General features: G+C 42.0%; 1 protein-coding gene and 2 long non-coding RNA genes across 3 annotated transcripts in view; 1 reads left to right on the top strand and 2 right to left on the bottom strand.

Moving 5' to 3' along the window:
* Positions 1-16,107: 16,107 nt before the first annotated feature.
* SMIM2 (small integral membrane protein 2) lies at positions 16,108-52,727 on the top strand. Its single transcript, XM_032294747.1, is given in 4 exon segments — positions 16,108-16,490; positions 16,577-16,731; positions 34,769-34,870; positions 52,248-52,727. A coding segment is annotated over 1 exon segment (309 nt). The 5' UTR covers positions 16,108-16,490; positions 16,577-16,731; positions 34,769-34,870; positions 52,248-52,323; the 3' UTR covers positions 52,633-52,727.
* An 11,318-nt stretch (positions 52,728-64,045) lies between these two features.
* Positions 64,046-69,158, bottom strand: LOC116562474. Its single transcript, XR_004273964.1, has 2 exons — positions 65,096-69,158; positions 64,046-64,141 (listed from the first exon to the last, which is right to left on the bottom strand). It is a non-coding gene; the product is annotated as an uncharacterized LOC116562474 (long non-coding RNA).
* Positions 69,159-69,219: 61 nt separating this feature from the next.
* LOC116562473 overlaps positions 69,220-72,089 on the bottom strand; it is a 17,986-nt gene continuing 15,116 nt past the window's right edge. The window contains exon 4 of the long non-coding RNA XR_004273963.1: positions 69,220-70,345. This is a non-coding gene — a long non-coding RNA (uncharacterized LOC116562473). The remainder of the gene's footprint in view (positions 70,346-72,089) is intronic.

The raw sequence follows: 72,089 nt of genomic DNA on the forward strand, positions 1-72,089 counted from the left end.
TTTGCTAGAGCCAAATGGAACATGACGTTCAGAAGTTTCCAATTGAGTTCTAAAATTAGACTAAATCTTGGCAAAATGCATACTCATGTCCCATTAGGAATCTTATCATTTGAACTTAATTCTGACTACTCCACTCCTTACTCATTCCAGTAGCTTCTCGGAGGCCTGATGACCTGCCTCCATGTGTTTCAGACCTGCACCAGGACTGCTGATTTCTTTTTTGCTACTGGCAAGACTATGTCTCAGTTGGGATGGAAATAGGGCAACAGAAACCTAATCAGTGAGCTAAGATTTGAAGACCAACCTCCAGCTCCTTTGCTTCTAGGAAGTCCAGTTGTTGTTGATAAGACATTGAGTAGTTATCACTACTAGGTTTTTACACCTGTAGCCCTCTCAGAAGCACTTGGTGGTAGGTGCTGGATCTAAGTCTTTGGGCTGGTCCTTGAGCGCTGACTTACTATAAAAGGCTCTCTGGATTATACAATCTATAAGACATAGTTTATTTCCAGATTAGAGGCCTTCTTGGGTAGGTACTCTGGTTCAAGTGTGAGTGTAACCCTTATCAGTTCCTATCTGGAAGTTGTTAAAGGTAGCCATATGGTTGTCAATTAGTGTCAAACAATGATAGGTAAATACTTGCTGAGTTAATTCCCAGGGGACAGGATACCAAATTTTACCACCAAGGTGGACCTGAAACTCTTCCTTCTTTTGTTTATGTGCCTCTAAGCACAAGATGTTATCTTATCTCCCCCAACTCATGAATCAGAGTATTCATTTTAGTCAACCAGTGTCTTCTTAATCCCTTAACATATTGATTTCATTCTAATCTTACAGTTTAGTTACTTCCAGTTTCCCCTCTTGGAATGCTTCCCTCCCTTCTACTCTCTAACTTCTATTCCTCCCTCAAGCTCATCTCAAGTCTTCAAGATCCTTTGCAAGGCAACCCTGTCAGCAATTTCAACTCACTTCAATTGCTTGCTTCTTTCTTTTCTCATTGTCTACCATCACACAATGATGGCTTCATTAATATCAGGCTTTTACTTTTTCTGCAGTTGAGTTCCACTATTGTACCAAAGCATTCTGAAGTCAGGGCACATATTTCAAAATTTCTTTTTTGTATCTCTTGCCATTTTGAAAGATGGGTACTTGGTGTTTCCTCAAAGTTTCATGTACATCCAACAAAAGATGTGCAAAAATACTAAAAGCTAGAGAACATCACTGGGATAAATTAAAGAAGGCCTAAGTAGATCTTAAGTATTTTCATTACACACACACACAAAGAACTACATGAGGCACTGGATATGTTAATTAGCCGGATTGTGGCAATTATTTACAATGTATACATATGTCAAAACATCACATTGAACATCTTGAATATATACAACTTTTATTTGTCAATTATACCTCCTAAAGTAAAAAAGAAGGCTTAAATAAGTAGAAGTATAAATCATGCTCTTGGATTGGACTCAGTGTTATGATGCAGAAGAACATCTTTGAGATAGTGGAAAAGACAAAGCTTTCATAAATAGCACATAAAATATACTAAACATAAAGCTGATTAGGCACAAAGTAAATTAGGATGAATTAAAAATAAGAATCTCTGTTTATCAGAAGACACCATTAAGAGAGTGAAAAATAAAACCATGGATTGGGAGAAGATATTTACTAATCATATATCTGAAAAAGAATATTGTATTCAAATATATGAAGCTCTCCTACAAAAAAGATAGACATCCCATGAGAAAAATTTGCAAAACACTTGTAGGGTTTACAAAAGATAAACTCTAAATGGTCAATAATTACATAAAAAGATGCTACTGACCTCATTACTCATCAGAAAAATGTCAATTAAAATAATGACCTTCAAAAACACAGTCACCAGAATGGCTAAAATAAAAGACATTCAATACCAAGTGTTGGCAAGGATTTGTAGTATGTAGAACTCTTATACACAGTTAGTATTCAGTGTTAGTATGCAGTTGTTACAACCACTTATCAGATCTATGCAGCAAGATCTCCTAAAGCTAAACACATGTGCCACACGACCTAGCACTTTCACTCCTAGATACACATGAGTACATATGCTTATCAAAAGACACGTAGGAAGAACATTCATAGCAGCACTATGCATATTAATAAGCAGAAACAACCCAAATTTCAACAGTAGAAAGGACAAATAAGAGTGGTATATCCATACAATGAAATTCTTTCAGCAACAAAAAAGAACAAAATATGACTACATGCAAGTCTTGATGAATCTCACAGACATTTACTGAGCAATATAGATCAGACACAGAGTATCTAGTTCCATTTCTTTAAAGTTAGAAATGAAGCACAACTAATCTTTGGTAACCCGTGAGGGTTTGAGATTGAGATTTGAAGGAGTGACTAGGAGAGCTTTGGGGATGCTCTGCTATTCTATTTCTGCATCTGGGTGGTGGTTAGAGGGTTTGTTATCTTAGTGAAAATTCATTGAATTGGCCACTTATGATTAGTGCGCTTTTTCTTTGTATGAAGTGTTTATGCTTAAAAGCAAAAGGCTGTGTCCTAGGATGATGAACTTCTGCTCAGCAGAGATTCTTCTCCCTGCTTCACCTCTGCTCATAAGCTCAGGAATGGGAAATAAGGAAAGTCTGATTAAACAAATAGACTCATGTATCAGCTTTTAAACCTCATCTTGACCCTGGAAAGGAGATAACACTGGTTTGAGCTACTCAATTCCTCCTCCTCCAAGAAATTTTACAGATGTCACTTTGCTTGGCTTTCAACAGAGAGAGTACATTTATTAGGAACATTCCCACCCTCATTATCTCCCGACTGTGTCTCATCTCCTGGCTTAGAATTTCATGTCTCATGACTGTGATCTTGTTGAATCCTGCATTATAATTGTATATTCTTTTCTTAGTCTACCACCTCCACCTCCTGAGGGCAAAGTGGCTCTCTGCTGCTCAATTGTATACATAGAAGAGGCTCAAGGCTGAATTTTTATAAAATTTAATTTAGTTGGATTAACTGCAAGGCTCAGTTATAAGCTAAGTGGGTGGCTACAGCTCTACCTCATTAGGCCACCATTCCCACCAAAACTCATTGTGGTGCTGAGGCATTTTTGCTAGTGTCTATATGACCATAGGCATGACCTAAGGTTCTTCTTGGATATGCAGATTGGCTTAGGATAGTCCAAACAGAACATTTTTGAAGGTTAAAGACAAATTGGTAAATATATTATCCTATTTTTGTGTAAATTCTATCGATATACCAAAGTTAGGTGTGAAAGTATTGGACTTAGAGTCTAGGAGTTCTGAATTTAAAATATTTTTACTGTAGCACTTACTAACTCTGGGACTTTGATGGTGTTGGAGGGGGCATTCAGCATCTGTTCTCTTATCTTTCCCAATGGGGCAGCAACGCCACCCCTTGGGAGTACTGGGAGGATTCATTCATGCATGCATGCATACATTCAGCTTTCAACAGCCAACATTTCTTCAAAAGCACTCCATGTGTCAGGCACTCCACTGGCTCTGGGGATTCACAGAGGACTCATGGTCCAGTTGGTGAGGAAGATGTACAAACAAACCGGTTCAGTATTTCTCAAATTTTTTTTCATTATTGGCCTCTAGGGAGCCTTGGTAGACATTTTCTCATAATCTTTCTTTCTCCAACCTATGAAATTTTAATACCACAGATATACTGTATTTGTGTACTATATGCATATCTGTGATTTATAATTAAAAGAACAAAAATGTTCCAGCCTCCCTCAATCAAGAACCACTTCTGGCTCCCTTGAGGATATCACCTCCTTTGAGAATGAAATAAATGAATGATTACAGAGGAGTATAGTGAGTGCAACTGGATGAAGGACACGCTGCCAAGTTTGCCTAATGGCTACGGGAGACTCACTACAATGGGTGAAGTCAGGAAAGGTCTCAGGGAGAAATGCAGGATGCCAGTGATCCCAAAGGAGGAATCTGAACTTCCTGGTGGCCACAAGCAAGAGAGTTTCCCTTGGAAAGAGACAGGGGTGCACCTACTCAGGGTCGGCACAAAAGGAGAGGCCGAGGGGCAGGAGGTGGGCAGCAGCAGCAACAGAGTGCCTCGAATGCTGAGCCCAGGAGAGCAGACGTGACCCAAAGGAAACTGGCAATGCATAGAGCCTTAAGAAGGGGAATGACTTCCTCATATTTATACACTTCCAAGTTCATTCAGGCCTTGCATAGTTGAGTTGGGGAAATCCAGTCAGAGATAAAGGCAGAACTCACGACCAATGATAGCGGTTGCCTGTGAGAATGAGAGAGGAGAGAGATTTTGAAATAGGATCAAGCAAACCAGTTTATATACAAGCACTCGGCGTGCAGTAGGTCACTGACAATAGTGCATATGACTAACATTTGGGCATTTGGTGCCATTTAACAGGCTGGCATTGCAGAAGCTTCCTATAGGCCACAGAACCTGATTGCTTCAACGTCTCAGGGGTCCTATTTGTTAAATTGAAGTTTTTCTTTGAGGTGAAACTAGGCAGAGTAAACCTGGTCAGCAGGCTCCTGGGAGAACTGCACAGGGGTCTGGTTGGGCCCCAACCACTCAGCTACCAACTCTTATGAATTATATATAAATGTGACAACAGCATAGGCCAGGACACGGCATTCTCAGAGCTGTGCACAGTTTTATTCATTCACTTCAGACCCTCCCTTGCCTCAGCTCCAACCAAATCGGAGCCTACTGACTATATCAGTTGTTACATTTGCCATCTCTTCTGCCTGGCTTTGATCTCTTCTGGTAATCACCTGACCGGCCACCAACACTCTTGAGAGATGACCACACTGTCCTGTTTGTGGCTCTTGTTCACAGGAAATGAGATTGCTATGGATTACCCAACATAAATTTATTCATTTCCTATCTGTTAGTAGTTTTAGGCTTTTGAAAAAACTAAAAGAAGGCAGCAGTGATGTAACATGCAGGGAAGAGTGAGGAGTGTTAACGTGTGATGGCTTTTCTATGAAGTGGAGAGATGGTGGTTGGGGGCCTTTTGTTGATGGAAGGACTGTTTGCCCTTTCTAGTAGCTGAGAAGGAATTCAGGGAGGCAGAACAGGGAGGGCAGTGTGCTGGTGGTACCAATTTTCCTTTCCAGGTAGGGAAATGCTCAGTTAAGGCCTGGGGTTTGCGGAGAGTAGTCTGCCTGTCCTCTCTGGGACCCTGGGATATATGCTAGAGCCCATTGTCTTTAGCCTTATACAGAACACACTTGCTATGTTTGATAAATGGCTTTGAAGTAAGGATGATGCCTCTTTTGTCTATTCCAAATCAAATCCATCCTTTGGTGGCCACCTACTCAGCTCTCGTCTTTACGGTCCCTTTCAAGGCTTCCAGAGCCCACTGCAATGGCAGCAGAAGTCTAGAACTGCCCAAGCCTCCTTCTCTTGGCTTCCCACACCGGCTCTTTGCATTGCCTCACCCCAGTTGGACTGGCAGCTGTGTCTTGGGCTGTTTACCTTGGCTCTGACACTGAGTGCCTTTAGAGTGCTGCTTTCTGAAATTGCACTTCATGAATTTGCAAGAAAACTTGGGCAAAGGGCCCTGGTCTTCTCCTTGTCCAGGGTGTGGGAGTTGGATTCAGCCAGGCCCACAGGGCCCTCCAATTTCCATTTATCTGTTAGGAGAAGAAGAAAGCAACACTGCTAAGGAGCTGGAGCAGAAGAGAGTTAAGGAGCTTGCTAGTGAGCTCCCGGGTGCTCCATGAGGCCAGAGCGTCTTGAACCTGACTCAGGTTCCATTTCAGGCAGGGGTTACTTAATGAGTGAAAGGACGTATCCAAAGTATGCTGCTGATTCGCGCATTTTGGTATCTATATGGAGGCCTTCCTTCGGTGCTGTGCTATATACAGGTTCTGACATAGCCAATGTTTACCATTAACAGGATTAACAGCTCTGGAAATATGTTAAATAAATACTAACACAATGCAAAGCTGGGAGTGGAGATAAGTACACTGATAAACTCAGGATTTAGAGCATCTTCAAGAGACTGAGCAATGATATAACATTCAGGGAAGAATGAGAAATGTTAATGAGAAGGGTGAATGGTTTTTCTCTTAGCTACATAGTGCAAGAGAGAGCAGATGTGAGATGTTATCATGAATTAGAAGAGCCTTTGGGATTTTAGTTGACAATAAGGTAAAGGGCCTAATGCAGTTAATCTGGCATTTCAAATTTCACATACCCAAAACTGAACATGTCAAATACATACCTTCCCTGTCAGTCCCAATTTCTGTTGATTAGAGCTGTTAGCCTCCCAGAATTATTTGATTGCAATCTGTGGCCAACTATTTAATAAACATATATTTGATATATAATCCTATAAAATATTTTAATGAATCACTTGATCATTAATTAATTAATTAATTCTTCTTTTTTTTTTTTGAGATGAAGTCTCACTCTGTTGCACAGGCTAGAGTGCAGTGGTACAATCTCAGCTCACTGCAACCTCTGCCTCCTAGGTTCAAGTGATTCTCCTGCCTCTACCTCCTGAGTAGCTGGGACTACAGGCATGTGCCGCCATGCCGGGGTAATTTCTGTAAGTTTAGTTGAGACGCGGTTTCGCCATGTTTTCAAGGCTGGTCTCGAACTTCTCAGCTCAGGCAGTCTGCTCGTCTCGGCCTCCCAAAGTGCTGGAATTAGAGGCGTGAATCACCATGTCCGGCCTCGCCTCATTCATTCTTTCAATAAATATTTATTGAGCACTGAGTATCACACATAGTAGTAACTGAGATAAATATCATCTCTACCCTCCTTGAGCTTGTTCTATCAGGGGAAATGGACATTAAACTTGTGAATACACAGGAACTTATTCAAAATTATAATCCTCATTAACTTTATGAAAGTACAATGTTCTAGATAGCACAGAGTGGGTAGATGAGGCCTAATTTTGGAAGGGGCATTAAGGGAATGTTCCTTGAGGAAGTGAATTTTGAGTTCATGGAACGTTAAATATCTACGTTGTCCAATATGGTAGCCACTAGCCCCATGTTGGCATTTAAATTTAAATATAATGAAAAGTTCAGTTTCTCAATTGCACTAGCCATATTCGAGTGCTGATTAGCGACCTGCAGAAAGCGGTCACTATATTACATCACACAGATAATGAACGTTTCCATCATTGCAGAAAATTCTATTCCATGATGTCGTTATATAGGATTTAACTAGATGAAAAGGCCATGCCTGGTGGCTCACACCTATAATCCCAGCACTTTGGGAGGCTGAGGCAGGCAGATCACTTGAGGTCAGGAGTTTAAGACCAGCCTGGCCAACATGAAGAAACCCTGTCTCTACTAAAAATACAAAAATTAGCCAGGCATGGTGGCAGGCGCCTGTAATCTGAGCTACTCGGGAGGCTGAAATGGGAGAATCACTTGAACCTGGGAGGCAGAGGTTGCAGTAAGCCGAGATCACACCACTGCACTCCAGCCTGGGCTACAGAATGAGACTCTGTCTTAAAAACAAATAAACAAAAAACTAGCTGAAAAGGAGCATGGGGACAAGGAAGTGAAGGAAACACCTTAAGCAAGAAAGATACTACTAAATTTAGAGAAACTCAACTATAACTTAAGATAATTCTTCAGAATGTTCATTGATGGTGACATTGGATGATGTTTTGGGACAGGATGAGAGAAGATGGGGAGTGTCCCCTTTTTCAGGCTCTAGAAAGTTAATACCTAGCCAATTGTGCAGTGCTTATTAACTTGCTTTGGTTCCCAGGTATATAAAATAGTGATCAAGATAGCATAACATAGACCAATATTGTGCTTGAATTGTCCAGTGAAATATAAAATGAGGAAATAGAATAGGACAATTGACAACAAGTTTCCAATTGTATAGTAAAGAAATCACACATAACTGAATATTGGAAGTGGTTGCTCTCTGTGCCTTCTGCCATTTGCCACAGCTCCTTGTCCTCTGTCCATCACATAAGCACCAGTGCTCTTGGACATTCTATCCTGGGCTCTGTTCCTTTTTTACGCCACCTATTCCTGAGCGAGATCATTCATTTCATGACTTAACATACCATCCATGTGGTGATGGGTCCCAAGCCTGTATTTGTAGCCCAGAGTTCTCTGCTTCAAAAACCCAAATTCAAATGCCCACCAAGAGACTCCAATCAGCTGTCCTACAGACACTTCAAACTCCTCCCATATAGTTCCCACCTAAACTACACCTCCTTCTCAGTTCCTACCTCAACAAAGGCAGTTCTGTCTACACCAGAAGCCAGAAGCCGGTGCCTCGTCCTTAACTTCCACATTGAAAGCCCATCAGTTACTAAGTTCTGTTGATTTTACCACCCAAATCACCTCTCAAATGTATTGACTTTTCTCCCTTCCCTTCAGCTTCATCCTAACTTGTCATGCACTGCCTGGATTGTGTTACCATTTCCTAACCAGTCTCCTTGGTTCTACTCTTGGCCTGCTCCAAACCACTCCTCACTCTCCAGACATAGCAATCTTCCTAAATCTGGTAATGCCCTTCAGTTGCTGAAAGCCCTTCAATGCCTTCCCATTTAATCGGCCAGATTGACTTTGTGGTTACAAGGCTCATCTGGATTTGGCCCTCATTACTTCTCTGGCTACTTCCTTTACCCTTTCTTTCTTGTACTGCTAAGCATTCTACAGACACACTTAGTTTCTTTCAGTTCCAGGTATCCGAGGTGGTTAACTTTATACTGAGATCTTTGCACATGTTATTTCCAGAAACACTTTCACTCCTCCACACCCTTCTTTCACTACTTGCCTGACTTATTCAGTTTAAATGTTAATTTATTCACGGAGACTTCCCCCAATTCCCCACTGTGGGGTTAGCTGTCCCTGTCATAAACTCTCTGAAGTGAATTGACTGGTGATCCCCATCCCCCACCCCCAAAGATACATCTACAACCTGATTCCTAGAATCTGGGACTGTTATCTCAGATGAAAAAAGGGATATTTGCAGACGTAATGAAGTTAAGGATCTTGAGATCAGATAATCCTGGATTATCCAGGTAGGCCCTGAATACAATGATGAGTGTCTTTATGAGAGGCATGCAGAGGAGAGACAAAAAAAGAAGAGGTAAATGGCATGAGGAGAAGGAGACAAAGACTGGAGCTGTGCAAGCCCCTGAACCAAGAAGCACCAGAAACTGGGATTGGCAAGAAAGGATGCTTCCCTTGAGCCTTCAGAGGGGACATGGCCCGGCTGACACCTTGATTTCAGGCTTGTCTTCTCCAGGATGGCGAGAGAGCACATTTGTGTTGCTGTAAGCCACCTAGTTGGTGGTAATTTGTTAGAGCGGCCCTGGGAAATGCATGCATCCTCCCCTTTCTTCTTCTGCAATACCTCTGGGCACAGTGCACTAAAGTGACCTCTTTACTCGTTTGCATCCCTGACTTTCGGAAGCTTCATGGTGAATTGTGCTGCTGTAACATACATTTGCAAGTATCTTTTTTGTCTAATGAATGACTTCTTTTCCTCTGGGTAGATTCCGATTAGTGGGATTGCTGGATCAAATGGTAGTTCTCCTTTTAGTTCTTTAAGTACAAGGGTTTAGAGACAATAACCTCACTTGCTTCAAATCAGTCTGTATGTGTGAGCAAGAACTCAAATCTTGTTATTTCTGTCTCCAAAGGTGTTGCTTTCTAAACACTAGCTCTTACCCTGTATTGACTCTAATATTTCCTATTGGAGGTTTCTAGAAAGCATGTTCTAGCAAATTGTATAGCTGTAAAAATGAATGAATGAATGGTATTTGCAGCAACCTGGATGGGATTGGAGACTATTATTCTAAGTGAAGTAACTCAGGAATAGAAAACCAAGCATCATATGTTCTCACTCATAAGTGGAATATAAGCCAAGAGGATGCAAAGGCATAAGAATGACACAATGGACTTTGGGGACTCAGGGGGAAAGGGTGGGAGGTGGGTGAGCCATAAAATACTACAAATTGGGTTCAGTGTATACTGCTTGGGTGATGGGTGCACCCAGATCTCACAAATCACCACTAAAGAACTTACTCATGTAACCAAATACCACCTGTTCCCCCAAAATTTATGGAAATAAAAAAGAAGGATTTGCTGAAGATGAATATGAAGGTTTTGAATGGGTGGGGGTATGTTTAGGGGTCAGGTGGAAGGCTGCTGCAATAATCCAGGAAGGCAGAGGTGAGGAGTCTCTGGGCTAAGATAGTGTTTTGGGAGATCAAAGGGAGGAAAAAGAGAAACCTAAGTGATGACATATGCTCAGAGTCGGGGATGATTCTGGGCCTTTCCAGGCTTAGAGCAGAGGGATGCATCAGGAAGGCTCCCAAGGAATCCAGGAGATTATCCATGTGTTATTGACATTGTACTGGGAGTTGCATCAGACAGGAATGACTAGAATTCAGCAGAGATGAGAGTTGCCACAGGCATTTTACTCCACAAAAGAACCACATACAGATACCGGATTGTTGCCTAACAACTTTATGGCTTTAGTGAGGAATATGGATGTAAAAGGCAGTGGGAGAGAGGTCAAACCCTCAGACGCTCCCATGGGCCTGGTGGGTACCTGAATGTGTGAGGATGAGGAGCAGGAGGTTTGTGACACATCCCTGGCTGTCCTGACAGCCACTGGGAAGCTTCAGCCTGTCATGGCCACATGAAAACTCAAGGGCAGGATAACCAGAGCGTCAGATTTTTAAAGAGAAGCTGAAGATTAAGAACTGTGAAACCTCTCCCAATTTTTAACTGTTGACAACTAAGTTAGATTTTTAAAAATAAATACTGTAAGCCACAGTACATATACCCACAGGCCAGATCTGGCTCATGGGACTCAGATTACAACCTTGGTACGGGATTCAGTGAATAGAGCTGGGGCTGAGTTCCAATCTTGCCTCTGCCTCTTAACCAGCTGTGTTCCTCAGGCAGACTTTCTAAGCCTCATTTTCCTGTAGAATGGGAATAATTGTAGTATCTGCCTCTCAGGGTAGTGGTGAGGGTTCAATGGCATCTTCTAGGTAAAGCACTGAAGCCAGTGCCTGGCATACAGAAGCTAAATAAATGTTGGCTGTCACTGTTCTTACCCATCTACTTCAGGCCCGGTTCTTCGGGTGTGCACTTTATATGTTCCACTTTATTTTATGCTCACAGCCACTCTGTCCCATAGGCTTTATTACAGAATACTCATTTCCCAGAGGTGGGTTAGAAATGAGGACTAGAGACAATAACCTCACTTGCTTCAAATCAGTCTGTATGTGTGAGCAAGAATTCAAATCTTGCTATTTCTGTCTCCAAAGGTGTTGCTTTCTAAACAGTAGATCTTACCCTATATTGACTCTAGTATTTCCTATTGGAGGTTTCTAGAAAGAAGGTTCTAGCAAATGGTATTTTTCAAAGAAAATTTTAATAACAAAGCAAACTCCAAAAGGAAAAAAAAAACGCTTCTCCCCACCCCATACTGAAGTGTGCATGCGCATGCACGCACACACACAGGCATGCATGCTCAAAGCAAGCATAAGGAAAGCTGCCAGTACATTTTCCCCCATCTGATGAACTGTTAAATAACACTGTTTGGGGGAACACATTATCCTTTGTGTTTTCCCAATCCCACAGGACAATTATTGCATTTCTATTCCACCTCAAAGGTGAAGGAGTTGACAGTATAATGAATAAGGGACCTATGTACAGGCCCTGAGGCAAGAGATTAACAGGTAAGACCCTAATGCCTTTATTGAGCAGACAAACTCCCTTGGGTCCACTCAGGAGTGGTGACAGGTGTCAGAGCCAAGCATGGGGCCTTAGGGCTTCTGTGCCCTGAAAGGCAATTAGATATTTGCTCAGTGGCCTACACTTCGTGTATATCCTCCAGTCATGCAAACTGATCATTCCATCTCCCTCTTTTCCTTGGGGGGCTTTAGACTCCAGAGCTCTCTGTCCAGGATCTTCCAGTAATTAACATTTCTTTTCTTAACAAAAAAAAAAAAAAAAAAGAGAGAGAGAAAAGACTTGCATTATTGGTAAGTCTGAAATTAGAAGGAATTTTAACTTGTTCCTGGAACAAATTCTAGGGCATTTGAATTGAGAATGGAATTGGGGTAGGGGTGGGGGGAGATCCCAGCTGGGCAAGCCAGAATGATGAAATTCATGGCAGACAGCTTTGTTTGATTCTTTTGACTATGGCCAAGCCAGTAGGGCTGAGAGCATGATGTTCTCAGTAACAGCCTTGACAATAACACGATTTGTTTCTCTTCCAAAGCTGAAAATGGCATCTCTGCCTGCAAAGGGGAGCTTTCTTCTGAACCTGTGGGATGAGAGGGCTGCTTTCGTCCTCCAGAGTAGGAAACGAAGGCATTAAGTAGAGCAGACTGAATTGAAATGTCATCCGGCAATAACACTTGCCTAAACAATACATGTTTTATTTGATTTTATTTTGGACTCTTTTCGTGGGTAGGATTTCAGACTAAGATGTTCCTTCCTCTTTCCTAACCACCAGATTGAAACTGAATATTGCTTTGGTCCAGGGGGCACAATACCTATGTTATTTCTGTGTGGTTTTATTTTCTTAACATTTTCTGGATTCTTTCAGGGAACTGGGAGGATGTAAAGTAAGCCTGTGTATTCTCAACAGGAAAAACTGAAAGCTCATAGGCATTTATGCCACTAAGAAAAATAATTGTTGCAGTTAGCTAGCAGTTAATAATAACTGCAGGTGATTGCAAATATCCTGTCCTGCAAAAATTTCTAAAGACAGAAGTAAGTGAAGGTTCCCTTGCTTTCTTCATCAGTGAAAAGCATAGATTAAGCTCAACTCTGGCCAAAATGATGCTCTAGTGCTGGAAGGGAAAAAAAACAAGCCAACAAACCATGTGATCCCTGTCCCTCCTGAACTTGCAGTATAGTGCAAGAGCAAGGTACACACAGTTGCATACATGCACACACAGGTGAAGGAGGCACAGTCTCCAAATATGGGCATTGCACAAGTTCATTTCTAAGTCAATGGTTTGAACTTGCATTGCATCTGCCAATATAAATTGTACTCTAAGGGTTAAGTAGGTTCTTAGGCTGGCAAATCACAGCCAATTTTCTTCTTCAAACAAGTATAGGATTTGTCCACTTTTTATAACTTTGTCTCTATGGACAAAGGTATTGATTGATTCCCATGGTGTTCATAGCAAATCCCAGAGGCACCAAGTCACTGTCCTGTAGAAGGGAGTGTCCCCACTCCCTTGTTTCTTTTGCATGAATTCTGCCTTTTTAAGAGTTTCAGTAGGGGTGAGGAGATGGTACCTGGCCATTGGTGGGAGTATTGAGCAGTAGGTGGCTTGGGTGGGAATGGGAAATCAGGAAGGCATTTAAGGCATTCAGGGAGTGGCTAATCTTGGAAGAAATTTAAATCTTAGCACTTATTAGTTATCAGGCCTCAGGTAACACCTTGGTGAGACTCTTCTTTTTTTCTTTTCTTTTCTTTTGTCTCTCTCTTTCCTTCCTTCCTTCCTTCTTTCTTTTCCTTCTTCCTCTTCTTCCTCCTTTTTTTTTTTTTTTTTTTTTTTTGAGATGGTGTCTTGCTCTGTCACCCAGGCTCAAGTTCAGTGGTGCAATCATAGCTCACTTCACCTTCCAACTCCTGGGCTCAAGAGATCTTCCTGCCTTAGCCTCCAAAGAAGCTGGAATTATAGACCCACACAACTGCATCCAGCTACAGGGAATCTTTGAAGCTCAGTTTTCTCATCTGGAAAATAGGAATGGCAATAATAATAAGTGATGTTTCCCTCACAGGGTTATTGTAAAGATAAAGACATCACCTCATACTATTCTCCATCACATTGTCACCATTTAGTAAGTATGGAATCTGGATCTGTTAGATAAAGACACAGCATGTATAAGGCTATCAATAAGTACAAATACATTGAATGCAAAGTATTTACATACAGGCTGAGAGATAGGTGTGGAATTGTTTGGATATGAAGTAATTTGAGGGCAGTAGATAAAGCTATACATGGCAATTCTGGAAAACTTCTATGTGGATGACCCTCTCTATAGGGCAACTCTCTTAGCTTAGCAATAGCCAGGCTTGGTGGGTTCGTCATGACGGTCTTGGTTCGGTCAGCACTTTCTTGTGGGGCTCTGGCTCTGCTTCTGTTTCTGTTAAGAGGGTCCCAACTCTACCTATCTAGAGTTGCAAGATTTAGCAAGTAAAAATACAAGATGTTCAGTTAAATAAACAGTAAATAATTGTTTAGTATAAGTATATCCCATTCAGTATGTGAGATATACTTATCCTAAATAAATCCACTTTTTAAAATCTGAAATTGAAATGTAATTGAGTGTCCTGTTGTATTTGGCAATGCTTCTCCTGTCATCTCAAGGTCTAAGGGGACAAGAACAGAGCTCAACAGGATACTCCACTCTGATGTCTTGGGGAAGAGGAATTATCTATGCTCCCGGTGGCTATTTTTCAGGAAAAACAGTGAGCGTGGTGCTGAGTGACACAAAGAATTTCTGTTGTCAAGAAAGTTCTGTCACCTTCCCTCTCCTTAGCTCTTCACTAGGGATCAGGGACTCTCCTTGCACAAACACCAGGATTGATGACCCTGGACTGTGGTAGCCTTGGGACTTCAGCCTCAGAAGGAGACTGCTTCCTGCCCTGGCTAAGGATCTAAATGCCATCACATGAGACCATAGGTCAGGAGTTTGTCTAGGTTCCAGGTGGTCTGCTGCCTCAGAGTTAAGCCTTGCAGCATCAAATCCACCACCCTTTTCAGTGCCACCATCTTTATGTCTCCTTGATAGATACTCAGCCTACACATGGGGACCTTTTATTGGTCCTTTGCTCTGTGGAGATCTAGTTTTGTGAATTCTTCACACAACAGCATGGTTTGAAGAGAAAGATATAAAAGGGCAAAGAGAACCTTGTACACAAATAATGGTATCACTGACAGAAGTGTAGAAGGAGGTGATGTTAGGAGAAGTGCAAAATTTTAATTCTATAGAGTGGATGGTAAACTAATGCTGTCTAAATCAGATGAAACAAGATCCAAATACATAATTTACAGTGATATGCACAGCCAATAGGAAAACCTAAAAAGAATAATAAAACTAATCAAACTCAAGAAATGGACGGTAGTGTAAGAAAGCTAAAGAGAGTGTAAGGGAGCTCCATTCTTCATCTTTGAAAATAGAGAGAAAAAAACTGTAAGAAAGTTTATAAAGATATATAGTATACCAGTTAGGTTTCAATATATTATATCGAGGCAACAACCAATGCCCAAATATTAAAAGCATGCTTTTTTTTCCCCTTTGTTTTCCTGTCTGTGGCTGTGACAGCCAGCCTTCAAAATGGCCCTAGTGATCCTTGCCTCTTGGCATGCACACCCTTCTGTTGTCCTCTCCCACATGGCACTAGAGTTGGTTTTCTGCAACCAACAGAATACTACAGAAGTGATGAGATACCATTTTTCAGATTAGATAATAAAAGACACCGTGGCTTCCATCTTGAGCACATGCTATCTCTCTCTTTCTTGGATCACTTATTTTGGAGGAAATCAGTTGCCACGTTGAGTAGCCTGAGGAAGAGCCCCACATGATAAGAACTGAGACCTCCTGATAGCAACCAGCAAGAAATTGAGGCCTCCTGCAGATGTCTACACAAGGGAGTTATATTGGCAGCAGATGCCTGAGCCCCAGTCAAGCGTTTAGTTGGCTGAAGAACCATTGGTGACTTGACTGCAAACGTATGAGATCCTGAGACAGAGTCACCCTACCAAGTTGCTTCCAGCCTCCTGACCTTCAGAAATTTTGTGAGACAGCAAATATTTTTATGTAAGCTTCTGTTCAATTTTAGGGTGATTTGTTATGCAGCAATAGCTAACTAATACAGTGGCTGTGAGTTTGCTGAGACTGTTCCACAAAACATATGAAACCCAGGCTGGAAGAGCAGCCCCTTGGACATCTGTTCTCATGGCAGAGGAAAAGAGCCAGAAGGGAGTGGAAGCCCACAATGGCTTTGGACTTTCTGCTTAGGACTGGCATATGTGACTTCTGCTCACATCTCCATTGGTCAGGGTGAGTCACAGGGGTGTGTCTGTTTATGGAGTGGCAGGTATACTCTTTCCACTCTAGAAGGCACTGCCCAGCCAGCAATGAGGAAAGAGGGCATTCCTCTTTACTGGGAAAGTGGGTATCAGTAACTGAAAACCAATACATTTTATCTCAAGAGGTATGATGTATTTGTGAATCTATGCATAACATATCTTTGGAAACATACACAGGAGGATACTAATATTGGTTGCCTCTAGGGAAGAGAACTTAGTATCTATGGAATAAGGATGGGAGGGAGATTTTTCTCTATATGCCTTTTTGAATCATCCAGGTAAATATAGTACCTACTTAAAAATGCTTACTTTAAATTGAACTGTGAAGTGGAAGATGTGAGCCTTCTGTTTTGAATTAACTGCCTGCAGGCACTTGGAGACGCAGCAATTACTTATGGAGACTGCAGTGAGGGTAAGGCGGAAGCATCGAGGAGTTTTGATGTTTTCTTTAGGTTGCGTTAGTTATTTTTAAAAAATAAAATAAACGTTTGCTTCTAGGAAGATGGAGTAGATGTACTTTTTCCTATTTCTTCACTAAATACAACTAAACTCCCTGGATATTGGATCTAAAGCAAACATGAGATGGTTCTAAAAGGTGAAGAGAAGGAGGCACGAGCAACTAGGGACCTCAGGACCTGTGAAATGACATGGTGGTGAGTTCCCTGAGTTTTCTTTTTGCTTCATTCACCCCAGGCTTGGATCTGAGGAAGCCAGCAACCCAGAAAGGCTAATAGGAGCAGACCCCTGGCCCCTGAAAAAAGCCCCAAAGAAAGCCTGCTCTCTTTAGCCAAAGGAAGAGGAAAGGGGCAGTCTAGAAAGACAGACAACTTTTAGTCAATAACTGCTCTGCTGTATTTCAGCCAAACATCTCAGAAAAAACTGTGGTCCCACCCCTACCCATACCAGCAAAGGCCTGGTGGAGAACCTACATTTCCCCTTCTATGAGGCTGTACCGAGGAACTCCAATTCCCCACTGCAGTACTGTCAGAGAAGAGCCTGTAGGCAACCAGGACTTGCATCTCCACTGGCCTGTACAAAAGTATCCCACTCCCCACCAACAGCATCAGTGGAGATTATATGGGGAGCCTAATTCCCATCTTCACCCAGCAGTAAAAAGAATCCCCATCTCTGGTGCTGAATGATAGACCTGGATTTCTAGCTCCATTTGGCAGTAACAATGAGGTGACTTCTATCCCCCACCCTCTACCCACTCCAGAGTAGGGTCAGAGGAAGCCAGTTAAAAACAGGATTAGATAAGATCAAAAGTCTTGTAACATATTTTGATATACAGCCTTTTACTGGTTTCCTATAACTGCTAGAACTAATTACTTTTAACCGAGTGGCTTAAAACAACAGAAATTTATTATCTACCAGTTCTGAAGGCCAGAAGTTTAAAGTCTAGGTATTGGCACTCAAGCACACTCTCCGAAGACCCCAGGGGAGAATCCTTTCTTGAATTTTCCAGCTACTGGTGGCTGTCAGCATTCCTTGGCTAGTGGCCTCATCACTCCAATCTCTGCCTCCATGATGATCCAATGGTCTCTTCCTCTTCTGTCTGCTTCTGAGTGTCTCTTATAAGGACACTTGTTGCTGGATTTAGGTCTCACTTGGATAATCCAGCATGATTTCATCTCAAAATCCTTAACTTGGTTACACTGGCAAAGACCCCTTCTCCAAATAAGGTCACATTCACTGGTTTCAGAGATTATGACTTGTGTATTATTTGTAGAGCTACCACCATTCCACTCACTATAAGGCTTAGCCCAATTCTATTGAAACCTCAGCAGGAATTTTGTAGACATAGACAGGATTATTCTAGAATTTATATGGGAAGGCAAAAACTTTAGAATGGCTAAAACAATTTTGAAAAGGAAGAATAAGAGGAATCAATCTTTCAGATTTCAAGACTTATTAAACAGTTACATTTATCAAGACTATATGGCCAGGCTCAGTGGCTCATGCCTGTAATCCCAGCACTTTGGGAGGCCAAGGCGGGCAGATCACTTGAGATCAGGAGTTTGAGACCAGCCTGGCCAACATGACAAAATGCCGGCTCTGCTAAAAATACAAAAATTAGCCTGGTGTGGTGGTACATGCCTGTAATCCCAGCTACTCAGGAGGCTGAGGCAGGAGAATCACTTGAACCTGGAAAGTGGAGGTTGTGGTGAGCTGAGATTGTAGCATGGCACTCTAGCTTGGGCAAGAGTGAGACTCCATCTCAAAAAAAACCATATGATATTGGTAGAGAGACAGACACATGGATCTATGGAACAGAATAGAGAACCTAGATAGAGACCCATAGAAATATTTTCCACTGGTTTTTAACAAAAGTTTTTTTTAAAAAAAAAAAAAAAAAAAAAAAAAAGCAAGAACGATACTCTGGAGCTGTATCCATAGGCAAAAATTGAACCTCAATCTAACTTTCACACTTTACACAGAATTTATTAATATAAAATGAATTGCAAACATAAATGTTAAATGTTATAACTATAAAACTGTTAGAAAAAAATAGAATATTTTTAGGATATAGGGCAAGCATCATTAGACTTGACACCAAAAGTACAATCCATAAAAGGAAAAATTAATTAATTAGAAATGTCAAAATTTTGCTCTGTGACAGACCCTATTAAGTGGGAGAAAAGACAAGATACCTAGTGGGAGAAAATATTTGCAGACCACATATCTGACAAAGGACTAATAACTGAATATATAAAGAACTCTCACAATTGAACAGTGCAAACTCAAACAATGTAGTCAGAAAATGGGCAAAAGATATGAAGAGATATTTTACCAAGGAGGCGAGACAAAAGGCAATAAGCACATGAAAAGATATCCACTATCAATGGCCATTAGGGAAATACAAATGAAGACCACAATAAGATATTACTATCCACTTAGCTGAACTAAAATAAAAAATAGTGACAACCCCAAATGCTGGTGAGGATGCAGAAAAACTGAGTGATTTATACATTGCTGGTGGGAATATAGAATAGTTCAGACACTCTGAACACAGCTTGGCAATTTCTTTAAAAAACTAAACATGCAACTACTGTATAAGGCAGCAATCACACCCCTAGGCATTCATCCTAAATAAATGAAGATTTATGTTAATACAAAAATTTATATGTGAATGCTTATTGCAGCTTTTTTGTAGCAGCAAAAACTGGAAACAACCCAGATGTTACTCAAAAGGTGAATGGTTAAGCAAACTGGGATACAGCTATAACATGGAATACTACTTAGTAATAAAAAGGAACACACTACTGATGCTTGCATCAAACTGGATTAATCTCCAGAGAATTATGCTGAGTGAAAAAGAAAAATGATCCCAAAAGGTTACATACTGTATGGTTCCATTTATATATCAGTCTAGAAATGACAAAATTATTAGAAATGGAGAATAGATTAGTGATTGCCCAGGGTTAAGGAGAGGGTGAAAGGGCAGGGGCTGTGACTCTAAAAGAGCAACATGAGGCATTGATGCCGATAGCTGGTTATGATGTTGTGCCATAGGTTTGCAAGATGTTACCACTGAAGAGAACTTGGTAAAGAGGATTGTCTATATTATTTCTTATAATTGCATGGGAATCCACAATTGTCTCAAAGAGTTGAATTAAGAAATCTGAAACCAACTTTAAAAATGATGTTTTTGTATTGCTTTCAAAATTAAAAATAAAATAAGTGACCTACTGGGAATATATACTTAACACATATTACAGAGGATTAATATTATTATGATAGCATGACCTTTATGTGATTAAGAAAAGAGCATACAAATGAATAGAAAAGTAAGAAAAAGCTACAAACAAGAAATTCTCAAACTAAGAAATGCAAATGGTCAGCCATAGTGTGACCATAAGCCCATTCACTGACTCTCCAGTCAGCACCCACTTCTGTTCTTAAAATACTCCAGATTGGGCTTATGCCTGTAGTCCCAGCACTTTGGGAGGCTGAGGTGGGCGGATCACAAAGTCAGGAGATGAGACCATCCTGGCTAACATGGTGAAACACTGTGTCTACTAAAAATACAAAAATTAGCTGGGCATGGTGGCGCGTGCCTGTAATCCCAGCTACTTGGGAGACTGAGGCAGGAGAATCACTTGAGCCAGGGAGTTAGAGGATGAAGTGAGCTGAGATCGTGCCACTGCACTACAGCCTGGCAACAAAACAAGACTACATCTCAAAACAAAACAACAAAAACCTCCAGATTGGAAAATAAATGATAGGATCATCTTACTAATAAACAGATAAAAAGATGTTCACCTTTTTAAGTAGTGAAAGAAACGTGAACAAAGTTATTGTTTTTCCCTATCAGCTGTTAAAGAATAAAGGTTTGCTAATTTTCAGTCGCAGCAGTGTGGGAAAGGTATGTGCTTATGCTGTCCTAGTGAGCATATAAATAGACTCAGCTTTTTGGGAGGGTAATTTTCAACATGTTTTTAAAAACCTTTAAAAAGCATATTCCCATCAACAACAATTCCATTTCCAGAAAATGAGACAAGTATAAAAAGATGAATCCTCAAAGATTTCCATTGAAATGTTGTATATAAATTGAAAAGAAACCAAGCAGCAAATGTTCATTAATTAGGAATTAGGGATGGAATGCTTACATAAATAACAATACACACATACATGTATATTTGATGAAATATTATGAAGCCATTATATACACACACACAGGAAGTATATACCAGATATTAATGTTACCATATCTTGGTAAGTGGGATACTTTTTAAATGCTTACTTTATTCTATCCTACATTTCTAACTTATTTTCAAAAGGCATATAATCATGATACAGCAAATCTGTTTTTAAAGGATCAAGAAAATTATACCTGGAGGATCAAGGTAGCCTCAAGGAGATAAAGTGAAGCAAGAAAGCTCACTGTCACGTAGGAAAGTGGCCTTCAGGGTGTGGAAACTGATTCAGCATCTAAGAATATTGTTAGGGCTGGGCCTAGCTAGCTTGAAAAATATGGTCACCTTTCTGTTCTGTTTTTGAATGCAGTAGCTCTGCATTCAAAATTAGAACACATAAAATAGGTATTTTATAAACAATAACATGTAATGAAAAAGTTAGTTATAATTCTTATTAAAAGTGGCCTCTCCGTGCTACTGAGATAAGATTTAAGGGCTGCTCTAAAACTGATGATCCAGTTGGAACTTCGCTTCCCATGAACCAGGTCCTCTGTGCTCAGTTTACATTGACCCTTTGACCATCTTTGGGTGTCATGCTGAGATGTCATGTAGTGTGATACCAAAAGCAAAGATTTAGGCAATGTTTAAAACATGGGCTCAAATTCAAATGGACCCATTTGCTACCTTAGAAAACCTGGGCAGATTGTTGTAATTCCCCGAGCTGCTGCTTCATTCACTTAAAATTGAAGAAAATAGTGATTCTCATATTACAGGAGTGTTCTGAGGATCTAGTGACACAGGGCATGTGGAAGGGCTTTGCCAATGCACATCTGCAAAGCTCAGCTAGGATTATTAGAGAGGCAGTATCCACACTAGGAAGAGCATGGGTGCTCCCATTAGAAGCCAGAGTGGCCACTCTGTGGTCACATGAACTGGATAAGTTAAACTCTAAACTTTTGTTTTCTTGTCTATAAAATAAATATAACAGCTTCCTCATAGTGTCTTCCATGAGAACTAAATGAGATAGTGAGGGAGGGAAGAAAACTCACACTTATTGAGCATCTGCTTTGTGTCAGGCACAAACTAGGTGCTCTTCAATGACAGTAAGCAAAAAAATGTTATGGAATGTTTTCTGTTATTTTATTTTATATTTTTCAGTTTTATTTGAGACAGGGTCTCGCTCTGTTGCCCAGGATGGAGTGCAGTGGTGTGATCATGGCTCTCTGCAACTTCAGCCTGCTGGGCTCAAGCGATCCATCTGCTTCAGCCTCCAGGATAGATGGGACAACAGGTGCACACTACCACACCCAGCTGACTTTTAAATTTTTTGTAGAGACAAGGTTTCACTATATTAGCCAGCCTGGTCTGAAACTCCTGGTCTCAAGCAATCCTCCCACTTTGGCTGCCCAAAGTGCTGTGATTATAGGTGTGAGCCACTGCGGCTAGCCAGTTATTTTAATTTTGAATAACAAAGTACCATTTGGGAAAGGCATACCAGAACAAAATGACTCAATAGTGCTGATTTTGGACACATAGAAGTAATCAGGTGGGACCCGTGAAGCAGGAAGCCTAAGCACCAAATCAGAAGCAACACTCCAGGGTGGTGAGCCAGCCCATGAGCAGCCTGATCATAAACCAGAATCTTCAGGGGCATTATCTAGCATTCCCTACATCTTCAGTGAAATAATTTCTTTGGTAATACAAATAGTGTCAAGACTGGTGAGTAGTTAGAAATATTGCACTGACTTCACTCTCCTTTATGAACAAGGTACAAGAAGGTGGTATATCTAAACCCACCATCAGCCAAATTATTTTGGTCTCTGTCCCTTCCTTCGCAGAGGACCCTCTTGCCTGATCCCACCCAGAACTGTCCAGCGCTCTCCTAGGACTATGGCGACATCTGCCCCAGCTCGAGTCTTTAATGCACAGTGCTTGCTTGACTGCCTAAGCCAGAGGGTGTCTTCCCCAAACTGCTGAACAAGTTGACTGTGTGTATTTGTGCTTCCTTGCCAATATGCATCTATATGTCACATGGGGTTCAATTAGACATTTTTGAGGTCGTAGGGGAGGGGATTTATAGTTCCCCACATGTCTCTAACCTCAAGAGGCTAGCACTAGTTATAAAAAGAATCTGAGCCTGGGCGTAGTGGCTCATGCCTGCTAATCCCAGCACTTTGGGAGGCCGAGGCAGGCGGACCATCCTGGCCAACATGGTGAAACCCTGACTCTACTAAAAATGCAAAAGTTAGCTGGGCATGGTGGCGTGCACCTGTAGTCACTGCTACTCAGGAGGTTGAGGCAGGAGAATCGCTTGAGCCCGGCAGGCGGAGGTTGCAGTGAGCTGAGATCGTGCCATTGTGTTCCAGCCTGGTGACAGAGCAAGACTCCATGTCGGAAAAAAAAAAAAAAAAAAAAAAAAAAGAATCTGAAACTTTCTGAATAGCTAAATTTGCTTAAGTCAGAAGGCAACATTGTCTGTTTCTCCCCCAAGACTATAAACTCTTTTAAAGGTAGGGATCATGACCTTTTCTTAGCTTCTTTAGAATGCTAGTATTTGTACTAGCTTTGTACAAAAGTAAATACAGGAAGCAGATATGTTTGCTGACTTAAAGTGTGGGATTTGGAAGAAAATTTCCTATTTTCTAACCCTGTCTTTTGCATACAGTGAGAGACTTTGGGGAAGTTACTTAAGCTCACTTTGCTTCAGTTTCCTCCTCTGTAGAATTCAAGTGGTAACAACAGTACCCACTTCATAGACTTCTAATGCAGATTAGTAGATATGTAGAGCTCAGAACAGTATGTGACCTTCAATAAAAGTTATTCTCGATAACTTTTCTAAAATGTTTGTTATGTAAATTAATAGTAGTACAGAGTTCTGGCAATTGCACAAGAGCTCTGTTCAGGCCAGCTATTATTGTGCAATTAGTTGCCATAAATCTGTTACCACTTCCAAGATATGTATCCCTGTCAAGAAATCCACCTGCACCTCACACTAAGCCACCGCTGGCAGGGTTGCAAGGAATCCACCACACAGCCAGCCTCTCTGTCTCTGGTTCCTGCTTCTCACAAGACAGCTGAATGCTTTCTGGGAAAGCCACCTGGAATCCAATCCCAACTCATTCCTAATAGGTCCTATTTTCTCCTCACCAAGTGACCTCCCCCCCAGGATGTTGGTGATTACAATTGGTAGCATTTTTCTTTGTTCCATTCCATCTCATTACTTAACTTTCCTCCTTCCCCCAGCCATGCTAAGTGATTCCCAGAATGTGAACCTGAATATGGTTCCTGTCAACTCTTGGAAGAGGCTTTTTTGCATCAGAGCTGGGTTTGGCAATGGTTCTGTGGTTAGGCTAACATGTGGAGTACTTGTATAGCTTGCAGCATCATATGGATTTATACATGTCGAGAGGCGCCAGCACATGCACACAGGATCCACATGGGGTGGTGTACATACCCCACTGCACATACACAGGTTCACGCCCCTTCTCTTCTTCGCACAAGGTTCAGACTTATCCTGAAAAGACCTGACATAGTGACCAAGGAGTGGAGCCTCGGAGCGCAATCCACGGTAATTCTTTCATCCTGTTGCTTCACACTTGTTTTGAAGAACCAGGGCCCCTACCCTGATGTTTATTCTCTTCCTCTCACCACTTGGCTCCCATCCTTTCCTCCGCCACTCCTGGGGAGGTTACGCCCTGTGGGTACAAGGCTAGGGTGTATGAATGTGTGCTCAGTGTGATGACTGCCTCTAAATGCAGCCTTCAGGCCCTTTGTGTCCCACGGGAAGGGAGTCAGAACATGGTCCTCCCACACTGACAGTCCACCCATTAGCCCCAGGCTGTGGTAGTAAGGATAGGCACAGGGGAAGGTACATTCCAGACTAGAAAGCTGAGATTCTATCTTCTCAGGGCTGGCTTCTTTACTCTGGTTGCTGCTTGTTTTAGGAGGCTGTGCCCCTAAAACCTCTAAGCATTTAGAGGCTTCTGGCTTCCATATCCTGGAAATCATCCAGCTTGTTAAGACAAATTTCTGGGCTTGGTTCATGTCACTCTGTAACTGACGTGGTTGGTGTCGCATGCCGAGAGAGCAAGCAGGAGTATGGTCTCCATGAGGAGGAGGAAAGGTCTCTCCTCTTTTTCTAAGTTGGTGACAACATGGCCTTCACACACAGAAGGCTATTTAACAGTTGGTATCTATGGCCATCCCAGTGTGTCTCTGTCAATAGAGAGATTTCCAGAGAAACCTTCCTAGTGAATTTGTTTAACAGTCTCTTAAACAGTGTTGAGTGAAAGGGAGAAGCAAGGTGGTATTAGCTTTCCGCCAGTACGTGAAAGGCATGGCTGACAAATGACACAAGGGAGATGTTAGTGAGGTTGAGTAGGTGAACTCTTCATCAGAGAGCAATGAAGAATAAATATTGTTTAAGAGCTCTGGACTGCTTCATCTTGCATGTATATTTTTTCCCCAACTAATTATGCACTGGCTTTGGCAAAGAGAATGGATAATGCAGGTAAGACATGTTTATATTCTGGTTGTCAAGGAGACAGGGAATCTGTTTGCTTAGTTTAATGCATAGGTACACTTAGTAAGCACACCCAGCATTTAGATTCCTGGACTTTTACCAAATCTCTACATCTCTGCCCCAAGTCTATCTTGAGTTTAGTCATTTGTGGCATATTCTCTTTATGTTTCTCTTATTTCTATCACCCCCTCAGCCTATGAAACTGCTGACATAAAATGAAATCCCTTGTGGTGAGAGAGTTTCAGCCAGCAGGAGATTCTGCCCGATGTCGGCAAGCCCCTAGAATGACAGACAGCAAACAGAACATCTACAGCTCAGCTCCCAGCACCCTTTCCTCTGTGAGGAAAATATAGACTTTCCTCAGCCTGCAATCGGTTCAAAGGACAAGTGACTTACATGGAATGACATGGTTGTAAAAGGCTGGAGTGAAAGGGGCTTGGAGCCAGAGAGGAACATGCTGGACTTGAGGGCAAGAAGGCTGAAGCATAGATGTTGGTTGGTGAGACAACGTTGGGTGTTGTCAAATGCAGGTCAGAATGGAATTCAGATCAAGGAGGGAGAGAAGATGAGATGTGAGGGAACATGATAGCAAAGTGTCTTGGATCCAGGTGCTGGGATGCCAAGGTTTGCCTGGCAGGATGGTGGGACTAGCTAGGTGAGCCTGGCCAGCTGTTCTGTTTCTCCTGGGATCATTTTCTGTGGAGCCTGCTCAGTTCCTGATATGGGAGAGGTGTTCAAAACACAGAAGAAAGGCTCAGGCAAAGATCTGGAGACAACACAGGCAAATCACAGGCCAGAGGCAGTCAACAATGTTGCTTTGTTTAGAACGATAGATATGTGTAAGGAAATGACTTGAGTGCTTCAATTTTACTTAACAATGAGTCAGAAGCCAAAATCAATCCTGGAGTGTGGATCTGACAACAGGGCTTACGAATTAATTTTTAGGTGTTGTGTGTGTTGTGGGCCACAAGGAGGGAGAGAGGAGGAAAGAGGCTGTGGGCTGAGGAACCCACCAACGAGGTGCTGCTGGAAGTCAGCATGAGATAAGGGAGGTCAGCTGTGGAGGGGCACTTATGGGACTAAAAGGGAGGAGCAGGAGGTAGGGTGAATGAGCAGGAATGAAAGCTGGATTGTATGAAAGACCCAGAGAGTGGGTTTACTCATTTGCTCCTTTGCCTTTCATTCATGCATCCACACCTGCCTTCTTCAGCACTGGGTGTGCAAGTGCCTGTGCTCAGTGATCATCTCTGTTGGCTGTAGGGCAGCAGCCAGAGGGGACACCACAAGCCTCCAGAGGGTGGCCATGCAGCACAGTGTGGACTCGAGATTCCATCTGCACTGGTTCATGTCCTGATTCTGTCTGTGTGGTTCTGGGCAATTTATTTAACTTGTCTAAAGCTCATTCTTTCCATTGGATAATGACCAACTCCATAGGGTTGTATGGAGGACTGTCTGAGATAATGCACTGAACTAACAAACACTAGCTGTTACACGATAAAGGAATGGTTGTGAAGTACCTGCCTATGTGTTAGGCACTGTGATAGATGTCAGGATGCCAAGACAGATAAGACCTCATCTTGTCCTTTAGCACCCCAAAGACAACCTTAGGGGAGGGGAGGGAAATTTGCAAATTACGCTGTGTGCTGTAATGTGGTAAATAATCTAATAGAAGGATGATGTTCGTGCCATGAAATTCAGACAAAGGGATTAATGGGGCTTGGGGAGTTCAGGCAGATGCCACAAAGGAAATAGTAATTGAACTGGGCTTTGAAAAGGAGTAGAAATTTGGAAGGCGAGTGGAGGGAGAAAGCAAAAAGAATTTCAGATAAAAGGAACATCATGAACAAAGGGAACATCACAGACAAAAGGGACATCATGTACAAAAGAGCAAAGGCTAAGGACCCACCACCTTTGCAGGGTTCTCTTGGGGATGAGCAGAGGCACCACGTGCAGGGCAGTAGGGCCACAGGTATAGAGGAAACAGCAACCGACCAGTGAACACTATTTTCCTCCCTGTCTTTGCTGAATTCCACTTATATCTCCTTTAGAAAACTTATAGCCCAAACCAAGAAAATGAGGAAACATCTCAAAAAAGAGGAGAGAGAAAGCAGGGGTCCTAAGGCCGGGTTTTTGTAACCATGGTTAATGAGTAAATGAAGAGAGAGTGAAGTAAGTGTCCGCAAAGGAGGCTGACAGAGGTCAGTTGGGGTGAGAGGAGCAGAACCAAAAGGGTTCATGTCACATAAACCAAAGAAGGAGAAGGCTCAGGAATGAGTTTGGTCAGTTATGTCAAATGTAATGAGAGGTCAGAAATGGAAGAACGTTGCCAGGGCTGCTTCTAGTGGCCTTCAGCGGTCTCCTTGGAAGTTTCCATGGTAACAGTGGCTGTTGCACAGGGCCTGGCCCTCCAGTGTCTGCCACAGATCAAGTGACATTTCTTCTTCCTCTGGTATCCTCACTTGCCCTCTGCACCTCCCACCCCAGGACACTACCAGGTCCACAGTATAGGCAGATTCCAGAGAGGTAGATGGAAGAGAGTATCCCAGCTCTATCCACCAGCCATCTCACAGACTCAGCCACTCCCCATGGAAGGCCCCAGCCACTCCCCGTGGAAGGCCCCAGCCACTTGAGCCTTCTGGAAGGTTTTGGTCTCAGGTAGGAGAATCTCACTGTCATGAAAGACAGCTGCCTGACACACCAATTCAGCTTAGGGGCACAATGAGTTAAGACCAAAATAAAGCAAAGCAAAGGCTCCTTACATATGTAGTTGGGGTTGGTCTTCAAACTGCCTGGTAATGCAATTCTCCCAGGAGATGACTTTAAAAGACTCAGACTGCAAATATTTAATGACAAATAGACTTGTTTGTCAAGATAAAGTCTTACAAGACTAGGTCACTCACAAATGCACTGGTAAGTAGAGAGACCACATTGAATCCTTACAATATCCACCTATTCCAGCACCTATGATGAAACTCACGGAGCTTACAGTTCCCAAAAACTGCATATTAGTGGGTTTGCCCTTGCTTGACTCTTATGTCTATACATAGGATATGGACTCCCTCTGCTTCATAGTGGAAACCCTGAAGATAGAAATTACATGTGAAAATACAGTAATACAGTGGAGAAGTCAAACATAGTATATTCCCCTTTTTCTTGCCTCCTCCTCTTTGCTCCCCAAACTGCCTCATATTTTCTAAAATTTTAATAGTGAATCGATTCTGAAGAAAAACACTAAATAGCAATGTAAACTAATATGTTAATGTTTAATTCACTTTTGGTTTGCCAGGCATTGGAAACTTTGAACAAATTGGACTTAAAGATAAAAGATGGATAGAAATCTTAATACAATTTTGGTGGGGAAAAAAGGCAAAAGCAAAGAATCTAGCATCTGCTAATTGCAAAGCAGAGTACTTAGCCCGTGGGAGTACAATAAAAAATAATGATACTCTAAAAACCCCCTTCATCTTCACCTATCTCAGAGATCCTTTCCTGGCCCCAAGACTGGGTGAGGGCACCTACTGTGTCTTGTGCAACACCCTGTGTGTTTTTGTGTCCATTTCACAACAGCTATTGTGCTTGTGTTTTCTTGATCAATATGTGTCTCCCCACAAATTGTAAGCTCCAAGAGGACAATGATTCTTGGTGAACCGATCCCATCTGGAACATCTCATACACTGCCTGAACCGCAGAGTAGATCTTCAATACACAATGCATGAATGGATGAAATGAGCAAACAATGGAAGACAAACACAATTTCTAGGTTATTAAGATGATTAATTCATCCCTCTTCTGGAACAGCAATGAAAGGTCCTTCAAATATCAGCTCACTCCCCCACTCCTCTGCTATTCTTCTTTTCTTTCTCTCTTTTTCTTTCTTTCTTCTTTCTTTTTTTTTTTTTTTTGCTTCCCCTATTACTTCCATGTGCCTCACTTGCCACCCCTCCCACCAGTCCCTCAAATATTAAAAGAACATCATCATCAACAACAAAATGCATTCTGTCTGCATCCTGCATCCTGGAGGAGGTGGTGGTGTCTTCATGGGCTGCACAAGTACAAGCCCACATTCTTGGCTGTGCTTCCTGGCGTTTTTATATAATAGGAACATGCTGACTGGTATGTTCTCAGTTTGGAAAGAGACGCCGTGCCTGTTGTGGCTTTGAGTTCAGACCATTTTTCTTTCATCTTTGAAGATGACAAATGCTATAAACAAAGCCAGTCAAAATGAGCCTGAATGCTTCAAGCTCTAGCAAGACAGGAAGAAAGCTGTGTGGTGATATTGTTTAGAGAGAGATAGTAATTGCTGTACTGGAGAGCCGATATTTGCAGAACTCAATTGTGTGGCGTCCGACTGAGTAAGTTAGCAAAATAAAGACAGATGGCAATGGATTAACTCCAACACGCCCACCAAACAATGGCAGCCAAAATGGAGAACTGCGGTGTGCTCTCAAAAGCGCTCTTTCTGGGAGAGTTCACCCATTGCCTCAATTAGATGCCACCTAGTGACTGACCAAAACATTGCATCTTGCCCAACCCTGTATATTTAGGACACAGCTTAAGGAGACTGTGCCATCGATTGTTAGGCTTTGTTTTCAAAAGACAGAGGGAGAAATACTGTGTCACGGCAGACTTGAAAACTTTCAGTTTGATGTTTAGTTCACTAAGAAATAATGGTTGAAATCTCTGTTCTTCCTTGTATGCTTAGAGGAAAACAGAAAAACAAAAAAGAGAGAAAACAAATCCTGCAAGACAGGCACCGCGTTTGATTTAGAAATGCATGACCTAGAGATTTAAGTTTGAGGACAGTTTGTACATTCTGATCCTCGATTTATACAACTGAAACTGAGGACAGTAAATAATTTCATTTCATCTAACAGTTCGAATTGATTATCAAGACTCTCTGGACTGTGAGGAATTATGAGGTAAACTCCAAGGGTTGGGGCTGGGACCCCGTGGTCATTGATGATTGTCTGTCATGCTGCAGAAGAGGAGAGTGGTGGAACCTGGGTCCTTACTGGACAACTGTACATCAGGCTAGGAAATCTCCTAATTTGTTTAATCATGAGTGTTTAGAGAAAGAGTTCTTTGTATTCCTGAGAGTCTGAGGGCAGAAGCTGAAATGGGCATAGAACATATAGAAAAGGTGATGCTTTTCCATCTAAAGGAGAGATGAAGGAATAATACAAGCAATTTTGTTATGATCTACCAAACTAAGGTTTCATTATGTTTTCCCCTCATTGTGGAAGGCACTGTTGGGTTGGCAATTTGCACCACTACCTTATATAATTTAGTCCTGGAGTATGTGCCAAGAACTTTATAATGAAACCCTGGTTCCTAACTATAGGATATATTTTTGAAGTGAAGGTCTAGACAATTTCAGTAACTGGCCCAGAGTACGAGGTTGAGAAGGGAAGGAGCTTTAGTTCCTAGGCTCCTCAACCACTACCTACCATGCTGGGCTGACATTGCATTCCTTGCTTGTCCCTAGCAGTCACCTACTCAGTGCTCCTGGCTAAAAGAGAGATCCTTTTCTCCTTTGGCCCTCAACATCCATTGGTGACCAGCAAACAGTGCCAGCTATGTCTACAGATCGGGGGGACATGCAGTGTAGAGAGTCAGGTAGTTGTGTGGTTCACTGGTCAGGGTCTGCCCAACAAAGTCCATATGTCAGGGTAAGAACCTGGGTCCCCAGCTGCTATACTTCTGTTTTCTCAAGTAAGTCCTTAGAGGCCCATGTCTTTTGAGCTCAGTTTATTACAGAGCAGAAAGCCACACACACAGTCTTCCAATTGTTCAGGCTTTTCTAGTTTTAATTCAACTTAACACTCATTGATTAACTGAATGCTTACCAAATGCAAGACACTTTGCTAGGAGTCAGACAAGGGTTCTAGCTTCAGCCCTGCATGTTATTTTGCTGTCAGAAGTCTCTGCTTCCACTCCAGTTGAATGAGAATCCTGAGCTCAAGTAAACCCTCTAAATTCCTTTCTTAATCTAAAGCTTTATGGCTTTATGAAAAGAACGCTTGAAAAAGGAGGCTTGGTTTCAGATTTGATGTGTTAAAATATGATAATTTTATTGTTTCTTCATTCAAAAATATTTTTTTGAGTACCAACTAATGTGTAATGAACAAGACAAAGCCCTTGACCTCACAGAGTCTATAGTCTACTTGGGGGCAACAATGAAAAGACTTAACAGTAAATGCAAAATAAAATGTACCAGATGCGCTACATAAGGTAAAATAAGGAGAGAAAGGGAGAATGACCAGGGAAAGCCCCTCTGACTGATGTGGGGAGAGGGCTATGTGAGGTCTGGAGAGAGTACTGGGCAGAGATATGTACAAACGTGAGGGCTCTGGGGGAGGGCAGGCTTGGCACACTTGAGGAATAGCAAAGGGGCACTTAGGTAAATAGTTTACTCATCGCTACATGCAACCCACTCATCTGAGGAGCCTAGAAGAGTACCCTCAAGGAAACTGTAGTTGGTGAATGACTTGCTTTGTGCCAGGCACTATCCTAGGTGTCAGAGGGCAGAGAGATGGGAAGGAGACACCACCTGTGTGTGAGAAGTTCACGTTTTAACGAACAGTTAGGAATGCAGGGATAAAAGACCAATATGATGAAAGAAGCACTGAGAGTAAAATTATGGCTGAGGGCGATGGGAACTCAACAGAGAAGGTTGAGCTCAACATTTCAGGTGGGTCTTGCAGGATAAACGGGGAATTGGATAGGCTGGGGATCAGGGACTGGAGGTTGCAAGGGCAGGCACACATGGAAATATAAGACATGACTGGGAAATAATGAGTCAAGGTCGAGGTTGGCAAAGCACAGGGCAACAAGACTTTATTGTCAATAAAACCAGAATGGCTTTTGTGTCTCATCTGCTTTGATGTGATTGTCATGTTTGGACTATATTCTGTACACCAGTGGTCCACAATATTCATTCTTAAGGACTCTCTTTTAATATTTTATTTCCTATAGCTTGCATGTCTTTATAGATTTGTTTTTTGTCCCCCCAAATATTGCAATTAGTAAGAAGTAACTAAAGAAGTAACTAATTTGTTTCCCCATTCAAAAAAGTCATCCAACCCTTATGACTTCCAATGAGAGCCACAGATAAGCATGGAATATAGCATGTTACTATACTGAGTTGATCAAATTAGTCCCATGCCCCAACCTGACTGCAAGGGATGCTGGAATATATGGGGATACACAAGGAATATTTGTTAATCACTAACTACCTCTGCTACATAAAGGTATAAAGGTACATTTTGTCCCTGGATTCTTGAAGTTCAGAGGAGTCTTCAGTTGAGAATCCTACACTTTAAGAAGCATAGGAGTGACAAGATTGGTTTGTTTTCCAGGAAGATCACTCAGGTGGAAGGTCAGACAATGGGCTGCCTGGGTAGACTGGAGGCAGGAGGACCAGTTGGGAAGTTCTTAATGCTCCAAATAAGAGAGGAGGAAGGCCTGACTCAACACATTGGTAGTGGAATGGATCAGGGAACAGACTCAAAAAAGAGTCTAGGATTAAAATTCCCCAGTGTTGATGCCATGCATGGGAATGAGGTGTCAGAGCTGATTCTTGGGTTCCTAGGCTGAATGATTCAAAGGCACTGTGATGACTACAGCATGAGTCAGCAAGAGAGGCAGGGCCAGGCAGGCAGGACCCTCTTCCCAGGGTGCAGGAATAATGGTTGTCAGTTATTCTCCTTTCCTTTCAGACCTGATAATTTGCCATACTCCTTTCCCAGCCCAGAAAACACAGGTCTGAGTCACAGCAGTGGGAATGCAAAAGTCAAGACGCCTGAGTAAGGGGAGACCTGACTGGAAGTTTTGGATCCAACCCAGGCATCAAAAGCGATCTTAGCTCTACACATCTAGGCGTAGGTGCTCTGTTGAGTGCCTGGGCCAAAAGCACTTACAACAGCCACCATGGCCATCCCCTGGTGCTCCCTCTTCTCTTTCATTCACTTTCCTTTATCAAGTTTCTTCTTTCTGGACTCTCCCCCCGTGTCCCTGCTGACCATGCCAATTGGCACCAAGCATTATAGCAATCCCTTCAATCACTCTGGGAATACTGTAATCAAATGTATTCATGTACTTATTCAGAAATCCAGTCTGTTCTATCTCCCATTAGATGGTAGCCTCACCTGTAAGAGACCATGCCTTCCTAACTGCTGCAAAATAGAACTTGTCTCACCCCTTTCAATAAAGGGGCTATACCCATTAATAAAGTTAGCTTACTCTGGACATCAGAACCTGAATGCAAAAATCAACTGCATTTCTTCTCTTGAAGCATCTTCTTCTTAGCAGAATCTGCATGTTAGGGTTTCTTTGAACTTTATGTAGGCAATTTAAAAAATTGAGATAAATTGGAACCATACTTAGAAACAAACTCTGCCCAGTTTACTCAAAGTCCATTTTGTTTACTCAATATGATGAACTATGAGTAACACATAATACAACGTAATGCTATAGCCACAGTGTGGGACCATTATGATGGAAAGCATAAGAGAATGGGCTTGGGCATCAGGGAAAACTTGGTGCTTGGGTTCTAAATCCGCCATGTAGTGCATCTTACAGAGCTTCACTATCTATATTGGCAAATGAGGGATCCTACAAGGCTAATGGCAGTAGCTGTGCTCAGCTTAAGCCTATGATATGTAGAGCACCTAATGCAGGCCTTGAAGAGGAAGAAACACTCCACAGAAGATAGCCAATGCTGCGATTATTCATCCATTCCCTTCCTGATGACATTATGGTGTAATCTGAAATGTTTCTGGCTTCCGTCTTATCTATGTCCTGTTTGCTTGTTATCACCCTGACCTTGTGTTCTTCACTGATCCTTATCCATGCCTCACACCCAACCTTAATGGGCTCATCACTTCCTAGTCTTAGTATTAATTGTGAAGATTTGTCTGTATTTTGTTTGCTCAAAACTTGAACCTAAAAGTAGTCTACATCAACTGCATGTACATACAGATTGGGCTCTTTATGTTTCTATTTGCTGTTCTATAAGGCCAGGCAAATACTGGAGGAAAAACATGCTTCCAGTTCTCCCAGAGCTGCCTGGGAATATTTTGTGGTGGAGGAAGCAGAGCCAGAGAAATGTTTTCAGCTTGAAATAAATAATTATACTGCTCATAAATTAATTAATGTAAGGACTCAGCTTATGAATTATTTGTGTTAGCTACAGAGAAGCTGGGGTTAAAAACTGGACTATTGTTGCCTTGCTACATATTTGCTATTCAACCATTCTTCACCCATTTATATGTGTAGGAGCAGTGAGTACAAGGCTGTGTGGTATGGGCAGCACTTAAGATTCTGTTCCACATATTTGGTATGTTCCTGATACAGTTTAGGTGTTCAAAGCTGCTCCATATAGCCTTTCAAGAAAAGGATCTGTAGAAATATATCAAAGCAAACAAATACATATCAACATGAAATGACACATTTCTTTCTACCTGGGCTTATATACAGTGTCTTGGCGTATTTGCAGTTCTTAGTGCTTTGATTTCCTTTTACCTCTTACAGATGTTTGACCAACATGTGGAAGTAACCAAGGCGAATCAAGAAGAAGAAATCTACATGTTGGGAGAGGCACTATGGTTGGAGAGTGGCTGGAATAGGAAAAATGTATATGGTGGAAGGGGGAAGGGGTGGGAAGCATGCTGAATTGTGTCTCCCCAAATTTCATATACTGAAGTCCTAACCCCCAATACCTCAGAATGTGACTGCATTTGGAGATAGGGTTTTTAAAGAGGTAATTAAGTTAAAAATGAACTCATTAAGATGGACTCTAATCCAATATGAATGATGTCCTTATAAGAAGAGGTGATTAGAACACAGAGGGAAGACCATGTGAAGACACAGCAAAAAGGTGGTCATCTATAAGTCTACGAGAGAGACCTCAAAAGAGACTAACCTTGCTGACACCTTGATCTTGGACTTCCATCCTCCAGAATTGTGAGAAAATAAATTTCTGTTACTTAAGCCATCTAGTCTATGGTACATTCTCACAGCAGCCCTAGCAAACTAATGCACATCTCTTGCTGGTTTGTAGTCCCAAGTGAATATTTCACAAATAAAGAAGCTAGGCAATGCTGAGATAAATGGTTATGTATCTATAAAATATTGTGTGTAGGCATGTTGGTATTTTATACAGTTCAGAAGTGCCCTATACCTTTATGCCTAAAATTATTATTCAAGTTTAAATTATTCAAGATCTTGGGGTTTAACTCATGCAGAATCATATTCTAAGACCCCTCTTTTAAAGAGATATTAAATGAGTAATTCTCAAACTCTTCCTTCTAGGTATTCATAAAAGCAGATTAGAAAAAAATGGATGTAGCAGTGAATTTGTCTGGAAAGGGAACCTGGAGTAACCCGACTTTCCTTAAAGTTAGGTTTGAGATATAATTTACATAATTAAAATTTTTATTGTATAATTGGTTGAATTTTTGCAAATACATTCAATCATGTAACCACTATCACAATGAAGGTAAAGGGTATTTTCATAATGCCCAAATTTCCTTATGCTCCTTTGCAGTCAATTTCCCTCCTCTCCTCCCAGCCCTTGGCAACCACTGAGCTAATTTGTACCCCTGTAATTTTGCCTTTTTCAAAATATAAATGGATGCATATAGTATGCAGCCTTTTGTGTCTGGATTTTTTTCTTGTATTTTTGAAGGCCTGTTTCCCCCTTTTTTATTGGTACATAATAGTTGTACATATTTGTGGGGTACATGGATGTTTTCATACAAGCATACAATGTTCAATGCTCAAATCAGAGTAATTGGGATATCCATCACCTCAAACACTTATCTTTTCTTTGCATTGAGAAGATTCCCAATCTTCTAGCTACTTTGAAATTTATGACAAATTATGGTTAATTGTAGTTGCTCTACTGTGCTATCAAGCACTAGAACTTACTCCTTTTATTTAACTGTGTTAATGTACCTATTAACCAACCTCTCTTCATTCCCCTTTGCTCTCCCCTTTCCAGCCTCTGGTAACCACTGTTCTGTTTACTACCTCCATGAGATCAATTATTTTTCACTCTCATATATGAGTGACAACACATAGTATTTGCATTTATGTGCCTGGCTTATTTCACATAATAACTTCTAGTTTCATCCATGTTGCTGCAAATGACAGGATTTCATCCTTTTTCATGGCCAAATAATATTCCACTATGTATATATACCATATTTTCTTCATCTATTCATCTGTTGATGTACACTTAGGCTGATTCCATGTCTTGACTATTGTGAATAGTGCTGCAACAAACATGGGAATGCAGATATCTCCTTCACATACTGATTACCTTTCTTTTGGGTAATACTCAGCAGTGGGATTGCTGGATCATATGGTAATTCTGTTTTTAGTTTTTTGAGGAATCTCCCTATTGTTTTTTGTAGATGTACTAGTTTGCATTCCCACCAATAGTGTAAAAGTGTTCCTCTTTGCATTCTTCAATTGAAATAAGGTGATATCTCATTACGGTTTTGATTTGCTTTTCTCTGACAACTAGTGATTTTGAATATTTTTTCAGAGACCTGTTGGTCACTTGAATGTCTTCTATTGAGAAATGTCTATTCACATCTTTTGCTCATTATAAAATCAGATTATTTGTTTTATTGCTGTTGAGTTGTTTGAGTTCTTTATATATTATGGTTATTAATTTCTTGTCAGATGGATAATTTGCACATTTTTTCCACCGTTCTGTAGGCTGTCTCTTCACTTTGTTAATTGTTTCCTTTGCTATGCAGAAGATTTTTAGCTTGATGCAATCCCATTTATCCATTTTTGCTTTTGTTGCCTATCCTTTTGGGTCTTAATAAAAAAAGAAAAATCTTTGCCCAGATAATGTTCTGAAATATTTTCCCAATGTTTTCTCCTAGGAGTTTTATGGTTTCAGGTCTTGCATTTAAGTTTTTAATTAATTTTAATTTGATTTTTGTATATGATTAGAGATAGAAGTCTAGTTTTATTTTTATCTATATGGGTATCCTGTTTTCCTAGCACCATTTATTGAAGAGATAATAATTTCCCCAATGTATGTACTTGGCACCTTTGTTGAAAATTAGGTGGTGTAAATGCATGAGTTTATTTCTGGGTTTTCTATTCTGTTCCATTGGTTTATGTGTCTGTTTTTATGCCAGTTCCATGCTGCTTTGGTTACTCTAACTTTGTAGTATATTTTGAAGTCAAATAGTATGATGCCTCCAACTTTGTGTTTTTGCTCAGGATTGGTTTAGCTATTCAGAGTTGATATGAATTTTTGGATTTTTTTCTATTTCTATGAACAATGTAATTGGTATTTGGATAGGGTTTGCATTGCATCTGTAGATTACTTTGGGTAGTCTGGACATTTTAACAATATTAGTTCTTCTAATCCATGAACATGGGCTATCTTTCCATTTTGAGGGGTGTATCATCTTCAATTTCTTTCATCAGTGCTTTATATTTTTCCTTGTAGAAATCTTTCTCTTCTTTGGGCTGGGCATGGTGGTTCACACCTGTAATCTTAAGCATTTTGTGAGGCTGAGGTGGGTGGATCACTTGAGGTCAAGAGTCTGAGACCAGCCTGGACACATGGTAAAACTCTCTCTCTACTAAAAATACAAAAAATAGCTGGTGTGCTGGCAGGTGCCTGTAATCCCAGCTACTTGGGAGGCTGAGGCAGGGGAATAGGTTGAACCCAGGAGACAGAGATTACAGTGAGCCGAGATTGTGCCACTGCACTCCAGCCTGGATGACAGAGAGAGACTCCATCTTAAAAAAAAATTATGTCTCTTCTTTGCTTAATTTTATTCCTAGTGATTTTATTTTTTCCTAGTTACTATAAATGGGATTGGTTTCTTGATTTATTTTTTTTTCAGATTGTTCACTGTTGGCTTATGGGAATTGCTACTGATTTTTGTATCTGATTTTGTATGCTGCAAATTTACTTAGGTTATCAGCTCTAACAGTTTTTTGGTGGAGTCTTTAGTTCTTGTCTAAATATAAGATCATTTTATCTGTAAACAAGGACAATTTGACTTCTTTCCAGTTTGGATGTTCTTTTTAAAAAATCTTATCTAAAAGAGATTTGTTCTATGATTCCAGAAAGTATTTGAATTTTATACTCAATTCTGACATATATGCAATATATATCAAAAGTCGAGTAATGTATCTATGTTTGTTCTAGCATTGGAATACATTTAAGCCTTATATTTAAAACTTGCACAATTAAATTACTGACATGCAACCTAATAATAATCAAACAAAATTAATACTCTGTGAAGATACATCATTTCCAAATTTAACAACATCTCTACTAATTATAAAGGTGTTTGGATTAGAAGACACCCCCAAAGAAGTTCAAACAGATATTCAATAGTACTAAAAGTATCTTCTTACCTTTACGAGAGATTGAGATTATAAGTGTCTTACACCAATATTATATGTAAAATAAATGAAAAACATTTTAAATAAGAAAGACATCCAAATAGGCCACATGAAATGCTCAATAGTAATAAGTCATTGAAACATAGTGTTACCCTGAAGTCTAAAACTAATACATAATTAGTAGGAATAATAGTAGTAGTGGCTGTGGGTCTCTGATGTCAGGTTAGTAACCATTAAGCCGGTTCCTTACAAAAGGAGTTCTTTGTGGTTGATTGTTTCCCTGAGCATGATTCATTTGTGGGATATGTTTACTAACTGTCTCTGTAATATTTGTTTTTTAAAAAAGTTCTTGTATGAAGGTTGTTCTTTCCACCCAAGGTCTAGGCTATGGATGAGATAAACACAAAAAAGAAGAAGAGGTACCCACTTGGTACCTCTTCTCAGCCATTCCTTACTGAATTCTTTAAGATCCAGATCAAGTATTATGTCTTATGTGCGCCCATCATGACCCATTTCCCAGCCCAAGGCAGAATTATTTTTTCTTAATTTTGGCCTCTTATAACACTGTGCACATCTAGTTATCATATTTTATGACAATTAATTTCTTATATGTGGGTATCCATGGCTATACTTTCATCTAATTGAAGACAAGGATCGTCTGACCTCTGTATTACTAGATCCTGGCATTTAGCAAATCCTTAATAAATATATGCTAAATTAAGTTCAGCCCTGCTGGGTGCAGTGGATCATGCCTGTAATCCCAGCACTTTGGGAGGCCAAGGGAGGCAGATCACTTGAGGCCAGGAGTTTGAGACCAGCCTGGCCAACATAGTGAAATCCCGTCTCTACCAAAAATACAAAAAAATTAGCCAGGTGTGGTGGCATGTGCCTGTAACCCCAGCTACTCAGGAGGCTGAGGTAGGAGAATCGCTTGAATCCGGGAGGTGGAGGTTGCAGTGAGCCAAGATTGTGCTACTGCACTACAGTCTGGGTGACAGAGAGAGACTCTGTCTCAAAAAGAAAGAAAGAAAAAATTTAGTTGGCCCTTGCAATCCATGATATGCCGCATGTCACAGACCCCCCCAGTCAGACTTATGAGAACCAAGAACTGACCTGCGGAGGTGGAAAGCTAGTATTCATTTTAATTTGTGCATCGGGCTTCAGGTTTCCTGCCAGTCTGCCAAGTTTTTGACCCAGATTCCTTCTCTGAGCCTATTTGCCCAGTCCAACTACAAGTATAATTCCTACTCTGACCCAGATCCACTGCCTTTTCTTGTACCAGCTCACTGAGGTCTCCTGGTTTGGCCCCATGTATGAAATCTAATATGTGACCAAGGCAACCCTGGTGAAGATCCAGGCAGGGCAAGCCGGCACTGCCAGGTCTCGAGTGATACCTAACTCTCCTGGATATCTGCAAGGCAACTGGGAGGGCCAAGCAGAATAAACTTTCACATGAGTATTGGGTCAAGTATCTCATGTACTGCCCACAGCAAACCCTGAGGCAAGAAGCAGTTGCAGGTGTGGGCCAGGGTGTAGCACAGAAATAAGCAGATTTGTTGGTTGTGAACTTTGCTTGCTCCTCTGGCTGTGACCATCCCATCTATAAGAAATAGACAAAACTGGAACAAGTGTTCAGTGAAAAGAAAAAAGGAAAAGGAGGTACAGGTAGGCCCAAATAAGGTAAAGGGATGCATTTCTATGCAGCCCCAATTAGGGGCTAATATACACCTTATAGTGAATATATATATCACTTTACTCCTTATAGTGAGTTCAATAGTTGACCCCCAAAGATGTGGCCACATTCTAACCCCTAGTTCTTGTAAATGTGAACCTATTTGGAAAATTGTCTTTGCAGATATAATTAAGGATATTGAGATTATCCAGAATTTAGGGTGAACCCTTAATTCAAAGACAGGTAATAAGAAAAAGGCAGGAGATTTGGGACAGAAACAGACAGAGGGAGAAGGCCAAGTGAAGACAAAAACAGATTGACGTTATGCTGCCTAAAGCCAAGGAATGCCTGGAGCCACCAGAAGCCAGAAGAGGCAAGTACATTCTCCTCTAGAGCCTTCAGAGGAGCATAGCCCTGCCGATACCTTGATTTCAGACTTCTGGCTCCAGAACTGTGAGAGAATAAATTTCAGTTGCTTTAAGTCAACACATTTGTGGTATTTTCTCAAGACAACCCTTAGAAACGAATGCATCCCTCCTTTGCTTCTCTGTCAGAGAAATGGGTATGCATTGTAGTATTTGGGTCTAAGAAGAAGGTTCTCAGAACATTAGACAAAGAAGGTAAGGCAAAAGGGAAGTGACTGGCCCAAAACCATGAAGAAAAAGTCTTCCTCCTGAAATCGTCAGTGGAGACCAGAAGTATCCATAGGAAGCCTTCTATTAATCAATTTAGTTTATCCCAAGAAAGGATCTTCCACTTACAAGAGAAGTAACAGTAATAGAAATAATATAATTACTGAGAGTGATCCACATGTAAGACATTGTACCAAGTGTTCTACATATGTCTATTTTTTCTGATGAGAAAATTGAGGCTCAGAATGATTGGGTAAACCTAGGTATAGTACTTACTGTTTGCCAAACCCAGTTCTAAGAATTTTATAATTATTAACTCCTTAACCCTCATAGTAGCCCTATGAAGCAAGAATTGTTATTCTTTGTTTTACAGATGAGAAAATTGAGACCCAGACAGGTTATATAATGTCTCTAATGTCACACAATCAGGAAGTGGAGAAGCTGGGATTCAATCCCAAGAAGTCTTGCCCCAAAGATTCTGACCTTAACCTTCACAGCTCAAGGGTAAAGAATAGGGATTTGAATTCAGGGGTATCTGACCCCAAATCCCATGTTCGTTCCATAAATTGCACTGCCTCTTAAATAGACAAATCCTGGAATTGCACTGTGAGCAGCAGTCCTGCCCATATGACTGTCCCTGACTGCCCTGGTCCTTCTCGGTTGCAGGCTCTGAGACTCTTCAGCCAGCAGGCTGATTCCTACCTGTTCCTTACACAATCTTGAGTACAACAGCCAACACAGATAGGGGCTTAGCCCTAGCCCCTGGCAGAGATGGGCATTTGTTCTGAGGGCAAGTTGCTGGGATATTGCAAAGGAGCCCTGGCCAATTCCTTCCCTATGCTGTCATATCCATGTTTGTGAGCTGTGCAACTGAGAATTTCATTATTTCAACAAACATTTATCAGTTATCTTTTGTATGCTCTGCAATGTGCCAAAAGCTGGAGATACAGTGAAGGCCCAGGAGGCCCAGGCATATAATTCAGAATGATATGTATTATCAAGGAAGAATAGTACCAATAGTGGCCACTGTTTTTAGAGTGTTTATGTGCCAGTCATTATATAATCCTTGCACACATGCTGATCTGGGAGAACACAGAAGAGTCACCTAACCCAGTCTAGGGAAGTCAAGAAAGGCTTCCTGGAAGGTCCTGGTGGATACCTGAGGGGTGAGTAGGCATTATTCAAGTAAAGAAAGAGTGCCAGGGAGAAGCGTCTTCAGACAGAAGAGTGAAGTTGAAAGGGCACACAGCATATGTTGTAGAGAGGGAAAAGTTCAGTGTGGTGGGGGAGCAGGGCAGGAGGTGGGAGTAGCAATGGTTGTGTCAAGAGAGTATGTCTGCAGGGACAAGATCATCAGGACCTTATAAGCCATGTTGACAGTTTACTAGTCTAGCTAGTAAAGTGCCCTCCATGTCAGTGACTGTTAGCAGGACCCTTAGCATCCTTCTGCTCTTGCTGAATTCCCTGTTCCTTTTCTAGTATGTGGAGTCCTGATTCCAGTTGGATGGACAACTATTGCCTGACCACCCATCTGACTGCAGGCACTACTGCTTTCTGAAAGCTCCTTGGATACTGACACTGGCCTGACTGATACTCAAGTTCACTGCCTCCTATGGACTCCTTCAATTTGATGATTGGATACTACCAGCCGTGGAGAGCAGATCCACAGGAGAGTTACTTCTTTAGCCCTGGCCCAGCTGTCCTTCCTTCCCACTTCTGATACCTGAAGGAGTCCCTGATTGCGAAGCTTCCTCAAAGGCTATTTCCTGAAATGGAACTGGTGTAGGATCCTGTTTACATTTCCCCTTCCTTGGTCCAGGTTTATCCCACATATGCACAGATTTGCAGCTTGAGAAATGGCTTAATGACTTGGGCAAGAAGGAAGTAATCCTATACTATACTCAGCTTATACTCAGTAGTTGACCTGAAATAAGATTTTTAAAAATTTAAAGATATTGCCAACAATTTAAAAATTCAAATATTTTTCATTTAAAATTCAGATAAGATGACTCCTTTCAAAAAAGGAAAGATCTAGCAGCTTGGGGCCATAGTTTTCCCATGGGCACAATCATCTAAGACTGAGGGCCTGGAAAGTCCAGCAGACAGCTGTGTTAGCTGCCAGGATTCAAATTCCATCCCTGCTAACTTACAGGTAACTGTATTCATGAACTTACCCTCTCAGAGCCTTGGATTCTTATCTTTAAAGATTGCTAAACTAATAGTATTTATTTTTGTATACAAAAAATGCTTAAAACTATCACATAATAATCATTCAATAAATGTCAATGGCTTTCTCCCAACACATACACTTACATATGTAGCTTTACTGTTTTTCTTATCCTCATGGTCCCGTGAGCATGGTCTAGATAATTAAACTAAATGAGTTTGGCAACTGTGATACTTCAAGTCACTAAGTAATAGCTCCAGTCCACATCCTTTCCTGGGTTGACTGATCACCATCTCAGCATGACATGTCCCTTCTCTTCCTCATCCTGGTGGAGCCCATAATGAGGCCTGACAGCAGGGCAAAGGACACACAGCCAAGCTGAGCCTCAGATTTTCTAATTAGAGGTTTCTGGACAGAAGAAACATGGTCCCTTAGTTGCTTAAGGGTGTCTTATCCACTTTCTAACATTGAGTCTTTCTCTAACACTTTGCCGTCCCAATCCTCTCATAGGTATGGGGGAAAATCTTTTGCAGAATTCAGTTAGCAAGTCAATCAAGAAGAAGACACAAATCCTTGGGAAAACAAGGGGTGCTTTCCTCACAGAAAGTGGTTTCCAATAAACTAATTTCAGCTGCTAAGCAACCTTGGTGACGCCTTTTCCACAATTACAGCTAAATAGAAGCCTCTATTGTCTACAGGGGATTAAGGGGATGCTTTTATGAGTCAGAAGAAAGCACCAGGAAAAGTTGTACTCAAGCTTTGGATGAATGTAAAAATACTGCATAAGGAGCAAAACCAGGGAGGCATGCCCGGGTTGTGTTGTATGATGAATATAGCTATTTTATTCATGCTTTGGGGTTTGACTCTTGTTTTGGGAGTTAGTCGTAAAGGCTAGGTTGCTCATTCATAGCTAAGTGGATGGAGTCGTGGTACCGACTCCCTGTTTCTCTCAAGACTAATAATTAAAGCTGTTGCATCTTACGCCAAACTAAGGGAGGGACAGTGGAACTCCCTGGAAGTGAGGAAGAGCTTTTGAGGCAGGTTGGATGTTGCAACTGTCAAATCCCACAGTGTAGTCATTGTGGTAAGGAGATGAGGTGAACTGTGAGTCAGCCAATAAGAGCAGCTGCTGAGTGGTACCATTTCCAATCACTGTCGTCTCTTGGCTCTGCTTGGGGAGGTAGGGCAGGGACAAATCCAGTCCCGTAATTCCTTTCACAAAGATTAACACACTGAGTGACTACATCTCCCATTGCTGAAAGCATGGAAAATCCTTTGTCACTATTTCCGAAGCTTCTAACCATATATTTCCCCTAATAATCAAATGCGGCTATTTCAACAAAGTCAATCAGTTAAAGAACAATATTTGGAGAGAGGAACGTTTGGTGTCTTCTTTGTAACTTTTTCTCTTTTTTTCACTTGATCCAACAAATTTTTATTGTATGCCTACTGTGTACCACATGTGAAAACAAAAATTAACACTTGCCCAGCTAAGATATACTATGTGCCATACTTGCTGGCTCACAGTTTACCTCATCTCCTTACTATCATGACTAAACTGTGGGATTTGACAGTTGCAATACCTAATCTGCCACATACATGCACTGTTGCCAAACCCTTTTCATTCATCACATAATTTACTCATATCTATTACCCTCTGAGAGAGGTACTCTTAATCCCCCATTTTACAGATGAGCAAGCTAAGGCCCACAGAGATTTAGCTATTTCCCCATGGTAAATGCAAAGTCAGGATTCAAACACAGACAGCCTGACTCCAGAGTCCGGGCACAGTAAACTTGTTCCCCACAAAGTTTGTTTCTGGGTTCTCTACTCTGTTCCATTGGTCTGTGTGTCTGTTTTTATGCTAGTACCTGCTGTTTTGGTTACTATAGCTCTGTAGAATAATTTGAAGTCAGATAATGTGATTTCTCCAATTTTGTTCTTTTTGCTCAGAATAGCTTTGGTTATTCTGGGTTTTCTGTGGTTCCATATAATTTTAGAATTATTTTTTCTATATCTGTGAAGAATGTCATTGGTATTTTAATAGAGACTGCATTGAATCTGTAGATTGCTTTGGATAGTATGGATATTTTAATAATATTGATTCTTCCAATCCATGAACTGGAATATCTTTTCATTTTTTGTTGTCCTCTATAATTTCTTGCATCGATGTTGTATGGTTTTCATTGTAGTGATCCTTCATTTCTTTGGTTAATTTAATTATTATTTTATTTTATTTGTAGTTATTGTACATGGGATTACTTTCTTGATTTCTTTTGCAGATTAGTCGCTGTTGGCATATAGAAATGTTACTGAATTTTGTACGTTGATTTTGTATCCTTCAATGTTACTGAATTTGCTTATCAATTCTATTAATAATAGCTTTTTAGTAGAGTCTTTAAATATAAAATCATATCATCTGCAATGAGGATAATTTGACTTCTTCCTTCCAATTCAAATGCCCTTTATTTCTTTCTTTTGTCTGACTGCTCTAGCTAGGACTTTGAGTACTATTTTGAATAAAATTGGTGAAAGTGGGCATCCTTGTCATATTCCAGATCTTAGAAGACTTTCAGTTTTTCCCCATTCAGTATGATATTACATACCTGTGCATCTGTCATACTATATGGCTTTTATTATGTTGAGGTATATTTCTTCTGTGCCCAGTTTTTTGAGGGTTTTATCATGAGGGAATGTTAAATTTTATCAAATATTTTTTCCACATTAACTGAAATGATTGTATGGCTCTGTCCTTCATTCTGTTGATATGATATATCATATCAGTTGATTTGTGTATGTTGAACACCCTTGCATCTCTGACATAAATCCCACTTGGTCATAATGAATGATTTTTTAATATGCTGTTGAATTCAGTTTGCCAGCATTTTGTTGAGGATTTTTGCATCAATGTTCATCAGGGATATTGGCCTGTATTTTTCTTTATATAATGAAAGAGAGAGAGAGAGAGAAAGAAGAAAATTTTAAATTGACTCTGTCTCAAAAAAAAAAAAAAAAGAAAGAAAATTTTACACTGACTCACTGGTGATTTGGGAGCATATTGTTTAATTTTCATTTGTTTGTAAGGTTTCCAAAATTATTCTTCTTATTAATTTCTAGTTTTATTTCATTGTGGTCAGAGAAGATAGTTAACATTATTTCAATTGTTTTGAATTTTTTATGACTTGCTTTGGGGCTAACTTATGGTCTATCCTTGAGAATGATCCATGTGCTGAGGAGAAGTATTCTGCTACTGTTTGATGAAATGTTTTGTAAATATCTATGAGATCCATTTGGTTTATAGTGCCGATTTATTCTGATGTTTCTGATTTTCTGTCTGATGATCTGTCCGGTGCTGAAAGCGGGGTGTTGAACTCTCCAGTCATTATTGTATTGGGGCCTATCTCTCTCTTCAGCTCTAATAATATTTGCTTTATATATCTGGATGATCCAAGATTGGATGCATATATATTTAAAATTCCTCCTACTAAACGGACTACTTTATGATTATATAGTGAGGTGTTTTTTTTTTTTTTGTCTCTTCTTATAATTTCTTTCTTGAAATCTATTTTGTCTGATGTAGTTATAGCTACTCCTGCTTTTTTTTCATTTCAGTTGGCATGGAATATCTTTTATCCAACCCTTTATTTTCAGTCTATGTGTGTTTTTATAGGTGAAGTGTGTTTCTTGTAGCGAACAGATCAGCAGGTCTTGTTTGTTTATTTATTTATGTATTTTTTAAATCCGTTCATCTTCTCTATGTCCTCTGGTTGGAGAGTTTAGGCCATTTATAGCCACTGTTATTATTGGTAACTAAGGACTTAGTTCTTCCATTTTGTTGTTTCCTAGTTGTTTTGTGGTCTTCTTTCTTTCCTTCCTGTCTTCCTTTAGTGAAGGTGATTTTCTATGGTACTATTATTTAGTTTCTTGCCTTTTATTTTTTGTGTATTCATTTCTTTTCATTTGAGGTTAATGTGAGGCTTGCAAATGCTATCTTATAACTCATTACTTTAAGCTGATAACAACTTAACACTGAATAAACAAACAAGTGAAAAGAAAACTTCATGAAAATTTTATGCCTTAACTTTGTTTCCCTGCAGTTTAACTTTTTGTTGTTTCTGTCTTATATCTTATTGTACTGTTTATGCCTTGAAAATTTGTTGTGGTTACTCCTTTTGGTTGGTTCATCATTTAGTCTTTCTACTTAGGATAAGAGTAATTTACACCACAGTTACAGTGTTATAATGTTCTGTGTTTTCCTGTGTATTTACTATTACAAGTGAGTTTTGTACCTTCAGGTGATTACTTATTGCAATTCTTTCTTCTCCTTCATCAAATCTGCTATTAAAAGGCTGATACATTCTTCTGTGTATAAATTTCATTTTTTCAGCTGCAGAATTTCTGCTTGATTCTTTTAAATTATTTCAAGCTGTTTGTTAAATGTATCTGATAGATTTCTGAATTCCTTTTCTGTGTTATCTTGAATGTCTTTAAGTTTCCTCAAAACAGCCATTTTGAATTCTCTGTCTGTGAGGTCACATACTTCTGCTTCTTCAGGATTGAACCCCAGTGCTTTATTTAGTTCATTTGGTGAGGTCATGTTTTCCTCACCGAAACATGTTTGTCTTTATGCTTGGAGAAGTTCATCTGTTTCAGGTCACTGAAGTTAAGTATTAATTATAGTCTTCATGGTCTGGGCTTGTTTGTACCTATCCTTTTTTGGCAAAGTTTTCCAGATATTCAAAAGGACTTCAGTGTTGTGATCTACACTGTATCTGCTTTAGGGGGCACCCCAAGGCCAATAACACTGTGGTTCTTGCAGACTTGGAGAGGTACCACTTTGATTATCTTGAACAAGATCCAAGAGAATTCTCTGGATTACCAGGCAGAGACTCTTGTTCTTTTCTCTTACTTTCTCCCCCAAAAATGGAGTCTCACTCTGTTCTGAGATACCTGAAGCTGGGGGTACTGTGACACAAACATCTCTGTGGCCATCAGGGCAATGACTGCACTGAGCCAGACCTTAAGACAGCACAGCACTGGATCTTGCCCAAGGCCTGCTACAGCCACTCCCTGGCTACTGTCTATGTTCACTCAACACCCTAGGGCTTTACAATCAGCAGGTGGAAAATCTAGCCAAGCCTGTGTCCTTCCCTTCAGGGTAGCGAGATTACCCATGTTCCAGGCAGATCCAGAAGTGCTGTCCAGCAGCCAGGGACTAGAATCAAAAGCCTTAGATGTCTAGATAGTGTTCTATTATACTGTGACTGAGCTGGCACTCAAACCACAAGACATAGTCCTTCCCTCTCTTCCAAAAGCAGAGGAGCCTCACTCATGGCCAGTGCCACCACAGGCCCATGGGAAGTACTGCCAGATTATGGCTATTGTTTCCTTAAGGCTCAAGGTTCTTCAGTCTGCTTGTGGCGAATCCTGTCTGGCCTGGGACTCACGCTTCAAGGCTGTGGGCTTCACTGTGGCCCAGGTCAGGTCCAGAAATGCCATCCAAGAACCAAGTCCTGGAATCAGGCATCCCAAGAGCCCACATGGTGCTCTACCCCACTGTAGCCAACCTAGTACCTAAGGTACAAGACAAAGTCTCCTTTACTTTTCCCTTTGCTTTTCTCAAGCAGAAGTATTCTTGCCCCATAGCCACCACAGCTGGGAATGTGCTGAACCTGAACTGAACTCACCAAGTCTCAGAGTCTCACCCAAGGCCCTTGACATAGTACCTGGGTATCACTGCTGGTTATTCAGAGCCTAAGTGCTCTTCAGTTAGCAGGTGATGAATGCAGTCAGGACTGCGTCCTTCCCTTCGAGACAGCAAATCCCTTCTGGACCAGGGCATGTCTAGAAATGTCATCTGGGAACTAGGGCCTGGAAAGTAGGCCTGGCAACTCTGACAAGTGCCCTATCTTGCTATAATTGAGCTGGGATCCAAGATGCAAGACAAAGTCCTCCCCACACTTCCCTATCCTCTACTCAAGCAGAAGGAAGGTGTCTCTTTGGGAGCCATAATCTGTGCAGCCTGAGGTTAGCATAGGAATGATGCCAGCACTCTTTTAGCTGCCCCAGCTGATGTGTCAGAGGTCACATGCCCCCAATATACTCTATTAAAATGAAGCATCATGATCACTAGAGGTGCCTGTTCCTATAACTGCCATTCTTTAATCCACTTGCCTTCAACTGTCTACCATCCTCTGGCTCCCCATCCCTCAAATCCTAAATAACACATCTAGCTTAAGTAACAATTACTCACTTAAAAGTGGGAAAATGTGGTCATTATATAGGGAGGGTAGCACCAAAATCTGCATCAGTCAAGGTTCTCCAGAGAGAGAGAACCAATAGGATATGTATGTATGTATGTATGTACGTATGTATGTATGTGTCTATCTATCTATCTAGATACTTAAGAAGAGATTTATTATAGAAATTGGCTCATGCAGTTATGGAGGGTGAGAAGTCTCACAATATGCCACCTTCAAGCTGGAGACCCAAGAAAGCTGGTGGTATAATTCAATCCAAGGCCAAAGGCCTGAGAACCAGGTGGGAAATGCTGCTGGTGTAAAAATCCTGGAGTCTGAAGGCCTGAGGACAAGGAGTTCTGATGTCCGAGGGCAGAAGAGGGATGTCCCAGCTCCAGAAGAGTGGAGTCTGAACTGTGGCCCTCAAAGACCCACTGGAGGGCAGACACTGGCAGGCTGTGAGAGAAGCTGAGGCTAGGGTGAGTGAAACGCCACAGGTGACCTTGGACAAGTGCTTAACCTTTCGGTGCCTCTGTACGTACATCTGCAAAGTGAAGTGGTAGACTATGTGAGCCCCAATGTTCCTCATGCATTCTAGAATTGTAGTGCTTTTCGAGGGATTGTAAGAGGAAAGAAGCAGTTACAGAAACATAATTTTAAAATGCTAGGAATCTTTGGTATTCGAAGCCAAGGAATTGACCAGGGAGTTTGGAAAAAAAAAAAAAAAAAAAAAAAAAAAAAAAAATTAGGATTATGGCTAAGATGGAATCAGGCAGCACCCCAAACATTTGTGATAAAGGAAGTCTCAGTCCTCACATCAGAGGCACACTTTTCACTGTATGCCTTTACATTTGATAAAACATGGCTGCATGGAACAATAGCTTGCAGACTGGGAAGCACTTGAACATAATAGTGTTTCATTCGATCTTCACACACTCTTGGGAGTCAGAACGCATTGTTTCTACTCTCTCCATTTTATGAACAAGGAAAATGAGTTTCCAAGTAGTTAAGGTCACAGAGCTGAGTATTGGGCTCTGTTCTTATGGATCTCTGTACCCTTCCTAGAGAATGGGGTCAGTGGGGTCTTATCCTTGAGCAGCCATGTCAGATGTGGGAGCCCTAAGCATGTATCATTAGGGACTCACAGAACACACTGTGTCCTCACTAGGCTGGAGCAGGGACTGTGGTTGTGGATGCCATAGTTGGACTGCTCTGGAGAGGGCTTCCTTTATCCCCACCAAAGAGATATCACTGAAGATCTGGGAGTAGCTTGGCTTGTCCATGTGCTGACTCCTAATCAGGTCACTGCTAGAGTTCCTCTTCCTAAATGTTCCAGTGCCATGACTTTGGTGCTCTGGCTTGTGGGATTGAATAAATCTGAGTCCAGAATCTACAAGAACTCCTGCTTCTCTGTTGTATGCTGCTATGTGAAGCTAAATGCTATTGTACCAGTTTTGTTGCTGTTTAGAATTTTTTTTTCCCTACAGATGATTGTTCTAAAAATAAACCTATGATATATTCTTACACATTTGAATTTAATTAAGAACCTTTTTCTCACTTACATAAATATGGTTTCACTGTTTCCAGCCAGGCCAGAAAAACATGCCTGAAGACAGACTTCTAAATAATACAGTGTGCCAGTATCTCTGATCTTTTCAATGCTATAACTAAGGGGCCCTGCTCTGAGATGATGATTTATAATTTTGACATGCTGTCCTGTACCACTCTCTGATCACCAGGGAATACATAGAAATTCACCGAAGCCACTGCTCTCAGGGGTCAAAGTGGAGCCACATTGTCTCTTCTACCCTCACAAGGATCCTTATGTGATTCAGGATGATCACTTTTTCAGTATTCTGAGGACGGTCTCCGTATGACTCCAGCCATACTTAACCATTCCATGACTTGGGGGAGTTTGCAGCAGGATTAAATCTTTCATACCATGCCCATTACTGATGTGTTTGACCTGTTGAGCCTCCAACAGCATTGCGGACTCCACTTTTTCTGTTCCAACAAGACTAACACAGAAGCTAATGTGCTATTTTGCCCTGCCATTGGTCTGCTTAGCGACAACTCACCCTTGGAACTGCTGTTGCCTAAAGAACAGGAGAAGATTCAGGAATGCTAATAATAGTTACCTGCATATCCCATGCCCTCTGCCCCTGCCCATTGTAACAGCCTCACCACTTGGGTCAGTAAGAGCCCACATTGCTCAGTACATCTTGATGCTCACTTCAGCTGTGGGCTTGGGTTTAACATCCAGCCCAGGGGATGCCTTTTTGATGCATGTCATAATTAGAAGAAGAATGCCTCTCTTTGGATTCTGGAACTGACTCCATTTGTAGTGAAAAGTTTGGGGTGCATCAATAATGGGGTGGCAGCATTCATTCATTCATTTATGCCTCCAACTGGTCCTCCCTCACTTAGTGATTGAGTGCTCAATATGTGCCCTGTGCTAAGCTGAGTATTGGGCATTCAATGTGAACAAAGAAGGCATAGTCTTAAGGAGGAGTTCCTATTTCAACAGAGTAGCCCAAGGAATGTCAACCACTTTTGCTACAGGTATGTTAGTTACTGCCAAGAGTCTGTTACTGTTCATGGGCCTCATTAAGCTGTGCCTTCCTTCTGCTTTTTGGAGCATGGCCTTTGGTTGGCCTTGAATGAAGAGTGGGGCCCTCAAAGTATCACTGTCAGCACTCTCCAGATGAGAGTGGGAGGAGCCACAGCATGAGGAGGGCCAGGACGTGGGGCCCTCTGAACGCTGTGCCATCCCAGGCTTCAGCCACAGAGGTTTTATTACAGAGGAAAGCTGAGCTGTGAGCACGTTGCTAGGCTGTGGCTATTTATTTTTATAAACGAGCCTTGTGCTTAATTTAGAAACCTGCTTTTTCTTTTTCTTTCTTCTTTCCAGCATCATCTGGTTGTCTGGCACCATCAAAGAATTGCATTTCTGACCCAACAAGAGCTTGTGGGTAGTTGGGGGTGGGATGGAGGCTGGGGAGAGGATTGATGCCAGCCAGCTGCCTCACAGGGTGCTGGAAACACGTGGCCATGCCATTAGCATCCTATTCGGCTTCTGGATGAGTTTCATCTGCGACACCTACATAGTCCTCGCTTAGATCAGCAGAGTAAAAGGCAGCCCTGGTGTTAGTGCCTCCTCTGATGAGCCACATGCCAGAATCCAGCAGAGTAAAAGGCAAAGCCATGCAGAAGAGGACCAAAGTCAGGTGCCAGAAGCAGGTGACATCTCCACTTTCAGTTCTTTGGAGGCAGCTATTTTAATAGAGCCACTTTAGTGCAGCTATTTTGACATGAAGATATTTTGGTATGGCTCAAAAATTCAGCTGATAAATGTTCAGTTTTTTAAAAAATAAATGATGAGTAAAATAGGCATCTCGCAGTCCATCTGTGAGCTTTGCCTCAACCTTGATCTTCACCCCATTGTCAGTCTAACCTCCAGGCATCAAGGGTATATGGATTGAGAACAGATGAGGGAAAGGATCGGTAGAGGTTCAAAATGAGAGAAATAGCATGTCAAGACCCCAGGAGAGTTGAAGCACTTTTAAAGTAAAACAAAACAAAACAAAAAAACTATGGTCAACCAAATTCAGAAATGGGGCAGAAGTCAGAGATGGAATGAAAGATAGGAAATTGGTTATAAACCAAATACAGTGAGTCTGAATTTTGGCTTGCCTGTTTTGAGGCAGCTGTATCAAAACAGTTGGGTTGGAAGAGCTGCATGAAATTGTTGAGCAAGAAATAGTCCACTTATGATTCAGAGGAGCTCATTTTGCCTCTTCCATGGTCAATGCCTGACTCATAAATGTCTATACATTTATGGCTTGTGTGAGCCTCAGTTTCCCCACATAAAATACAGATTATGATGTTGGCCCTTCCTCTTTCCCACTTTTTGCTCTCCCTCCAAGTGATATGATGAGGAACGAGCCAGCATCTTGTAAACTGCTCCAGGCCACCTGGAGAAATGTGCTTGCTTAATAGTCGGCATTAGTATACATGAGTCTTCTATGAGTAAAGAATTTTAGAGTTGGCAGCCGTTTCTGCCTGGTGACTCATGTGGGCACAATGATGCCCTTAGCTGCAATGTATGGTGTGGGTGATGAATTTGTTCTTGTCACGGCAGAGGACTGAGTATTCTTTATCCGAATGCTATAGATTGAGTTTGCACATGGGAACTAGATTAGCTCTGAAGAGAGTTGAAAGGAACCTGACATTTCTGCCTGCAATCTAGAATTTCATTGTACAAACAACCACAGTGGCACATATCTGCCCAATCATTGGCTTCCCTTTGCCAGCAAAGAAAATCTTCTAAATTCTTCTGCCATTTGTCAAACCTGCCAAAGTCCCTAGAGGCAGTTCTGGTATAACTAAAGGTGGAGGGAAGAGAATATTCTCTCTACCAGGTTTCGCTACTTGCTATGATGGTTGTTCACAAGAGGACAGCTTCTGCATCACAGGATGAAGCTTCAGTGATTTAGATGTCCTTCCAGTATTAGGGCAAGGAGGTAGCAGGCACCAGGCCCCAGCTTCCAGAATCCTGTCCTGCAGCCTCCCCGTGCTGGGCAGCGGCCTTCCTTTGAGCCTTCAGGGTGGAAACAAAGGACACGTGTGTCTCTGCAGCACTTCCGGCTTTTGCTCATCCCTATTTTCAGAGCCAAAGCACCATCTCCTCTGGTACAGTTAATCTTTGTTCCTGCCACCAACCCATCCGTCTTTATTACTTCTCATCAAGTCCCTGCCTTCAGATTTCTTATGGATTTCTTTCTCAGGCATTGTGTTTTGATTCCCTCCACACATTTATTTCCAAGTGCCAAGAACAACTCTGTTCCGGCAGGAGGATATTATGTGGCTTAAAAGAAAGATTGCGCAGTGGCTTCTCTCCATCAGCATTCTTTAGGTTTACATGGGAATTCACTCTGGGAACAGTTTAGAGTCTCCTTCAAGCCTCTCCCAGACTGACAAAGTTTCTGTCCCAGAGTGTTACTTTGTTTCCATTGTTTCCAAATAAATGATAAAAGCCTTTCTTTCTGAGCCTGTATAGAAGGGCTCAACACCCATCCCCCCACTATTACTTCCCTAAGATCTTGGCTGGGCCCACAGTGAATACACACTGGGTATTGTTACCATTGATATAGACTTCAGCATCAACTCCGGTATTTGATGGTCTAATAAACCTTGAGTCCTCTTTCGGAATTGTTAGTTCTTCCAACCTTTGGGAACCACACTCACCCTTTAGGGCAGCTCTTCCTAAGTGATTGACAAGCACTCCCTGGTTGAGATGGAGGAGGCAGATCCAGCCAACAATGGCTTCTCTGTTGACATCACGCAGGCCTTAATGACACACAGTAAGCGCAACAGCTGGTGCCCTCATTGGTGCCTATTAATATTTTGGGTGAGTTTTGTTGCCCCATCCACCACTCTGTATAGTGATTCTGGAATTTGCTATTTGATACAGAGCAAATGAAGAGATGGAAGGGGCTGGTCACCACTCAGGCTGCAAGCAAGCCCGCCATGCCCGTCTCCCAAAAGGACTCCTTGTGTGCCTTCAAAATATCCTGATCCTTGACTTGATCTGCTTGGAATGATTGCAAACAATGACCCAGTTTCCTTTAGACCAGAGGACATTCTGTGCTCTCAGAACAGAATGCTACACATGGGAACGAGGTAAAGGGAGGCTTTGAGAGGTCAGCCAACAAGGTCCCTGCTTCAAGCCTAAAACCAATGTAATTAGGCTAAGATTGAACAGGATAAGGCTTTGCAAGGAACTTCTCTGGCATGTGAGGATTATCCCAGGTATATGAATTGGCTGCTTTTGAGTCTTCCTATGACTCTTGGAGGTAAATAGGGCAGGTGTTATTACTCTAGTTCTGCAAATGGAGAAACTAAGTTCTAGAGGTCAACTAAAGAAGTTATCTAAATTACTGGCGGATGGGACACAAGAAACCTCAAATTCCTGACATCTGTTCCAGTTTTTCCCATCACCCCATGTTGCCCTTCAGCAGGGCTTAAGCAAAACAGCCAACACAAATCCTAGCCTTTCCAGCTGGGCAGAAGTTGGAAACTGGCATGGATTTCCATTGGAGTGGCTGGGGCCTGGGGGGCTACAGATACTGCTTCTGCTTGCTTATCATGGCTCAGGAGGGCTGAGACTATTTGGAAACTCAATTTTTACATGGTCGGTAAAGGGAGTACAAATGAGAAAAAGGTACAGCAATATGCATTTGTGTGCTTGTGTGTGTGCGCGCGCATACACTTGCGCGCACATGTGCACATGTCTGGGCACACAGGTGAGAAGACATTACTGTCATGATGGCTATTGCAGGTGGATGGAGCAGATTCCCTTGCAGGTCATCTGCAGCTTCATGGACACACTGGCTTCTTACTTAAAGCTTCTGCATCTCTGCCTGATGGATTTTTCTGGCCACAGAAATTTGCTAAGCCCTTGCTTGGGGCAGCCCAGAAGAGCATCAAAGTTAAAGGTGCCTGGAGCAACCCTTAACCAATGAAGGATGGAGCTTGTTAAAAAAAAAAAAGAGTTTATGTTTTTTTCTTTTTCCCTGCCAACAGGAAAATCAAGGTGTTTTCCACTGAGCCTTTGAGAGGGACTCCAGGGGAAGTATAACCCAAGTGCTCTCTGTAGCATCCTGCTCCTGAACACTCCCTTTATCAGCTAACCTGCCTCTCTCTTTGTTTCTTATCCTTGCCACCCTACTGCAGGTGTCTTCCTGGATGAGATGAGACTCTCCAGGAGGACACCTGCAGTACACCTGCAGTAGGGTGGCAAGGATAAGAAACAAAGAATGAAGATGGGTGGACACCTGTGGTCTCAACTGGGGAGGCTGAGGTGGGAGGATCACTTGAGCCCAGGAGTTTGAGGCTGCAGCGAGCTAAGATAACACGACTGCACTGCAGCTTGGATGACAGAGACCCCATCTCAAATAAATGAGAAACAGTGAATGGAATTAAAACAGTGAATGTTCATTAAAAATAATGCCAAATTGAAGCAAGCTTGGAGTTTTCTTATTGAGCACATGGGCTTCTGAGCAGGTACAGCCTCAGCTACTCCTCATTACCTTTCACCAGGCAAGCCACGCCTGTAAGAGCTCACTTTCACCAGGCACGACTGAATTGACTAACTGTCTAAATTTCTCTTAGCACTGCAGCAGAGAGTTCTCTGCAGCATAGGAAGGTAGCATCAGAACTCCCTGGAGTAGGATCAGGTTCCTGGATGCTGCATTCCTATCAGTTCTCCTGCGTTCCAGCAGACAGCAGATTTGACTTGTAACCATGCAGACACATGAAAGTAAATGCGCACTCCTAACATTTTGAAACCTGCCTCCCACAAAACAGAAGGCACCCTTCCTCTTGCCTTATTCCCTGCCTTGCTCTTGACATTTTTACAGCCAACTTTGCATTTCTGACACTTCCCACTTGAATTAGCTCCTGGTCTCTCCTGGCCTGAGAATCCTAGTCACGTGACCCATCCCAGCGCACACTCTCAGCTCTCTTTACAGCCAGGCCACACTTCTTGCTTTGACATTTAGGGCCTGCCATTTCTTTTCCTCTTCTGCTCCAATAAATCAGGACCAGTTAACATTCACTGCCCCCCTGGGTGGTGTTTGGGGAAGCTGATGCTAGGCTGAGGAGGCTTTTCTGTGTGCAAGGAGGTGAAAAGCAAGAGTTGCCTTTCTGCTTCCATTCTGTGGCTTTGTGACAGTGAAAAATGAAACTCTGGGCAGAAGCCCAGGCTCGTTGTCCAGGCGTCTTGTCTGACTTGTACAAAGCTGAGTGCTGAAACCAGACAAAGCAACAATGGCTCATTCCTGGGTTCTGCCTTGTTTATGGCCCAGACCTGTACTGCTGGTTTAGCTCGTTCACCTCAGAAGATCTGATGTGGAATGGAATGATCAGCAGCCTGAGGACACAGAGGCTGTGCCAGTTCTGATGCTCCTTACAACACCCATACTACATGCTGGAATGTGGGTTTAATCCAGCCTAGAAGCAAAGGGGAAGCAAAGCTCTCAAATGCCGGGTGGCGGGTGCTAAGCAATATCCTTCAAGGGCATGAACGTATGGGAAGATAAAGTCATCAGAAATAGAGAAAGCAGAAAGCAAGGGAAGATCGGAAATGGGAGACAGCAAAATGAGAAAAGAGGAAAATGAATACACGAAGTGATCATTATGCAGAGGAGTAGCTGGCTGCCACTTACAACTCTTTGAGTGACACTGATACCATTTGTCATCCATCCCTGTTTCAAAGTGGGGTCAGGAGCTAGGGGATGCATGTGCTCACTCCAGAAAAGACACATAGCTCAGATTTTCAAACCATGCTGCCTCCCATGGTTCACTAGATTAGAATTCAGCACAACTCTACTTGCTCTACTGTGAGAGGTCTTAACCAAAGGGTTTGAAGATGCTTTATAAAAACTATATCACGTGTGCAAATGTAAAATGATATATCTTTCCTCTTGTTCATCACAAGACTTGAATACACACTATCAGCACAACCCCCAAAGTTAATTTTAAGATGCAGGTTTAGAAGATTCTTATTGAAAGAGACTATGACAGGTAGGCTGAGCATAATGTCTGTCATATAGCAGGTGCTCAATAAATGTCTGAAACTGAGTTAATGAATAATTGAAAATGAGAGACAGATCAAGAAGAGTAATTTAACAGGAAGATACTTGAGTATTCAACACAGATAATTTTCAGAACATCTGATTGTTTTTGTTCTGGGCCTCATGGATTTAAGGATGAGTGAGCTTTCCAAGTGCACACTCATGGGCTGGCCTGTGATCACATACACATGCACCAGGGTGCTAAGTGCAAGGAAGATCTGGACAAGGCACAGTAATGGCAGAGGTTGAATCTGGCCAGGAGATTCTGGAGAGGTCTCAAGAAAAACAGGTTCCAAAGCTGCTGAGGTCTCACCAAGCAGATCAAGCCCTAGAAAACAAACATGAAGACAGCAAAGGTATGAAACAGCTTATTGTGTCAGAGAGGTACAATAGTATGGCTAGGTCACATCAGACAAGTGTGTGTGTGTGTGTGTGTGTGTGTGTGTTGGAGGGTGGGGCAATCACTGGCTTTTTTGTTTACCATAGGTTTTTTAGTGCCTTCTATATGACCAAACACTGGCAGCAGTGGGTTTCACTTATTTAGCTCCTCTGGGGAAGCTGAAATCTCATGTATAAGCTATTGCCTTGTCATGAGGGAGTGTGTGAGTATACCTATTTCTAAGGCCTTATGGTTTATGGTAGAAGAGAATGATTTTTTATCTTCCAATTACCTCATTGTGCTTATTTTGTTTCTAGTCTGTATTTCACTCTGCTGTGAACTAACTTAGGGCAAAACTTTCCTGTTTTTTTGAGCACAGTGAGCACAAAAGGGTTTTATTGAATGGATGAATGCATGGATGGATGATGGCTGGACAGACAGGTGGCTGTTCAGAATCCTACAAAAGCCCTTAAGCTCTGCTGTTCTCTCCTAGGTCAGCAAATTCATTTTTTTTTTTTTTTAACATGAATACTCTTTGTTTATTACTAGCAGTGCATGTTTCCACGCAAGGTTCAGAGCCCAGAAGAAATCAGCATGGAATAAAAAGAGTCAAGGTTGGAGCCCCCAAATAACTTAGCAAGAATGCCAGGTAAAGGCTGTATAGGAGGGTGGCCAGCACAGACCCTGAGGCCTGGAAGGAAGGAAAGGGTTTGGAGGCTTTGCAGACCCTCAGACTCTCAGGCCCCCTAGCAGTATGGGCAGAAACAAGTCCCAATGCTGGAGTATTGTGCACACATCTGCTGCAGAATGCCTTGGGAGCCAAAGGATTTGATGAAGCTCAAATCGGAGTAGATACAAAGCAATTATACTTCTGCATCCTTGGCTCCTGCCACCCTGAAGCTCCATGGGGATGCACTTGTGGCATTTGGGTGTTTTTCTCACAAAGGCCTCACCATCTAATAAATTATCTATCATGTCACTGCTTCTGCTTGCCTCGTTCTGACACTTCTCCCCTTCTGATTGTAGACAATAATTACACTCTAATTGCTTAGATAATCTTGCTTATGGAGTTACAGCAGCAATGAAAAGCTGTCGTTTGTTATGGCTCCTTCTGAATGTTGATTTAAGCTGAACTACAACTCAGTTCGACCTGAAGAGCAACGCCCACTCAAATGAGGCAAGGCCTTTGGAGGCCTGGAACTGGGTGCCAGAACATGTTTCTTGCTTCTCTCCTGGCTTAAAGGCTACACCTGACTTGGGAGAGGTCACTTATCAGCCCCTCTGCAAACAGGGCCCTGCAGTAGGATAGATCCCTGTGTGTCTGAGGGCTACCCCCTCCCCACCACAGTGGGTAGAGAATGACTGCAGGAAGGCAGAGAGTGCACCCAACGACCCCCACCAACGAGTGGATTTCCCTGCAATTCGATGGGCCTTTGACTCTGTGCCATTATCTCTTTTTTTCAAAGCACATAACCGAATGGCAGAAAAAATCACAAATCATTAAAATAATTAGTGTTTATTGGACACCTCATATTCACATTGCTTGGTGCTGGGTGTGGTACAGCCTGAGATGCTTATTTCCTGCAACATGAGCACAGAGTCTGTGTGGAAGGCATGGGGCATATATGGAAATCTGTGGCAGTGGTATCAGACACACTTAACGAGCTTCAATTTTCAGGTGGGGTCAAATGGAGGAAGAGCTTGAGAGAAATGCCTGAGTGTGAGCTACAGGGCAGGCTTGGCAATATAGGTCACTTGGTTGATTAATTCCAAACTCTATTTATTAAGGACCTACTAAGTGACAAGTATGGAACAAGGCACAAATAATTTTTAAAAATAATGAACCATTGCCCAGAGATTTTGAGGTGCTCACATGCCGATGAGAATTAAAGTGTTAATATACTATATAAACAGTTGGAATACAATATCCATAGAGAGTAGTGAGTATAAGGAAAGCATCAAAGACAGGCTGATGGATTCAGCCAGAGGAGTTGGGAGCTAGCTTTGAAGTGGGCCTTGAAGGGTTGGTGAGCTTCTGTAAGGTTGGCTAAGGGCATTTTTGGCCTGCAAGCTGGAGGGACATGGAGTACTTAAAGTAACATGAAATAGTTCTGTGCAACCAAACAACATCTGGGGGAAGGCGTAGTGATGGGATGCAGCTGGAGAGAAGCTGAGACTAGTTATGAAAGCTTCCAAGTGTCCTGTGAAGGATGTGGGCTTTTCATTAATGGTTTTAGGTAGAAAGAGCGGGTAGAGAGCCTCACTCTGGCCAGTGTGGAGGGGACTGAATGGAAGGAGGGAAGGCCAGGGCCAGCAAGGCCCACCAAGAAGTGGGCAACATTATTGGAGCTACAGGAAAACCTTTCAGAGATGCATAGGAGATGGAGTTCATTTGGCTCTTCTGTTGCTTTTCTCTCTTCATTGCCTTTTAGGTACCCCTACACACAGTTGTCTTACAATTCTCCTAATTTTCTTATTCAGGAAGCCTTTCCATATGTTTCTCTTGGGCTCTGAGTTCTATCCTCTATTTCTGTAATGTCAGGCTGCACAACTAGTTTTGTCTTTGGTTGGGTTTGAGAGACACCAGGGTACACACTCAAGTTAGTGGAAGTTTCCCACCACAGGCTGGACTCAATGTGAAGTCCCTTCTTATGGCCTAAATGACTCTTTTCAAGTTGATAGATTCTCACCTGAAGCTGGAATTATTTGCTTAAGGATCTGGATCCCTTCTATGTACTCCATCAGGGGTGTTAATTATTCAGGGGTCAAGGCTCAGCTGGTCTATAAACACAAATTTATTGGACACCTGCTGTTTACACATCACACTGCTATTCCAGGTTGTGTTCAAGAAAAAGTCTAGACTCTGAGTCTCCGCAAAAGTCCTTTTAATCCTTTCCATTGCCAACAATGCTTGCTGCTGGCTTGGGACAGCCTCCCTATATGCTGTTGTAAAATGAATCTCTCTTAAAACACTCACAAAGCCTGACACATGTCAGTCAGCTGGACTCCCAGGACCTGCCAATGGAAACGAGAGAAGGGCTGGTCTCTGGACTGCTTTCAGACAATAAATCTCTAGCTATATGGAGGAAACAGCCAATAGCCTCTCCTTTGGAGATGGTAAATCAATTTGCCTAAAAACAAACAAATCTGCATTTCTCTGAGCCTGTTTCCCATTTCCCAAAGGTAATATATTCTGGAAAATAAAACAAAAGGAAAATAATAGGTTGATTCAGCACCTCCTATGTATGTGATTATCTGTGAAACATCATACTGGGTACTATAGGTTCATAAAGAAACCAAAGGTTGGCCTCTGACCTCATGGAGCTTATATTCTATTTGGAGATGTACAGAGCTGGATCAATACATTTAGGGGCTCCAACCTGAAATGATTATAGTCCTTCCTATCCATATATAGATATTTAAAAAAAAACAAAACAGAATTTATGTATAAGCAAAATTTCTGCATGTTCTTATTGCAAAATTCTGGTTAATTTAACTGAAGATGAATTTTTATCATGTTCTGGTACTCTTGTTTTGTTAACTCTAAACATGGGATTAATCTGCCTACTAGTAACCCAGATGGGCCATAACTATGCATATCATAAGCTGTAAAACTGTATACAGCAGATGATATTACAAGAAGAAAAGTACATAGTGGGTCCCTGTGTCATTCAGTGTTCTCCAGAGAAACAGAACCAACAGGAGAGGGGTATGTGTGTGTGTCTCTCTCTCTCTCTCTCTCTCTCTCTCTCTCTCTCTCTGTGTGTGTGTGTGTGTGTGTGTGTGTGTGTGTAGAAAGAAGGAGAGTTTTATTTCAAGGAATTGACTTAAGTGATTGTGGGAGTGGCTTGAAAGTCTAAAATTTGTAGTGTAGGCTGGCAGGCTGGAAACTCAGACAGAGATCAAGGTACACTCCAGAGGCAGGATTTCTTCTTCCTCAAGGAAACCTCAGTTTTGCTGCTAAGGCTTTTCACTGATTGAATGAGGTCCACCCAGACTAGTGACAATAATGTCCTTTACCTAAAGTCAAGTGATTGTAAATGTTAGTCACATCTACAAAATATTGCCATAGCAATACCTAGATGAGTATTTGATTAACTGGCTATTGACTAGCCAAGTTGACACATAAACAGACCATCACAGTGCCCAGTAAAGGTGTAGCCATGAGCACTGTGAATGTCAGAGGTGGGAATGTAAGGATGTGATAGCTGGAAGGGAATTTAGAGATCACCAAGTTTAATCTCCTTCATGCACAGGGAAGGTGCCTGCCATGCTTGGTTTGTATGAAGTATCAAAAACAGGTTTTCCCAATCTAGTGGCATGTTTTATGTGAGGGATTCAAGTGAATTTTTAAAGGGGCATGTAGTCTGGATTCTTTCTTGATCAAGGCCTGATGAATCAGAATGTACACAGCAGATGTCCAAATAGTATTTTAAAATTTGATCACATTGGATCCAGGCCTAAGGCTTATCCTTTGCTCATAGGGTCCAAGACTATCATTTCACTGATATATCCCTAGAGTCTAGCCTAGTCTTGGTACATAATAGGTGTTCAAAAGCATCGGTGGGATTCACGAATAGCATGAATGCAAGGAATTCAGGCCAGTTGGATGTGCAACATCCTGATTCCATCATGGGAATGTAGAGACAGAAAGAAAACATTCCAAGCATGAATCTGAGTTTCCTCATCTGTCGGATGGAAATGCTAGTATATTACCTTTCTAACAGGTATATCCAAAGGAGTATATGAGCAAATACATATATTTAGCATAGCACTTGGCATATAGTAGGTGCTCAATAATCGGTAGTGAACACTATGACAATATTTCACACTATCCAACTCTAGCAGATGCTGGAGGTGCCATGCCCCGAGAACCTTTACAAGCCATGCACCCATCCTCCAGCTCTGGATGCTGAGTGTCAACAGCTTACAGCTACCCATTTTTCCAGAGAATTGCTCTCTACTGAAATAAGAGCTGCGTTCACTAGAAGGTTATGGTTCCTGCCCTCAGGGGGATAGCCCACAGCCAGTGGCTGATCCACAGGTGATCATGCTGCAGCCAGTCTCCAGCTGAGCTCTCCTCTTGCTTTTCTCCCTGCCTATTATGGTCCTCTCACTCCCTTTCTCCTGAGAGCTGAGCTCAATAAATCACTTGGACAAGAATCTTTGTCTTAGGCTCTGCTTCTAGGGAACCTAACTTTAAGACACTGTTATTTGGAGAGAGCCCCCAATTCTTCGCCTGTGCAATAATGAGCCATTTTCTGGTTGTGATTCTGATATTCAGACCCCTGGGTGAGTCTCTGCCACAGAATGTTCCTAGCTAGAAGAACATGGTCTTGCAACTGCAGCTGGCAGCTGGCACTTAGCTCATCCACAGCTAACCTCCCCATCAGCGAGGCTGGTGTACTCATCTTTGTGTTACATTTTGCTAAATTCTGCCTGGCCAAGTCCATTCAATCAGCCTAGCCTCTTCCGTAAACCAAATAATCACAAGTTCAACCACCAAGGCTTGAATTTCAGGGAAAACATTCACTCATTCACTCACTCCTTCATTCATTTATTCCTCCAACAGTTATGGAGTGTTGTCCACATAGCCAGGTACTGGGGATGTAGCCACTAACATAGATAAGACATGCTTTCTGGGAACTAACAGTCTGGAGGGAGAAATGGACAAATAAATAGGCAATTGCAAAAGAGCTTGTGAGCCATTCTATAATATGATGCTTTGAGAACACAGAGGATATAAACCAGGATGGAGATCAAAATGGCTTGTTCTTCATTGCAGTTGACCTAAACAGAAATAAATAGAATAGATATCCCCTAGCACACTGCAAACCAAAATGATTACTTCAAAGAATAAGGTGTCACATGTACAAAGATGTGTAGTTTTAAGCACAAAGAATGGTTGCCTAGTGATGGACTGAATAAAGAGATATAAATGCAAAGGACTCTGCCTCCTGTGTTATTACTGCTATAGCTTTTCTCCCACTCAAACACTCACTCCCTGGGACTCAAAGAAAGTGCTGCTGAATTAGATAGTTTTTAGTTGGGGACTGGCTAGATCAGTGGAAATCACAACTGGGTTTTCCCACTGCCTTTCTATACAACAGCACTGTGCCTCACCCGCAGACAATGTCAGGATGCAGAGGTCTCACTGCACGGCTGCCTTATTTTTACTTATTCCTCCTCTGCCATTCATCAGTCTACTCTGGCAGGACATGCAGAGGTTATGGCCTAATTATGAGGTTAGGAATGTTAATTGTTCTATGTTGATATTAGTGTAGCTGGTGCTAATGGGAAAATAATTACTACTCTGTGCCTTTACGGCCATTTTCATTGCTCTCTTGTGGTTTTGTAGTTATTTGGCTATAGATGGTAATGACTTAATATGTGGCTGCTATTATTGCTTTGACTATACAATTGGGGAGAGTCAGAAAAGAGGAGGAGTTTGGGAGAAGTTGGAGCCTTTTAAATGCTTTTACTTTTAAGGTTTTTTTTTCTTTTTCTTGGCATGGGGTTCTCTTGGGCTGTAAGAATGTAAAATTCTAAAAATACCAGTGTTTTGGTGATTCAAGAACCCCAAGATCTTAGTCATAAGTCAGCTGTTGGCGATTGTGTGTTGGGCTCTGAAAGCTAAGGAGTGCTCCTGGTCTCTCTGAATGCCACCTCCCACCCACTTTCCTGAATTGTAGGCCCAGAAGTCAATCGAAATCTCTTCATGTCACTTATTCTCCAGTGCCCCACCTCCAGACACTCTTGAAGTCCATCAATTGTATCCTGAGCATCTCTCTTCTGTTGCCTCCTCTCTGGTCCTGATCATGGCTCTGCTCATTTATCATTTCCTTGGACTACTGATTGGCAACCACCAACTTACTGGTCTCTGCACCTCTATTTTCAGACTCTATTTTTGGTTCCTTATTTAAAATTCTGCAATGGCTCTTCATTGACTACAAAATAAAATACAAACTCCTTTTCAAGACACTTCAAGAGCTAACCCTTGCCCATCTTTGTAACTTCTTCTTCCACATTTCCTTCTCGTTTCCAATAGCCCTGTGTAGCACTCATTATTTGTTCTTCTCCAGGAACATCATGCTGTCTCCTCTCACCTCCACGCTGGTGCATATGCTGCCCTTCCTCCCTGGAATGCCCTTGTCTTCCAGAGGCTGCTTCATTTGAGAGCCTTCCCTGATTCATCTAGGCAAATTAACAGATAATAACTGTTTTATCTACTAAATATTAAACTCCTGAAGGCAAGGTCTATATTTGTCTTATTTACCACTGTGGTCACAAGCCTGTTATATCACCTGGCCTAAGGAGAGTACACAGCAACTATTCAAAATAAGGAACCAAAGGCTTTGTTATGGTTTGGAATATGGTTTGTTTCCAAGTATGGTTTATTTGTTCCCACCAAACTCATGTTGAAATTTGATCCCCAATGTGGTGGTGTTGGGAGGTGGGGCCTAATGGGAGTTATTTGGGTCATGGGGGCAGATCCCTTATAAATGGTTTGTTGTGGTTCTCACCAAATGACTGAGTTCTTGCTCTGGGAAAGATAGACTACCTCTTGTGAGAATGGATTAGTTTCTACAAGAGTGGGTTGGCATAAAACCAGGAGCCCTTTAGGTTTTGCCTCTCTTCACAAGTGTCCACCTCCCCTTTGACCTTCTCTGCCATGTTTTTTGACTCAGCACGTGGCTCTCACCAGTTGCTTAGCAGACGTTGGTACCGTGCTTCTCATACTTTCCAGACTGCAGAGCTGTGAGCTAAATAAACCTCTTTTCTTTTTAAATTACCTAGCCTCAGGTATTCTATTATAGCAACATTGAACAGACTTAGGACAGTCTTCAAGGCAAGACATACTTTTGACATCTACTTAGACACACAGATTAAAAGGTTACATAACAACATCTCTTTCTAGAGATAGGTTGCAAATGAATGTTTTCATGCATAACATTTCAAGTACTATATTGAAACCTCATCAATTCAGACTAGTGGGAGCAGGAAAGAAAAAGATTCTTTTAAATTTGTGATATATTTCAATTTCAGGCTTTTTTTCCCCCCAGGCCAGTTTATTTCAATATCTACCAAGCACCTACCATGTGCTAGGTATGGTCCTGGACATAACACTGACTATATGAACATAAGTATGACACAGTTTCTGACTTTGAGACACCTAAAGCCGTTTGATAAATGCCTTTCTGTAGACTTAATACACCTATATTCACGCTAAATATAGCTTGTTTCTTTAAATCATATGGTCGTCTTTGCCTGGTTTTGTCTGGAACTTTCCTTCCTGCCTTGCCTATTTGGTTAATTATTACTTGTCTTTCCCACATCAAAACCTTCTTTGGCTAAGACCACACCGCTCCTTGTCTTCCTCCTTTCCTTCCCCACAATCCTTCTCTGCTTTCCTCTCCTGTTCTCCTAGGACCCTCCCTAGAGTCCTGTCCATTGTACCATCCTCACTCATTTCCTCCTATTCTGTGTGTTTCTTCAGGGCAGTGACCATCATTTTATTGTCTCTCTAGCACAGTGACTGATGCATGGGAGATGTTCAGTGATCTTTAATATTGTTACAATGAATGAATAAATAAATGAAACTAGAATTTTTAACTAGAGATCCTGCATGCCTCTTTTTAATGAATTGTTTACAATTGGGAACACTCACTCCTACAGATCTAGGCCCTCAAAATTCCTCAGTTTTCTCCCTCAATCAACTAAGTTAACATCTCTTAGAATATCTTATTATCTAAGGATTGTATTAGATTTAGCCATAGGAAATTGCTGTGTTTTGTGCATCAAAAGCAGCTGAATACCAGCACATCATACAGTTCGAACTAATACTTAACAAATCTGCTCAATACTAATGGTGCCAAGGTGAACATCAAAGTGTCCATATTCAATGTTCCAGGTTACAAATGAGAGGAGTGGTTTTCTTACCTCATTCTGGGTTTCCCTGGCTTATGTCTCCAAAGCTACTCAGAAGAGTCTGCTAAGCCTGCTGCTTCTTTCAGCCTTCCTGGCTAGGTCCACAAATGATTAGTGTTGTGCAGAAATCATCCTTTTTAGAGTCACTTAAGAAAGGTTAGCATTTACAGCCAATTAGCAAAAGTCCAGTACAAAACAGGTGTACAATAATTGTCTTTGCATACCAAATGGCACAATAGCTATTATTCACGCCATAGAGAGACTGTTCAGTGGCTGGATGGAGGGGTTTGGTGGATGGTAGTTTGGTGAAGTCCCAATTCATATTGATTGTCCTTGGGCCTTTAACTCTGCAGCCATGCTCTTGTCCTATGAGGCCAATCCTCCCACCTTGCCCCAGGACCAAGCTTTTGTGAGCTTCACAGCCTTTGCCAGAGACTTTGCTCCATTTCCAAAGCAAATGGTGCCACTGACTCTCAGCCTCTTGCCTCATTTCTTGTCTGTGTCACTTTCACCCCTTAAATGTCAAAACCAATGTTTCTTTACAGGAACCACCCTAGATTCCCTCCTTCATGGAGACTGCATTTTCTCTGGTCACTTAAAATATCATTTCAGGATGTTGACAGATCACTTGGGAACCCACCCTCAGCGCTACTTTTACTTGGCTGATGTTGTCTGTTGCCCCTCTCTGTTCTTTACCACCGCCAGCGACAAGAATTGAGAGCTAACTAATCCAAAGGGGCAGGAAAAGGGACCGGAACATAGGTCTGCCTCCCAAAGGATCTTCCTTTTGCCATCAGTCTGGTTCAAATGTCATATAACTTTGGTCAAAACTCAGCCTCCACTCACCTCCCTCCTCACACCTCATATTCCCCAGGCTGATCTGGAAAGGTGGAGGAAGAGAAGGCAGAAGGGAGAGGTGAAGCCCAAGAACCTGAGTATTTCTCTCAGGCAAGACTCAGGACTGCTATGGGCATTTAGAAGCTGAGTGTGCAAATGTGCTATAGTTCAAGGCCACCACCGCTGCAGAGGCCAAGGACACCTTAGGAGGAACTCTAACCTGGCTCCCAGGGAGAGCTGCTTTCGGATTTCCCCTGTAGGTAAATTCATCCTTTTCGCCCTCTAAGCAAATAAGTCCTTGTTCCCATTTCCCATGGTTTAGTCTTCAGTTTAAGTCTTTGGTCTCCTCTGATCTACCAGCTCCCATCTCTCTCCCAATCTTTCTTTCCTTTATTCTGCGACACCTGTTGAATGAGGCACATAGGGTTTGCAGTCACTTTAGTGTTCCTTGGGATTGTGAGGTAATGGGCTAGTGTTATCACTTTCTCAGAAAGTCTTCAAAATTATCACGAGGAGATGAGGCATTCATCTCCTGGGAGGTGTGTGTGTGGTTAGATAAGATGATGGCTACATTCCATTCCAGTCCTGTCATTCAATCATTTTTCCTTAGTGGGCAACTCCAGGGAGCCACTGAGAGATGTGATAGTCTGAAGCACTCAGCTAAAATGGAATTCCAAACATGGCACCCACAACTTGGGTTTCTAATCATCCATCTGTATGTCTGCATGTAGTCTATGATTTAGGGTTTAGGTTCTTCTGTTTTTTTTTCTTCTCCTTCCCTTTGAGAGTTTAATAAAAGTCAGGGGCATCTTGTAAATGGTGACACAAGAATAATTATCAAAGACAGCTCTTGTACAATAATATATAGTACAAATATTAATGTGTGTGACTTTATCAGCTAGATTGCATGAAGGTAAAACAGCTCCCACACTTTTTATCTGGATAGGCATTTAACATCTCTGTGCCTGTTTCCTTGTCTGTAAAATGGGAATTATAACAGGATGTACCTTAGTGTTCACTGTAAAGATTAAGTGACTTAATGAAAACACTTAGAACAGTATCTAGCAAATAGATGACAAAAAAAAAAATGATCAGTAACAGGCGTGGTGGAAATATTTATCATATCTCTTAAGAGTGTTTCTCTGCAGTTTAAAACTCAGGGAACCCCTTGAAGATGCCCCTGGATCTCCCGAAGTGTCTGGACCTCTGAGAATCCCTCGTTTATCAGAAAGAGTCCCAGACTAGAGGTCAGAAGACGTGGGAATGCTCATAGTCCCACACACACCATTAAGAGCAGACCACGGGCCAGTCCTCATACTAGATTCCTGTTAATTTTTAAATTTTTCACCAGTTCTGCAAGAAGGCTATCTTGTCCCCAGTTCACAGACGAAATAAATTCAGAAGGGTTTAACGACATAGTTAATGCTAAGAGCAGAAAACACGGGTCCATCTGGGGTCTGGAGCCACTGTTAAGATACCCCTTTAAAATCCGGCCACATGGTTCTGAGAGTCACTCAATCTCTCTCTTATTTCTGTCGGCGTTAAACAGGAATATCACTATCTTGGCCACCTCGCAGAGTGAGATTCCAACTAGAAAATGTTTATGCAGTTCCGCCGTGGGTCGCGAAACCGCGGCAGGCGTTGGAACTACGATGCCAAACACAGCTAACAAGGAGTAGCAAGGCGAGGCGAGCCCAGCTGAGGAGAGTTGGGATCCCGCCTCCAGGCCCGTGGCCGGGGTTGGGCGCGCGGCTGAGTGGCAGGCACATTAGCCAATATAGCTGCGGGAGACGGCAGGGGCGGAGCTGCCCTTTGGCCGCGCTCGGCCTTGTGGGAGAGCTAGAGGCCGCCGGCTAATCGGCGTTCCTCTCATAGCTGCTGAGGGTCTGCAGAGCGCCTTTCCTGTGGGGCTTTATCTAATCCTAGAGCGCTGACGGCGGGAGCAGGAGAATCCTGGCGTTAGTCCAAGGGCCTGGCGAAATCTCTTTAACGAGAACTGCAGGCTGTTGGTGATGTCACGGTGCCGTGCCAGTGACCTCGACCCCCTCTCGCCCCAAGGAACCCTCACTGGCTGTGGATTCTGGGCGTCGGGACCCCCCGGGACCTGGGCCTTCCGCTTCCACTCTCATTCCTGAATGTTAAGGGGGCAGGGCCGGACCAGGAACAAGGGAAGGCTGGAGAAATAGCAGGGACGACTTTTTCTCCCGGAAACAGACATTTGCAGGCCTCCTAGAAGGAAAAAATCTAGAAACAGTGGGATCTGGGGAAAGAAGGACGTGGTGCTTCTCACGTCTTGATGGGATCCCCTTTGCTTTTGGGACACCACCATCTCTAACCTGCTTTATCGTCATAATCTTCCGACTGGATTTCCTGTCCCAAGATTTGCCCATTGCTGGCAGGCCCACTCCAGCCCAGGGTGACTGCTGCCAAACGCTGCTGATCGCCACATTCCCCAACTTAAACCTCCTTACAGGGTTTTCCCGTTGCCCTCGAGACAAAGGCCTGACACTGAACTTAGCTCTAGAGGCAGTGGAGGTTCTGGCTTCCTGATTACGGTTCCAACCCCATTTCTGACCACTTTCCACTCCCTTTCCCCCAGTCAGGGGTTTATGATATTAATAAATGAATGAACAAGCTAGTTCTAGAAATATCAGCAGTATTATCAGAGTAAAAGAAACCATTATAATCAGAGTGACGATGAAAACCTATTGTGCTCAGGTATCAAGCCCCTCAGATGGGGAAGTCAACTTTGTCCTGGAATCCAGGGAACCTGAAGTCTTATGTTTGCTCAGCTACTAGATTTTTCTGCATAATCTGCCACAGGTTGCTTCCAGTCTCTGTTCTTTCATTTATAAAATAGGGCCAGTGAAGGAATGTTTTCTATACTCATATCTTTACCTTTATGAACTACTTCAAAGATAAATCCAACAGAACAGAGAGAAGCACCTTATATATTCAAAGTATTAGCAACATACTGTAAGACGCACACCATGATACTATGAATTACCTTTAATATCCTTTCCTGGGACACATAGAACTTGTACTTTATATATCATATAAGATAGTGGTCCCCAACCTTTTTCACATCATTCTTAAATGTTGATGCCTATGAGGTAAACATAGACACCAGGGACTGGTTTTGTGGAAGACAGTTTTTCCACAGACCAGGGTGGGAGTGGGGGGAACGCTTTGGGATGATTCAAGCATATTACATTTATTGTGCACTTTATTTCTATTATTATTACATTGTAATATATAGTGAAATATACAACGCATGGTAATGTAGAATCAGTGGGAGCCCTGAGCTTGTTTCCCTGCAGCTACACAGTCCCAGATGGGGGTGATGGGAGCAATGACAGATGATCAGGCATTAGATTCTCCTAAGGAACTTCCAACTTAGATCCCTGGCATGTGCAGTTCACAATAGGGTTCACACTCCTATGAGAAGCTAACGCTACTGCTGATCTGATGGGAGGCGGAGCTCAGGTGGTAATGCAAGCGATGGGGAGCAGCTGTAAATACAGATGAAGCTTCGCTTGCTTGCCTGCTGCTCACCCCTGCTGTGCGGCTCAGTTACTAATAGGCCATGGACTGGTACCAATAGGTGGCCTGGGGGTGGGGAACCCCTGATATATGATACCCAAAGTTTATCTTTATATCAGGCATTCATTTAAAACACCCCACAGATTTCTTTTCTTATGGCTACATTTGAGGAGCAGCCTGGCTTGCAAGCATTGACCGATTCTACTCACCACCTGTGTACTTAATAGAGGGAGCCATGGGGGCCTGGAGACAAGATGTAGAAGATATCAGCTAAGGAACCCAGCTTAGATGAGGTAAAGATGGCTTTGTCTTGAAACTTTGAGAATTAATGGTCACAGAGGAATTGGCATACCATGAAAAATATTAGAATGTGGAGTCATGGGCTGCTGTAGGTCCTTGCTCATACCACACTCTTAATTGCCTCATTTTC

The sequence above is a fragment of the Sapajus apella genome, unplaced genomic scaffold (assembly GCF_009761245.1).
Source record: "Sapajus apella isolate SASKATOON/1434 unplaced genomic scaffold, GSC_monkey_1.0 scaffold32, whole genome shotgun sequence".
NCBI classification, from domain to species: domain Eukaryota; kingdom Metazoa; phylum Chordata; class Mammalia; order Primates; family Cebidae; genus Sapajus; species Sapajus apella.